This window comes from Chiloscyllium plagiosum, chromosome 9, assembly GCF_004010195.1.
Source record: "Chiloscyllium plagiosum isolate BGI_BamShark_2017 chromosome 9, ASM401019v2, whole genome shotgun sequence".
Classification (NCBI taxonomy): domain Eukaryota; kingdom Metazoa; phylum Chordata; class Chondrichthyes; order Orectolobiformes; family Hemiscylliidae; genus Chiloscyllium; species Chiloscyllium plagiosum.
This window is the reverse complement of record NC_057718.1, coordinates 77,034,990-77,107,078: the sequence shown is the minus strand read 5'-3', so window position 1 is coordinate 77,107,078 and position 72,089 is coordinate 77,034,990. Positions and strand designations below refer to the sequence as shown.

General features: G+C 40.4%; 1 protein-coding gene across 1 annotated transcript; it reads right to left on the bottom strand.

Annotated features, from left to right (window-relative positions):
- Positions 1 to 15,118: 15,118 nt before the first annotated feature.
- On the bottom strand, positions 15,119 to 62,216 carry ccr6a (chemokine (C-C motif) receptor 6a). The gene is made up of 4 exons (XM_043696272.1): positions 61,405 to 62,216; positions 46,500 to 46,552; positions 21,678 to 21,763; positions 15,119 to 17,241 (listed from the first exon to the last, which is right to left on the bottom strand). Exon 4 carries the CDS (start codon positions 17,221 to 17,223, stop codon positions 16,138 to 16,140), a length of 1,086 nt encoding a protein of 361 aa, XP_043552207.1. The 5' UTR covers positions 17,224 to 17,241; positions 21,678 to 21,763; positions 46,500 to 46,552; positions 61,405 to 62,216; the 3' UTR covers positions 15,119 to 16,137.
- Positions 62,217 to 72,089: the final 9,873 nt, after the last annotated feature.

Sequence of the window (72,089 nt, the reverse complement as noted above, 5' to 3'; positions counted from 1 at the left end):
ATGACTGACCTCCAGCAACCAAAACCATCTTCCTGGGTGCCAGGCATATTTCCAACCAGTGCAATTGTCTCTCCTGATGCCATTGATTTCAGTTTTGCTTGGTTATGGCACATGAATAAATCTGCAGAATACCTCCAACAGTAATCCCATGCTGTAATTCTTGCTTGAAATTTGACTCCGGCTTTAATATTTTAGCGACAATTCTTCCTTGATATTACCTTTTGCATCTCCTTCAAACATAAGTGTCCTTCAATGATGTGGGCATAGCTTCTTTCAAATAATACTCAGGATCTTTTGCTTAATAAATGATGTGGAGGTATCAGTGTTGGACTGGGGTAGACAAGTTAAAAATCACACAACACCATTATGGGCGGCACGGTGGCACAGTGGTTAGCACTGCTGCCTCGCAGCGCCAGAGACCCGGGTTCAATTCCCGCCTCAGGCAACTCTCTGTGTGGAGTTTGCACATTCTCCCCGTGTCTGTATGGGCACCCTCCGGGTGCTCCAGTTTCCACCCACAATCCAAAAATGTGCAGGTCAGGTGAATTGACCACGCTAAATTGCCCGTAGTGTTAGGTGAAGGGGTAAATGTAGGAGAATGGGTCTGGGTGGATTACACTTCGGCAGGTCGGTGTGGACTTGTTGAGCCGAAGGGCCTGTTTCCACACTGTAGGTAGTCTAATCTAAAAAAAAACAGGTTATAGTCCAATAGGTTTGTTTGGAAGTACTAGCTTTTGGAACGCTTCTCCTTCATCAGGTGGAGCAGGATCATAAGGCACAGAATTTATAGCAAAAAGTGTCAGTGTCATGCAACTGAAACGATATAGAGTCATAGGGTCATAGAGATGTACAGCATGGAAACAGACCCTTCGGTCCAACCTGTCCATGCCCACCAGATATTCCAACCCAATCTAGTTCCACCTGCCAGCACCTGGCCCATATCCCTCCAAACTTTTCCTATTCATATATCCATCCAAATGCCTCTTAAATGTTGCAATTGTACCAGCCTCTGCCACTTCCTCTGGCAGCTTATTCCATACATGTACCACCCTCTGTATGGAAAACGTTGTCCCTTAGGTCTCTTTTATATCTTTCCCTTCTCACCATAAACCTATGTCCTCTAGTTCTGGACTACCTGACCCCAGGGAAAAGACTTTGTCTATTTACCCTATCCATGCCCCTCATAATTTTGTAAACCTTTATAAGGTCACCTCTCAGCCTCCAATGCTCCAGGGAAAACAGCCCCAGCCTCTCCCTTAAAGCTCAAATCCTCCAACCTTGGCAACATTCTTGTAAATCTTTTCTGAACCCTTTCAAGTTTCACAACACCTTTCCAATAGGAAGAAGACCAGAATTGCACACAAGATTTCAACAGTAGCCTAACCAATGTCCTGTACGGCCGCAACATGACCTCCAAACTCCTGTACCATTGGCCCATCTGGTCAAGGTCCTGTTGTAATCTGAGGTAACCCTCTTCACTGTCCACTACACCTCCAATTTTGGTGTCATCTGCAAACTTACTATGTTACCTCTTATGTTCCTCTTATGTTCACATCCAAATCATTTATGTAAATGACAAAAAGTAGAGGACCCAGCACCAATCCTTGTGGCACTCCACTGGTCACAGGCCTCCAGTCTGAAAAACAACTCTCCGCCACCACTCTCTGTCTTCTACCTTTGAGCCAATTCTATATCCAAATGGTTAGTTATCTCTGCATTCCATGAGATCTAACCAGTTTCCCATGGGGAACCTTGTCAAACACCTTACTGAAGTCCAAATAGATCACGTCTACCGCTCTGCCCTCATTGATCCTCTTTGTCACTGCTTCAAAAAACCTCAATAAAGTTTGTGAGACATGATTTCCCACGCACAAAACCATGTTGACTATCCCGAATCAGTCCTTGCCTTTCCAAATACATGCAAATCCTCTCCCTCAGGATTCCCTCCAACTACTTGCCCACCACTGACATCAGACTCACAGGTCTATAGTTCCCTAGCTTGTCCTTACCACCGTTCTTAAATAGTGGCACCACGTTAGCCAATCCCCAGTCTTCTGGCACCTCACCTGTGACTATCAATTTACAAATATCTCAGCAAAAGGCCCAGCAATCACTTCCCTAGCTTCCCATAGAATTCTACAGTACATCTGATCAGGTCCTGGGGATTTATCCACTTTTATGCACCTCAAGACATCCGGCACTCCTTCCTCTGTAATATGGACATTTTTCAAGATGTCTCCATCTATTTCCCTAAATTCTATATCTTCCATGTCCTTTTCCACAGTAAACACTGATGCAAGATACTCATTTTGTATCTCCCCTATTTTCTGCAGCTCCACACAGGAGCTTGCTGATCTTTGAGGGTCCCTACTCTCGCCCTGGTTATCGTTTTGTACTTAATGCATTTGTAAGAACCCTTTGGACTCTCCTTAACTCTATTTGCCAAAACTATCTCATGTCCCCTTTTTGCCCTCCTGATTTCCCTCTTAAGTACACTCCTACTGCCCTTCTACTCTTCTAAGGATTCACTCGATCTCTCCTGTCTATGCCTGACATATGCTTCCTTCTTGGAGAAAATGAGGACTGCAGATGCTGGAGATCAGAGCTGAAAATGTGTTGGTGGAAAAGCGCAGCAGGTCAGGCAGCATCCAAGGAGCAGGAGAATTGACGTTTCGGGCATGAGCTTCCTTCGTTTTCTTAACCAAACCCTCAACTTCTGTAGTGATCCAGCATTCTCTACACATACCAGCCTTTCTCTTCACCCTAACTGGAATATACTGTCTCTGAACTCTCGTTATTTCATTTCTGAAGGCTTCCCATTTTCCAGCCCTTCCCTTTACTTGCGAACATCTGCTCCCAATCAACTTTTGAAAGTTCTTGCCTAATACTGTCAAATTCTCCTTTCTCCAATTTTAGATCTGGTCTATCTTTTTCTATCACTATTTTTAAAACTAGTAGATGTACAGTCACTGGCTCTAAAGTGCTGCCCCACTGACACCTCAGTCACCTGCCCTGCCTTATTTCCCAAGAGTAGGTCAAGTTTTGCACCTTCTCTAGTAGGTACATCCACATACTGAATCAGAAAATTTTCTTGTATACTTAACAAATTCCTCTCCATCTAAACCCTTAACGCTACAACAGTCACAGTCTATGTTTGGAAAGTTAAAACCCCCTACCATAACCAGTCTATTATTCTTATAGATAGCTGTAATCTCCTTATAAATTTGGTTCTCAATTTCCTTCTGACTATAAGGGAGTCTGTAATACAATCCCAATAAGGTGATAATCCCTTTCTTATTTCTCAGTTCCACTCAAATAACTTCCCTGGATGTATTTCCAGGAATATCCTCCCTCAGTTCAGCTGTAATGCTATCCCTTATCAAAACCGCCACTCCCCCTCCTCTCTTGCCTCCCTTTCTGTTCTTTCTGTAGCATTTGTATCCTGGAACATTAAACTGCCTGTCCTGTCCATCCCTGAGTCATGCTTCTGTAATTGCAATGATATCCCAGTCCCATGTTCCGAACCATACCCTGAGTTCATCTGCCTTCCCTGTTAGGCCCCTTGTGTTGAAAAAAATGCTGTTGAATTTATCAGTCCTACCTTGTTTTCTGCTTTGTCCCTGACTGTCCTTACCATTTTAAATCCTCCAGAGCAGCTTTTGCAAATCTCCTCGCCAGCACATTAGTCCCCTTCCAATTTAGGTGTAATCCGTCCTTCTTGTACAGGTCACTTCTACCCCAGAAGAGATTCCAAATGATCCAAAAATGTGAATTCTTCTCCCATACACCAGCTCCTCAGCCATGCATTCATCTCCTCCATCCTCCTATTCCTACCCTCACTAGCTCGTAGCACTGGGAGTAATCCAGATATTACTACCCTCAAGGACCTCCTTTTTAAATTCCTGGCTAACTCTCTGTAATCTCTCTTCAGAATCTCAACCTTTTCCCTTCCAATGTGTGCAATGACCTCCTGCTGGGCCCTCTCCCCTTGAGAATATTCTGCACCCTCTCTGAGACATCCTTGATCCTGTCACCAGGGAAGCATCACACCATTCTGATTTTTCATGCTGGTCACAGAAACGTCTAACTGTGCCTCGGACTAGGGAGTCCCCTATCATAATCGATTGCTTGGAACCCGACATTCCCCTTATTGCATTAGAGCCTGCCTTGATAGAAACTTGGCTGTTTCTGCTACATTCCCCTGAGAATCCATCAACCCCGACATTTTCCAAAACAGCATACTTGTTTGAAATGGGGGTAGCCACAGAAGACTCTTGCACTACCTGCCTACCTCTCTTACCCTTCCTAGAGGTAACCCATCTATATGACTGTATCTGCAACTTTTCTCTCTTCCTATAACTGCCATCCATCACATCCCCTTGCTCTTATAAATTCCTCATTGCCTCCAACTGTAGTTCCAACCGTTCCATTCGATCAGATAGGATTCACAACCAACGGTATTTATTGCAGTAACACATAAACTCTCCCGAAACTCCCATATTCAACAAGAAGAGCATATCACTCTACTAAGGGCCATTTTTGTTTCTTCCAATCTGCAAAACCAGAAAATAGCCCCATCTTATTCCTGTATAAAACACTGCTCCAGGCTAACTTGTGGCTTATATTTTTAAGTTTAATCGAGAGACATATCTCAATAAAATATATATGATCAAGAAAGAACTTAGTCTCTTCACTACTGCAGACTCCCCAAGGCCACACTTAAAGCTATTCACTTATCTGTCTCTGTGCTGTGACTTCTCCCAAACAGGTTCCTCCAAGATCAGTTGTGAATTTCACTGTCTGTTAATTTTCCCAGACGCACTGTAATGTCCAGCGATACTTGAATTCAAAGCAAAGGCAGTAACTGCACAGGTTCAGTTATAGGGGAAATTAGAAAATCTGAACTAAAGGAGGAAGTAAGAGCACAGAACTCAGGAGAGGTTATTAAAATCTCCAGCACAGACACAAATCAGAACAGGGGAACCATAAAGATTAAAAAAAAATACAAATAGTAGGGAAAGGGTTAACAATCAATGCTGGACAAACAAATGACAATGAGAAGAGGGATGACTAATACAGGACTGAAAGTGTTATAAGTGAATGCACGCAGCATAAGGAATAAAGTAAATGAGCTTGTGATGCAGATCGAAATTGTCAGGTAAGATGTGGGCATCATGGAGATGTGGCTGCAAGGGGATCAGGACTGGGAGCTGAATATTCAAGGATATACATCCTATCCAAAAGATAGGCAGGTAGGCAAAGGTGGTGGTGTTGCCTTATTAGTCAGAAATTAAATTAAATCAATAATAAGAAACGAAGTAGAATCAGATGGTGTAGAATCAGTGTGGGTAGAATTGAGGAACAGCAAAGGTGAGGAACAGCATAGTTGGAGTTATGTACAGGCCTTCAAACAGTAGTTAGGAGCTGGGGTGCAAGATACACGGGCGGCACGGTGGCACAGTGGTTAGCACTGCTGCCTCACAGCGCCTGAGACCCGGGTTCAATTCCCGCCTCAGGCGACTGTGTGAAGTTTGCACGTTCTCCCCGTGTCTGCGTGGGTTTCCTCCGGGTGCTCCGGTTTCCTCCCACAGTCCAAAAGATGTGCAGGGTCAGGTGAATTGGCCATGCTAAATTGCCCGTAGTGTTAGGTAAGGGGTAAATGTAGGGGTATGGGTGGGTTTCGCTTCGGCGGGTCGGTGTGGACTTGTTGGGCCAAAGGGCCTGTTTCTACACTGTAATGTAATGTAATCTAATCTAATACACCAGGAGTTAGAAAAGATGTGTAGGAAAAGCAAAGTCACAATGATCATGGGGGATTTTAATATGCAGGTGGACTGCAGATTGGTAGTGGATTGCAATAAAAGGAAGTTGTGCAATGTCTATGAGATAGCTTTTTGGAGCAGCTTATGGCAGACCCCACGAAGGAACAGGCAACACTGGATTTATTGTCGTGCAATGAGGCAGACTTGATAAGGGAGATTAAGGTGAATGAACTCTTCAGAGGCAATGATCATAATATGATTGAATTTACTTTGCAATTGGAGAAGGAGAAGATAGAATCAGACGTAACAGAATCACAGCTGAATAAAGGCAACTACAGAGACATGAGGAAGAAGCTGGGTAGAATTGACTATTGGAACAGGTCCCTTCTTCCCAAGTATTCATGAGTTCAAACCCATTTCTCCCACACCAATCTTTGAGCCACATATTTATCTACTTAATCTTATTGACCCTGTGCCAATTAGCTCATGGTTCAGATAGTAATCCAGAGATTATTACCTTTTTGCTTCTGCTTTTTAATTTAGCTCCTAGCTGTTCATACTCCCTTAAGAAAACCTCTGCCCTACTTTTATCTATGTCATTGGCACCTATGTGGACCATGACCACTAGATCGTTACCCTTCCACTCCAAGTTCCTCTACAGCTCAGCTGAGATATCCCGGACCCAAGCACCAGGCAAGCAACACAACATTTGGGATTCTCGATCCTGGTCACAGAGAACAGTGTCTATGCCTCTAACTATACTATCCCAAATTACAACAACATTTCTCTCACCCCCCCATTTGAATGGCTCTCTGCACCACAGTGGTGAAGTCAGTCAGCTCATCCTCTCTGCAGCCCCCATTCCCGTCCAAGTCTTGAACCTGTTGGACAAGGACAAGGGCTGAGACTCCTGTAACTCTTCCTCCTGGATTCCTCTATCTGTCTCATTCACAGCCACACCCTTCTGTCCCAGTCCATTGACCAAATTTGAGTTAGTTAGCTTAAGAGGTGTGACTGTCTCCTGAAATACAGCATCCAGGTAACTCTCTCCCTCCCTAATGAGTTGTAGTATTAGAAGTTCAGACTCCAGCTCATCGTCACTGAGCTGGAGTTCTTCCAGCAACCAATATTTACGACAGACATGGTCACTGGGAACCACAATGGGGTCCACCAGCTCCCATATCATGTAGAAACAACACATCACCTGACCCTCCATCCTTATTTTATTTGTTTTGAATTTGACTTGAAAATAGCTACCCTGAGCAACTTGTGTGGCAATGTCCTGGGACTGAGACGATTGACTTCTAAGAACCGCAACCATCTTTTTTTGTGCTAGGTATGACTCGAACAAGTGGAGAATTTTCCCTCACATTCTCATTGAATTCAGTTTTTTTAAGGCTTCTTGATGCTGTGTCCTTTATCAAGGGCAATCACTGTAACCTTACCTCAAAATGTTTTCATGTTTGAACCAAGGCTCTAATGAGGTCAGGAGTTGAACAGCCCTGGTGGAACCCAAACTTAGTGTCAGTGAGCAGGTAATTACAAAGAAAGTGCTGCTTAAGACACAGTTGATTATACCTTCATATGCTTTACTGATAATCAAGTGCAGACTAATAGTACAGCATTATATGGGTTAGATTTGTCCTGCTTTTTGTGTATAAGATTTACTTGGGCAGTTTTCCATATTGTCAGTTAGATGCCAATGTTGTAGTTGTACCGGCACAAATTGGCTACGAGTGTGCCTAGTTCTTGAGCACAAGTCTGCAGTACTATTGCCAGAATGTTATCAGAGCTGAATTAGCTTTTGCAAAGTCCAGTGCCTTCAGCTGTTTCTTGATATCACTTGGAATGAATCATCTTGTTTGAAGAGTTGCATCTCTGATGCTGGGGATCTCTGGAAGAGGCCAATATGAATCATCTACTCGGAACTTCCGGCTGAAGATGATTTGAAAGGTTTCAGCCTTGTCATTTGCACTAATGTGCTTCGCTTCACCATCATTGAGGATGGAGAATATTTATAGAGCCTCCTCTTCCTGTTACTTATTTAATTGTCTGCCACCATTCATGACTGAATACGACATTAGCTCTGAACCACAATCGCTTTGCATGTTGTTTCCAGAGTTATTGATTTGATGTTAACTCTGCTTTCTCTCCACAGACCCTACCAGACCTGTTGAGTTTCTTGAGCAATTTCTGTGTTTGTTTCAGATTTCCAGCAATTCTTTATTTTCTTTCTGCATCTGTGACAGGTAGATTGGTAAGGGCGATGTCAAATCTAATAAGTTTCTCCTTTTTGTTGGTTCTCTCACCGTCTGCCTCAAACCTAGTCTGGCAGCTATGTTCTTCAAGACTTGGCAGCCCAGTGAGTAGTGACGCTACTGAGTGACTGTTTGCAATGGACATTGAAGATCCCCCACCTGTATTCTGTATTGCTTGCCATTCTCCTAATGATGTTCAACATGGATGTGATTCATTAACTGAGGATGATAATCAGCACAGTCCCTGTTTGACCTGATACTATGAGACTACATAGAGTCAGACAGCAATGTTGAGGACTCCTAGAGCAAATTCATCTCAACGTACATGTCTATGATGTCATTGCAGGTCAGTCTATCCTTGCTGGTGGTGTATGATATATCCAGAAATGATGGTGGTTTCTGGGACTTTCTAAGCTATGATTCAAAGAGTATGATTATGTCAGGTTATTTTTAGACTTATCTGTGGGTCGGCTCTTCCAGTTTTGGCATGAAACCCTCAGATATTACAAAAGAAGATATTCTGGGGATTAAGATGGTTGAATTTGCCATTGTTGCTTCAATGTCTGTATCATGCTTGGGTTTCATTCCTTTAAGGTTTGATAAAATTGATTTAACAGGGTCATTAAGAGTCATTCACATTGCTATAGATATGGAGTCACAATTAAGATAATGACAATTAATCAAGGCAAAGTACTGCAGAGGCTGGAAATTTGTAACAAGCACAGAGAATGCTGGAGAAACTTAGCAGGTCTCGCAGGCTCTGTGGAGAAAGAAGGAGTTAATATTCAGAGTCCCATAGACTCTTCTCCAGGAGAAGGATGACATACTTCCTTCCCTGAAGGGCATTAGAGATCTAGATTTTTTTAGGGTAATCAACAATGATTTCATGGTTTCCTTTAAGCCAGCTTTTAATTTCAGATTTTATTGCATTGAAATTTCACAATCTGCCATGGGATATTCAAATTCTTGTCACTTGAAATTATTTAAGATTCTGGAGTTCTAACTCAGTGATAGTACAAACAACACCACCACCTCTTGCCATGACTTGGGTATGAAGGTGGTAATTGTTTTTCTTGCTCGTGTTTGATCTTGATTACAAGTGTTTTTCAAGCATGCTGCCAATACTTAAGTTTTACTTGTTCTCAGATTATTCCTGCAAAAGGTAACGTCAAAAATCACATCTCACCAAGTGAAAGTCCAACAGGTTTATTTAAAAACACTAGCTTTCGGAGTGTTGTTCTTTCATCAGGTGTAATGAAAGAGGATGCAAAAGACAGAATTTTTAAGTAAAAGATCAAAAGGTCATACAACTGACACGAATGTATTGAACAAACTTAAAATGGCTGACTCCCTTGCGTTAAATCTCTAATCAGTTAAAAAGGAGATGCAGATTTTGAATGATTAAAATGAAAATCCCAGAATTTCTTTCAAGTCACTGCCCCGAGATAACTACAAGTTTTATCAGTGTATACAAGTGGTGACATCTCAGGTTAGACAATGCATTTTAGGTGTGAGGTCCTGTTAACAGTCTGTGTTCTAACCTGGAGTCAAATTGGTTTTATTTCCAAAGCAAAATGTATTCTCGGTCAGGAATTTCAGTGTCCACCACCAAGAGTGGCTTAGTAGCAATTGCCAGGAAATGACCATCTCCAATAAAAGATAATCTAATCATTACCCCTTGACATTCAATGGTGCTACCATCACTGAATGCCCAACTATATTAGTTGTTTAAATTAAAATAATTACTCTTTGAAAAAAGCTTTCATTGATAGACACTTCTTCACTACATTTATAGTAATTTAATGCCTTGTGAAACACCTATTGAGATTCATAGTTCTATTTCAAAGAGTCTATAATCAAGTAGAACTGTCAATCCAACTGTAAATTGGGTGGAACCACACCATAATAATGGAGGGTTGTAAAATTAGTCATGAAGCATTCATCTAGTAATGAAAATCCTCAGGCTTATGTCAACAGATACAGTGAAATAGCCAGCGCTTTTTTTAAAAAAAACATTGCAGATTTTTGTTCCCAAATATTAAAACAGAAAGAGTAAACATGTCTTGAGAACTTGATGTCTCATTTTCATGGCTCTATTGATAATTCATTTTAACAACTCTATTGACAGTTCATTTTAGAATCTTCTTTTTACTACTTTGTTGAGAGTTCCAATGAGCTTGGTAATTCCAATGAGTTTAAGCACTTTGCATACAATGTCATGTCTACCTGTAACAATTCTAAAAGGGCAACTTACTTCCCCCAAAGGTGTCTCAGGACAACTTCCAAAAGGGTAATTTAACTCTCAAAAAGAGTACTAATCCAGCAATTCCACAAAGTATAGACTGTCCCTACCAGGTCTTATCTGCACATCTCATTTCCCACTACTAGCTATTGTAAACCAGATAAGACAGGAGGCCTCCTGCGAAAATGGCAAGAGCCATCACTACATTTCTGCAAGGTTTCTGCAGAATAAGAAAACACACTCCCACTTCCTTTTTTTCCACTCTCAGTACTCTGTTTTCAGACCACTGCTTAAGCTATAGAACAACTTGGCTATCACAGACCGCTAGTTAGATCATAATGTTAATGAAATCAAGTTGGAACAATACAATTGTTCATGGCACAATAGTAATAAATGATAAACAAGGAATACTTTTATGCATTTATTTCTATAAACAGTACACATTGACTTTCATTCATTTGAGAACATGACAGTAAAGCAAAATCATAAATCTTATCATAAACTCTTCCATGCAGCATGGATACATTTATTCACAACTTGTGTTATTTTAAATGATTGATTTGAATATACAGTAATAAACTTTTAAAACAACTAAAGCTTTTCAAGCCTTTTCCTGTACCTTCTACCAGTATTTATCTGAATTGAACACCAATAGGGGCCATTTAATTCCATCACATTCTTTTTTTCATCACATTCTTACCATCTTAGTTTGGAGCTTATCAGGCATCTGATTAGCACTCTCCACAGGACTGTAGCTGAGATTAAAGTCAGCAAAGTAAACACTCCTTATAAAAAAATGCTGTGTGTCCTCAACGAAAAACTGAATGCTAACGAAACACAGGAGGTCTGGCAGCATCTGTTGAGCGAGAAACGAAGTTAACATTTCACGTCCAGTGACCTTTTGTCAGAACACAAAAAGGTCTCTGGACTCCAAACATTAACTCTATTTTTCTGTTAACAATGCTGACTGACATCCTCAGCTTCTCAGAATTCTTTTTCTTTCAGATTTCTGCAGTTTTTTTGTGTTTATTTTACTGCACTTCCTCACTGCACAGAAGGAAAAGTCTTTATTGATTCTGTAATAGATCAGAACAAGGACAAGGAAGGGTTCACCTTCATTCTCACTTTCAAGTAGTTGTGGATGTGGGTACCCTCTTGGTGCCCCAGTTATGCTTGTTTCTTTTGGTTTATGTGGAACATGCCTTGTTCCAATCCTACTCAGGTCCCTCTCCTTAACTGTTTCTCTGGTACATCAATGACATAATCAGTGCTGCTTCCCTCTCTCATCTGGAATTGGAAAAATTGTCAAGTTTCCTTCCAACTTTCACCCCGCACTGACCTTCACTTGGATGACCCTTTTCCTCAACAATTCTGTTTTGAATATCAATATAAGCTGTATGAAAAATACCTTATCTTCCACTTTACAACTTTCAGGAATCAATATTGAGTTTAATAACTTCAGAATGCGAGAACCCTCCTACATCTTCATTATCTACCCCCACACCACTAGGTGCAATTTGTAGGGTTGCTCCCAATACAGCCAACTCATTTTCAACCATTTATTCTTCTTGACAACATTTTTATCTCAGCTTAACATCATCAATCTAGGCATTATATGTCTATCCCTTTTCTCTCTCTGGCTGGGCACAATCTCGGTGTACTCCTATTCACTCTACCCCCCACCCCCAGCCCTGTCATCAGTATAAATAACATCATTTCTCACTTATTTTCAGTTCTGACAAAGGGTTACTGGACTAAAAGCAATAACTTTGTTTTTTTCTACAGATACTGAGTTTCTCCAGCACATTCAGTTTTGTTTCAACTTATGTATCACTTTAAGGAGAGTTATCATTTGGGTATTTTATGCAGCTTTTTGCATAAGCAGTAGTACCTTGTCAAACTCTTCAGAACTCTTATCATGATAGCACATCATTCCTCACCAACACATAGAATTCTATCTCAATTTGAGTTTTTGAACACATAATTGATTAAAAATTAATTTTAAGTAAACACAGTGACCTGATGAAATATTTCTATTTATAAACAGAATACAAATTGAATACATCAAGAATACAATGCTTTTAATCATCAACCTTAAAACTGAGCATTATCCTAAAAAAAAGGTTTCCGTGACAGTGGTAATGTTAAGTACTGTATCAGAATTCAATGTAAAAAAATTAACCTGCATTTTCATATTAACAATTCTACAAAATATAAAATAAATTCAATGTGTATCTTTTTTCAATTGTAAAATTAATCATTTGGTAAAAAGAATGTAAAATCCACATTAACAAGCACTGATTTACTGAAAAGAATGAGCATGTATTAATCAGCTCAACAGGCCCTTCAGCCCAACATGTCCACACCAACCCTCCGAAGAATAACCTACCCAGACCCATTCTCCTACACTATATTTACCCCTGACTAATGCACCTAATACTAGGGGCAATTTAGCATGGCCAATTCACTGGACCTGCACATCTTTGGATTGTGGGGGGAAACCCACACAGACAATGTGCAAACTCCACACAAATAGTCGCCCGAGGTTGGTATCGAACCCAGGTCCCGGGTGCTGTGAGGCAGCAGTGCGAACCACTGAGCCAGAATTGTACCCCAGATTGTCATTTCTTCTATAGCACAAAAGTCGTGTTCCTGTGCGACCCTCCGCTATACAAGAATCACGTAATACAAAGTGTTGGTGATGCGATCACACTATAGCAAACATATATTTTAAAAGTTTGTGCTTTACAAACAGCGCCCCATCTGTCAATTACATTTCGGTGAGCTCGTGTTGATGAAACATGCATTATAGCAGAACGACTTGTACAACATAACAGCTTACAATCAATCTCAGAAATTTGAAAATGAAATTGTAGCACAAATACTGCAATTTTTGCAAAGAAGTCCCATAACCTACAAAGGTGCTTAATTCTGAGCTGTAATAATCTCAATGTATCACCCCCAGTACTCCACAACAGTAAGGTTATTATATATATTGACTTTCAATAGTCAACATGTAATTGATTTTGTGATAAATCTGATCACCAGAGCTGGTATATAAGATTTCTCTTCACAACTGGAGACAATTTATATATTCTTCATTATTCAGGTGAGGGGAGATTAAACAAGAACAGAAGTTTATATTGATATGGTTAGATTAAGTAATGGCAGAAAACAATTGAAACAAATATCCTGTTTCTGTGCTGCAAATTCCAACAAGTATAATAAAAAGTACATTTCATACTAAAGAAAAAATAGTTTTCTTAGAATGGATTGTGTAAAATTATCATAACAAAAGAAATTAGAAATATTGAAGCAAATAGACTCAGTTAATATAAATATTTGAATTTTTGAATTTTTTTGAAAAAGTACTACTACATTTCTGTATTACAGAAATCCAGTTAATATGTAAATCAAGTTTCGATTGTGCTTCTGGAAACAAGAGGGATTTGAGAGTCTTTGTACAGAACACAGTAAGTTAGCATGATGGTACTGAAGCAATTAAGAAGGCGAATTATATATTAAACTTTATTACAAAGAGAATGAAATATAACAAAAATCACTTGAATTTATGCTGTGAATTTAATATGATTAAATATCCTGGAGGGTTTCACAGAACATTAAAAAATAAAAGTATGACACCGAACCACATCAGGAGATATGAGGGTGGGTCAACAAAAGTTTAGACAATAATTAATTTTTAATGAATATCTTAAAATAGAGAAGTATGGACAAAAGGTTTTTGGAGGGAATTTCAAAGTTTATGATTTGCACAGTCAGTAACAGTGTAGCAATTAAAATCAGTCATGCCAAATTGTAGATATCTCAAAGGGTTCTGGGGCGAGGGAGAGGATTACAGAGGGATGGAAAAAGTGACGAAAACTGTGAAACAAAGGTGTTGCTTAACTAGAAGGCAGCATATATTAGCAAGTACAAGGTTAATAAGATTCAGTGCAGGTTAGAATATGAACAACAGATTTGTGTATGATCCCAAATTTACAGCAGCTAGAATATGAAGCTAGTCTGGAATGCGTTACTTTGGAGAAACCTGGAGGTGACAAGGGCACAGATAAAGATTTCAACAGGGGTGAAACTGGTCAATATTACAAAGGCTAAAATAAGTTGCATCAGTGACAGTGCAACACAATTATGTCATTGAAAACTCGCTTCCTGAAAATGATAGACTGTGGGCAGCACAGTGGCTCTTTGGTTAGCTTTGCTGCCACTCAGTGCCAGGGACCCACGTCCAATGCCAACTTTGGGTAACTGTCTGTGTGGAGTGTGTGTCCCCGTGTCTGAATGGGTGTCCTCCCACAGTCCTAAGACATGCAGGTTAGGTGGATTGGCCGAGGTAAAACACAGGGTTATCAGAATAGGGTGGAATTCTCTTTGGAGGGTCGGTGCAGACTCGATGGGCCAAATGGCCTCTTTTCGCATTGTAGGAATTCTGTGAATCTAAAGTCTAGTTCAGCCTCAGACACTTACCAGCAAAAGTACACAGGCCAGAAGTGAAGGTCACTGGGGGGAAATCAAAGACAATGGTTTCATTTGTTCAATATTTGATTAGGGAACTTTCTGTTCATCCAGTATCTAATGCCAGACAAGCAGTTTTGAGTTAATAGTACTGGTTGTTGCCATTTTATGTGTGAAAATGGACACAAAAACAGAAATTGGAGAAACTCAGCAGATCTGGCAGCATCTGAGGAGAGAAAACAGGGTTAATGTTTCAAGTCCAGTGACTCTTCTTCAGAATTGAAAGGTCACTGGACTTGAAATGTTAGCTCTGTTTTCTCTCCACAGATGCTGCCAGATCTGCTGAGTTTTTCAATACTTCTGTTTCTGTTTCAGATTTTCAGATCTACAGTTCTTTGTTTTATTTTAGTGTGAAAACTGACATTGAGTTTTCAGAAGATATCTCAGAGGATATGAGCAAGAATGGTTGCATCACAGGTTATCTATATTCACTCTTGGGATTCCTGCACTATCATTTTTTAAAAGAGTGAGTAGAATAGATCCATGAATTTGAAGAATGTGAGGTGATCTTATTGAATTAGATAACATTGTGAGGAACTAAGGAAATTAAGGGGTACAGGGATCTGGCAGGTAAGTGAAGTTGATGTGGAAAATTCATCCCCGATCTAACTGAATGGCAGACTGTCCCACATGATCCTATGTCTTACTACTTTCTCTTAGATTCTTATATCATCAGTTCAATAAACACTGAGCTTATAAATTACCCATGATTAATTTAGTTGCTGCAAGATCTGAACAGGAATTGTGATGTAAATTGACAAATAACATACATGATACACAAGTGCCATTCAATGACTAGTTGTAATAAAAGAGAACCTGACCACCTTCCCTTGACATTCATGGCATTTGCTGTTATTGAATCCCCTGCTATTGGCATTCGAGGGTACAAATCTAATTAGACCAGCCAAATAAATTGTGACTACAACAGCAAATCAAAGGCTAGCTATTAATTGGTGAATAACTCGCCTTTTGGCCCACCAAAGCCCTTTCACCATCAACGAGGCACAAGTCAGAAGAATGATGGAATGTTTTCCACTTGCCACTATAAATATAGATGGATAAGAATTTAATTTTGAAATTATCATCTTGTGCTTCTTTTGTCAGGAAGTTTATTTTCTTGGGAGTTATCATTTTCAACAAGAGATTCAGCAAAGTGACAGATGGGGAAAATCAAAGTATTCTGTGGTGTGAAAGAGCATACTAGACCTCGAATCCTATTCTTATATTCCTTATACATACACTATGCAGTAATATATTAGCAGAAAAGATTGTGAAACAGTATTTTAACATCCCACTTTGGCGTGAAGTTTGAATTTAAAGAGTTAATGTAAAAAGGTGAAGATCATACCGTAAAAGATGATGGGTTGTCAATATCAAAATCAGAAGTGCGCTTTGACACAAATGTTTCACTGGTACGCCTGGATGGACTGTGGCGAAATGTCATGTACCTTTTGCTTAAACACCAGATATCTCGAATAATTTTTGTAAAATAAAACCGGAACTTAACACCAATAAATGCATAGAGAACAGGGTTTAGACAGCAATGTAAAAAGGCCAAAGATTGTGTTACTGTACGCACAATGGTCATTTGTTTGTGAAGGTCACATTTGTCTGTTTTAACTAAAGTTTCATAAAGTACAATGACATTGTATGGCACTTGGCAGAAGACAAATGCTATCACTACTGCCAATACAACTCGAAATGCCTTATGCCTTTGGAAGTTTCTGGCTTGGATAAGTGTGTTAATTATTAATGAATAACAGAAAACCATGATTAAAAGAGGTATAAAAAACCCCAGTGTGAGTTGTATTGTTGGAGCAATCATTTTACCAATACTTGAATAGTTTTTAGGGTACCTGATATCACATATATATTCTCCAGTTGTTTGAAACTTGTACATTTCACTAAAAACAAATGTTGGCAGGGATACAACAATTCCAGATAGCCAGATAACTACACAAATAATTTTACTGTAAATCAGTGCCTTTCCTCTGTAATTGAAGGACTTAGTTGCGTGAACGATAGCAATATATCGATCAATACTAATAACAGCTAGCAACAACATCCCACTGTAGAAGTTGACGCTGTACAGCCCCTTGAGAACTTTACATCCAATGTCCTTGAAGATCCACCCATTTGCTTCATTTGCAGCCCAGAATGGTAAAGTAACTACAAACAGTATATCGGCTATAGCCAAATTCATTAGGTACATGTCAGTCATAGACTTCACCTTCTTGTAAAGGGAATAGGTTAACACAACCAAACCATTGCCAATAACGCCTGCTGCAGTGATGATTGAATACAAAACTGGAATAAACACCCATGTAAATTTCCTGGTATCATTCATTGTACACAAGAATTCCATGCCGTTATAATCAAAAGTACTGTTGTATTCAAAGTAACCATAGTTATCGTAAATGTAATCCATCGTTTTGGGTCAGTAGGTCTGGAAGACAAATAAATACAATAAATCATTATTAAAGACAATAAGGTTCTTCAGATGATGCTCTTAGATACCATAAGACTATTGAATTCAACAGTTGCTTAGTTGGGTCCTCTCCAGTCTTTTTACAATTTTCAAATTATTTTAGGCAACCCCTATAATCAATTTATAACTGTCCCAACATCCATTTTCAATATACCATGAAGAAGCAAACTTCAGAATCTGGAGCAAGGAAGGGCCAGTATAATTTGAAGCCAACAGCTTGTGGACGTATGGCTGCTCTACTAGAAGACAGGTCTTCAGCTCACTGCCTGTTAATGCTTCATCCTGACTTACACTGCCAAGAAAATGTTTCAGGAAGTCAGTGGTAGTTTGCCATTTCCTTCCACTCTCAGGGACAGATTGAGGATGCAGATCTTAGTCTACCCCAACTGGAATAGAAATTAAATCTGAGCTGTTGGTGTTATCTGAACCAAATGTTAGTTATCTAGCCAAGACCCTTATTGAAGTCCCCATTCATAAAATGAAGGAAAGAGCTAAAGCAACACTTATTTATTCTTAACTTAGTTGTCCAAATTATATTTTTGTTAAGTTTGTGCCCAGGTCCTGGCCTGGTGCAACTTGTTAGCTATGGCTCAGTTAGTAGCATTCTCTCTGAGTTCTGGGTTCAAATATGGCTTTAGTAATTTCCACACAAAATCTCGGCTTAAAGTACAAGTAATAATAAGGAAGCCTTTTTTGGCTTTTGGATGAGACTTTAAACAGAGGCCTAAGCCTCTTGAAAAGTTGAATGGAAAAGGTCCCAGGGCACTATTTCAAAGAAACATAGGGCCATTATGAATCAACATCACAATATTCTTTCTGTCCAAGGATATTAAAGGAAGTGAGAGTGGAAATTGCACAAGTGCTAGCAATAGTCTTTCCATCTTCTCTAAACTTAGGAATGGTGCCTGAAAATGCAGCACCCTTGTTCAAAAGAGTAAATAGATAGGCCCAGCAAAGAACATTCTCTGTATATTGACGCATGTAGCTTTCAGTACATGCAAGTACATTAAGCCCGACTGACCATCGTAAATTGGCTGACAGCATGATTCCTTGCACACCCAAGTCTATGCAGTAATTGTGGAACTACATTGGTGAATACTGTTATGAGTTTTGCAAGCTTACCAAGCTGAGTACAGTGAGTACCTTGCTAGTTGTGAATAGCTAAAGATATGCAGTTTGTTATGATCTGCCAATTTTTTGACATCAGCCTGCGTACTCGTGTCATGCCAGCATTGAAATTCCCCTGCTACATTACTGAGTTGAGTGACAAGTAACACATTTTTTTGGCCATTCTGATTAAGAGTCACTGGACTCGAAAAGTTAACTCTGCTTTCTCCCCTCAGATACGACCAGACTTCCTGAGTTTCTCGAGCAATTTATGTTTTTGTTTCAGAGTCCAGCATCTGCAGATCTGTGTTTTATCTTTCCAACTTGATTGGTTAAGGAGAACATTGTAATGCTGATTTGGAGAAGCCAGTGTACAAATTGATTGGTTAAGGACAACATTGTAATGCTGATTTGAAGATGCCGGTTGGACTGTGGTGTACAAAGTAAAAAAATCACAGAACACCAGGTTATAGACCAACAGGTTTAATTGGAAGCACCAGCTTTCGGAGCGCTGCTCCTTCATCAGGTGATCGTCTTGCTGCAGATGGAGGATATCTCAGAGGGTTCAAGAAAACAGTCAATTTAGCTTGAAATAAGATACAAAAAGGGTAAAATCACATTGCTTGGTATAGTTTACAGATCACCATCTAATGGGAAGGATGTGGAATATTAAATCTCCAAGGACATTACAGAGAGGTGAAAACAGCACAGAGTAGTTATAATGGAGACTTCAATTATCCAAATATTGATTAGGATGTTGGTAGTAGATACAACCTTGATAGACTCCTAGATTGTGTTCAGAAGTGTTTTCTATAGCAGTACTTGTTCAGTCAAACCAGAAAGGAGGCACTGATAGACCTATATCTTAGAAACCAAATGGCTCCATTCAAGCAAGTATCGATGGGAGGGCTTCTAGAGAACAGTGAAACTTGTGTCAGAAAGTTTATGACGACAATGGAAAAAGACAAAGCACAATCCTGAGTAAGAATAATAAAATGATGAAGAGCTGAATTCAATACAGCAAGAACAGAGCTGGACTAGATAAACTGGAACCAAAGACTTGCAGGAAAAGCTTTGCTGAACAATGATAGCCTCAAAGAAGAGGTGTTACAGGTACATAGAGTCTAGATTAGATTAGATTAATTAGTGTGGAAACAGGCCCTTCGGCCCAACAAGTCCACACCGACCCGCCGAAGCGAAACCCACCCATACCCCTACACCTACCCCTTACCTAACACTACGGGCAATTTAGAATGGCCAATTCACCTGGCCCTGCACATAGCGTCCTACAGCACGGAGAGAGGCCCTTCAGCTCAAATGGTTGATGCCAACCAAAAAGTTAAGTTGGGGCATTTTTCCACAAAAAGGAAAGTTAGGTCAAACGAGCCCAGAGCTGCCTGGATGAGAAAGGAGAAGGGGATTAAGATAATAAAATGTGTTAATGGCTGGTGGCAGATAGAAAATATAATTAAGAAGGTTCAGAGGGGAGGTTTAAAAGCAAATATGAGTGCAAAGAGAGACTATGAGAAAAGACTGTAAGCTAACAAAGAAGAATATGAGAAGTTTTCTATAGGGACATAAAGAGTAGGGCTAATTAGGGACCTCAAAGAGGATATACACACAGAGGCAATGGGCATGGCTAAGGTGTTAAATTAATACCTTGTATCTTTCTTTACTAAGAAAGTAGTGCTGCCCAGATCAAGGTGACCAAAACTCTGTCACTAGAAGGGTTTAAAACAGATAAGGTGGATGTACTGGATAGACTATTGATACTTAAAGTTGATGACACTGGAACCAGATGAGATGCATCCAACGATATTGAAGGAAGTGAGTGTGAAAATTGCAGAGACACTGGCCATAATCTTTCGATCTTTTCTAGGTTTGGGGTGGTGCCTGAGCACTGGAGAATAGCACATGTAACACCTTTGTTCAAAAAAGGTTGTAACAATACACTTAGATTGCCAACCTGATTGACATCTTCGAGGATATGAAATTAAAAGTCACATAACACCAGGTTATAGTCCAACAGGTTTATTTGGAAGCACTAGTGATCTTCTTGGAGATATAAAAGGTAGACAGAGAAGGACAGGGGTGAGATCAGAATTTACATCCACAAATATACATAGACACAAATGAGAGGTTTGAGTAGAAGCATATGTTTATAAGATTCAATAAATTCAGTTGTGGACGAAGCTTGTATTTAGCATAAATACCACCATGGACTGTGAGGCTAAGTGGTCTGTTTCTGTGCAAGTCTAAACTGTTTGCCCAGACACCATAAACAGCAAAATGCAAAACCTCACAATCTATTTTCTTAAAATTCAATTGAGTGCCTAATTCCAAACATTCCAGATTGCATCATAATTCACAGCTATCACATAGCTATGATAGCCTTATGTGAAGGGATGGTTCTCTGTTTCACCTCCTTCAAGGAAAATATATCCTTCCCGAGCATCATGAATTGAAAGTAGTACTCCACATAAAATCCAAATAAGGCTCTATATAACTACAGCACAACTTCCATCCTGAAATATTCTAGCCTTCAGATAAAAAAAATTCTGTTTGCCTTTTTGATTGCTTGTTGTTCTTGTTGACAAAATTTAAATGGTTAATGTACTTGAACTCTCAAATCTTCCTGCTCATTATTTTCTTTTGGTTGGAAACAATCTAATTCACAATTATTTGGTCAAAAATAGATTGCCTCTTACGTTGCCTACATTAAGCTTTATTTTCCATAGCTCTGCTTCCTCGATTAATCTGTTTTTTGCTATTTAGTTACTTCTTGACCATGTCACTACAATTTACATTCCCTTCAAATTTAGTGTCATTATCAGACTAAGATAGAAAACTCTATTTTCTTTTAACCAAATTATTAATAAACGTTGAACATATCCTTGGGAGCATTACTTGTCACCTATTGCCAATCTAAGTAAATACCTTTTGTTCCAATGACTTCCAACGTTCCAAGAGAAAGTGAAGACTGTAGATGCTCGAGATCAGAATAAAAAATTATGGCACTGGAAAAGCACAGCTAGTCAGGCAGCACCCCAGGAGCTGGAGAATCGACAGTTCAAGCATAAGCTCTTCATCAGGCCATTCCTGATAAAGAGCTTATGCTCGAAATGTTGACTCTCCTGCTCCTCCCGTCCTGCCTGACTGGCTGTGCTTTTCTAGCGCCCCAGTGTTTGATGTCCTACTCTCCAACCATTTCCCATCAAAGTCAAAAAGTCACTTGAAGCACCATTGAATTGCATGCTATTTATTTCTGTCATGAATGCAGTTCATACCTGTTATATGGAGTACAATGATCCTGTTTTTCTTCAATGCAATGCTGTGTCTTATCAGGAAGATGTGATTATTCCAACTTGGTAGTCTGCAATTTCAAAGTGTAATATTAAATAATCAATCATAAAGTAAAATCTTACCAAGAAATCTGATATGAATTACAGGAGCCCTACTTTATTGAAGTTAAAAATTACACAACACCAGGTTATCTGGAAGCACTAGCTTTCAGAGCGCTGCTCCTTCATCAGGTTGTATGAACGTCTATCAGGTACTTCAATGAACTATATTATACCTTCAATGATGTATACCTTTACTGACCACACACATTACTTTATAGTAACCACATGTCAACTCTCCTTATAAAAGGCAAAATAATGCAAATGCTGAAAATCTGAAAGAAACACAGAGAATGCTGGAGAAACTCATTAGGTTTGATAACATCTGTGCAAAGCGAAACAGAATTAACATTTCATGTCCAGTAAGATTCTTCTTCGGATCAGAAGCAGAGTCATACCACACTCGAAATGTTAATTCGGTTTTATCTCCACAGATGCTGCCAAATCTGCTGAGTTTCTCCGGCATTCTCTGTGTTTGTTTCAACCCTACCTTATATTAGAACTAAATGGCATTCCACCCTCTCAACATCCAACTGGAGTGTTACCATGGACATGGAATCATGGAACTCAGTGCTCAATATCCTGGTAACCTTCATTCTTCTGTAATCCATAATTTAATATTTAAGCCATAGCAATGAACTGGAAGATAGCTAATGAGTCATGAATGCTGTCTACTATCAATGTGGCTGATAATTCCAGGTGTGAAATCTAAATGTATAAGCACAACATGTTAAAACAATGTTGCAGTGAGCTGGACTGCTCAGCAATGAGCCCTGCAGTACTTGTAGAACTGATGTTGTGAGTTATGAAAATCTGCTGCATGCTTCACTATCATCTCTCATAAGAGGTCAACCCTTTCCATCAGCTATACTGAGTGTAGCTGAGCAGAGAGAAAAAAGGAACTTGGAGGGAAGAAAATCTTCTTCTTGCATCTCTGAATTGACCTTGAAGTATGTCTCGGAAGCACCACAGAAGTATTGGGGCATCTGTGCTGAGGAAAGCTCTGAATTCAACTTTTATCCTATTGTCAACAGTCTCAGATTCCTTTAAGAAGAAGTCCAAATTAACGCTTCATATGGATAAGAGTCAGCTGGCGTCATCCCAACTTCATTTCCTCTGTCATTTAAGCCATACAGAATAAGACAAATGTCAATTTCCTATTCCTAACCACTCTGTGGTTACATGGTTTTAAATATATATTCCAGTTATGCAAATAGTGCTACACTCCCAAGTACAAACCATTGCAAAGATTCACATAAATAGACATGCAGATCAAAGCAAGAGATGGAGGTGGACCTGCTAGGATGCAGCATGAATAATAGCAAGAAATGTAACAAACAGAATGAAAAAAAATCAGGATACTGACATCAAAAACTTCCAGCTTTTGCATCAAGCCTTAATGGTGACTTCAGAATTGTGCCATTGTGTGGTGACGTCCTTACTTCCACATCCTTGTATTTCATTAAAGCCTCAATCTGCTTTATTTATGATGGACTTTCAATTCTTGTCTCCTTCCACAAGTAAGCAGAAGGCCTCAAATTCCCTCATGTAAATAAGAGCAGAAAACTTCTGGCAATTGCAGTTCACTAAACCTAACCAATATGTAACTACTTCTTCAGCAAGTTTTGAGATTTGTCGCTCAGGTTGAGGTTCTGGATGTAGGATTGCTCGCAGAGCTGGAAGGTTCATTTCCAAACATTTCATCACCCTACTAGGTAACATCTTCAGTGGGCCTCCAGGTGTGCATGATTCCTGCTTTATATTTGTATGTTTGGGTTTCTTTGGGTTGGTGATGTCATTTCCTGTGGTGATACCATTTCCTGTGGTGATGTCATTTCTTATGGTGATGTCGTTTCCGGTTCTTTTTCTCAAGGGGTGGTAGATGGGGTCTAACTCGATGTGTTTGTTGAGACTTCTGATTGGAATGCCATGCTTCTAGGAATTCTCGTACGTGTCTCTGTTTTGCTTGTCTGAAGATGGATGTGTTATCCCAGCCGAAGTGGTGTCCTTCCTTATCTGTATATAAGAATACTAGTGAGAGAGGATCATGTCATTTTGTGGCTAGTTGGTGTTCATGTATTCTGGTGGCTAGTTTTCTGCCTGTTTGTCCAATGTAGTATTTGTTACAGTTCTTGCAAAGTATTTTGTAAATGTCATTAATTTTGCTTGTTGTCTGTATAGGGTCTTTCAAGTCATTAACTGCTGTTTTAGTGTGTTGGTGGGTTTGTGGGCTACCATGATGTCAAGGAGCCTGAGTAGTCTGGCAGTCATTTCCGAGATGTCTTTGATGTAGGGGAGAGTGGCTAGGGTTTCTGAACGTGTATTGTCTGCTTGTTTGGGTTTGTTGCTGAGAAATCGGCGGACTGTGTTCATTGGGTATCCATTCTTTTTGAATACATGGTATGGGTAATTTTCCTCTACTCTGCATAGTTCCTCTGTGCTGCAGTGTGTGTTGGCTGTTGAAATAATGATCTGATGCAGCTTCGTTTGTGGATGTTGGGATGATTGCTTCTGTAGTTCAATATTTAGTCCGTATGTGCTGTTTTTGTGTAGATGCTGGTTTGAAGTTGCCCATTGGCTGTGGCAGTGACATCTAAGAATGGCAGTTTGTTGTTGCTTTCCTCCTCTTTAGTGAATTTTATGCCAGTAAGGGTATTATTGATGGTGTTGAAGATTTCCTTTAATTTGTTTTGTTTATTGATGAGTTTATTGATTAGCAGAGGCAGTAATGCAGAGACTTGAACAAATAGCTCTGCCAACCATCCAACCCAAGCTTTGGGTCTGCTACGTGGATGACACCTTTGTCATCACCAACCAAAGAAACCTAAACATATAAATAGAAAGCAGGAATCATGTACAGTGCTTCGCCTGGAGGTCCAATGAAGATACTACCTAGTAGGGTGACAAAACATGCAGAAATGAACCTTCCAACTCAGCGAGCAATCCTACATCCATACTTCTTCACAACAGTGTTTCTTCATGCCCAAATTCACTGCAAATTTAGCTTTTCCATATCATCAGACTAACTCATGCACAACGTAGGTCCCCAACCACTTTACTGTGGAGTTCAGAAACATCTATGACTTGCAGGCTTTGAACAATCAACGGATGGACCTGACACTTTATGGCCCAATATGATGTTAATGTCATTCCTGGGGCATTTGCCAGCAGTTTAATTCAGCAAACATGCTGCCTGTGCTTCAGCCAAACAGCAATGTGTGACAGTCAAAGGGCAATAGTCCTGCATGGGCTGAGGGAGACTGCAGTCAGTCAGGGGATACCACCACAGTCAGTGAAGCGATTCACCCAATTCTAGTCCTGGAATTTGACAACGGCATGTCAAATATTTGGTGCTACCACAGTTTCAGTATCCATAGCTAAAAATATGTTGGTTGGAAAAGCACAGCAGGTCAGGCAGCATCCAAGGAGCAGGAGAATCGACGTTTCGGGCATGAGCCCTTCTTCAGAAACTTTCCTGAAGAAGGGCTCATGCCCGAAACGTCGATTCTCCTGCTCCTTGGATGCTGCCTGACCTGCTGCGCTTTTCCAGCAACACATTTTCAGCTCTAATCTCCAGCATCTGCAGTCCTCACTTTCTCCTTTCAGTATCCATATCCTTACAATCTGGGGATCAGCTCTGCAGGTCAAGTGCAACCAGTCTAAAGATTACAGGTAGGTCAGTCAGGGTACTATGGAGACACAACTACATCATTTGGATCATTTTGGGGGTGGGATGATCCTTTTTTTCTGCAATGAGACTAAGGGTGGGATTGATGGAAGTGAATGATACATAAACGTGACAGATTGTGAAATATATGCAGTGAGTGAGTAGAAAACAGATTGGGCCAGAAGGGTTGGGAGGATCAGGTGAATGAGATCCATTGAGTGGACATGATGCATGCAATCATAAGAGAGTTGTAGAGTATAAGCTTACAATAGACCATGGTAAGAGATACGTGCAGTTGCAGAGTGGAGTCATTGATGGTCCTGTCAGTGTGAGCAGAGAAATGATGGTGGTATTTATGCTTGCAGAGGGGAAAAAAAATCATTGATATTCATTCTGCATCACTTCACACAGGACACAGCTATTCCCCAGGCTGACTGCATAATTAATGAGATGAACAATGGAAAACTGCATGAGAAAAGTCACTCCAAGCCTTTATGGACTAGTGCCATGAATCTCAGAGCAGAACATTTCATTGAAAATCAAAAAATTGTTGTGGATGACATCTTCATGAAACATAAGATTAATTGTATTCATACAATTAAAAGATCAAGGTATTAGCAGACAATTCAAAACCAAATGCAGGGTTTATATTTAATAAATATCAAAATATAGAAGCCATTTTCAGTTCAAACTTTGACAAAAAAACATGTTCATTTCATTCAGGCTGACAGAAGCCTTGAAATGTACATAGTGGAGTTAAGACTGGAGTTTTAAGTAGACATTTCTGCACCTTCATGGTCATTGATTTATTAAGAGTGATTTCTCATAGACATAGTCGCTTCCCTGTTATTTTAACTGCTTTTAATTATTTAATTATCTCAGGTATCAGGCAGGAATCTAAACTAATCTATTTAAAAAGATGACTAAGGTAAATCCCTAAAATATTTGTTCAAAGTGACATAGCAGAAATATTTTTAAAAAATGTTTAATTGCATCTCGGTCCACAGCATATGACACTTGGTAATGACCTCCACTAGTACCCGTACCACTGCTTTCTGAATGTATCTAGAGATACAAGACATCTTGCCTCATTCATCTCCTTCACCAAGATTTGTTTGGTTCCATTCTTCAATGTTTCCGACAGAACAGTCACCTTCGACTAACTGCAAGGCAGCACACCATTCCTGTAAGAAGGTGAAGTGTTGAGTCATGCAGGCTAGTTTTAAATAGTCTAGCCACTCATCAGCAGTGATACAATCAAAGCATCATTAGTATTGGCTAGACACTAAAATCATTGAAAGGGACAGTTGGCAGGAAGATAGCATGCTGCCTGCAGTGCAAACAACCAGCGTGGATTAAACATACTTCAGTCTCGGCCGAATTTAGCCCCTCTTTCGTTTTCCTTCATAATCTGGCAAATTATATATCTAAGTATAAATTCCTCATCTCCCACATCTCAAATCTGAGTTTAAGGAAGGATGAATTTGCTCCTGAATACCCTCACAAAATTAATGACTGGAATGACAAGTGAGTGATTAGCAGAGCAGTAGGAGCCTGACCACTGGGGTGGCAGTGGTAAGACAGACCACAGGTGACTGACTCCAAGCGAGATGGAAGTGTCTTGGGGATTTGGGAAGGGACTGTGAAGAAAAGCACGGTTGTGAGGATAAGTGAAGAAATGAGAGATTGTGGAGTCAGCAACAGAGGTGAAGACTGGTGCTCTGTGAGGGAGAGAGGTCACTGGGAGGTTCAACAAGGAAGAGAAAATACCCTTGCAAAGACGAGATCATTTCAAACATGAGTGACGTGATTTTCCAAGCCTTTGCACTACTGTGTATTTCCATTGAAAGAGTGATCACCGATAGAGCACATCAGCCACAGCAGACAACTGAGTGCACACCTGCTTTCACCAATGGTTTGCAGTCAGTCTGCTATGTTAAATGGAATTGAAGAAAGCCTTGCAAGACCTCACTGAAATGTCTTAACCATCCTCCTGCAGCTCGTCTTCTGTGCTGCAGTATGTTGTACAAAGGAAAGCAGGTCAATCCCCTCTGGACATTCTTTCTGGTATATTCTGAAGGGCACCCCAAGACCTGGACAGATATCCTATGCAGGTAACCAAATAGTTTACTCGATGAGTGACCTTGTGTTTGTGTGGCTCCCGTTGCATCTTTCCTGATATCAGTGGTGGAGCCACCTTTGATGTCATCAGGCATGTCACTTGAGGATAGCCCTTGTTTCCAAGGACTCACCCACTTGCTCTATTTGGAGTTGCAAAGGCTGTGCAGAATGGTGCTGACTGGTATAGAATGGAGGCATTGTGACAGCCTCCAGGATAACTTGCTTGGACATAAACGACTACCTTCTAGTGGTCACATTGCAATGAACATTAATGGAGTGGAAGCCCTTCCAACTGACAAACACTGCTGGTTGATCAAAGAAAACTTTTATTGAAACGTATGTGCAGCCTGTGACTCTCTGTATGTTTGTAAATACAACTAATACAGCAGATACAAGAACCATCTGATTCTGACTGTTCTCATCAGTAGCAAAATAGATGTAAATGGCAGTATAGGCCAGCCTATATTGCCCAGCCCCAATAGGCCTTGAGAAGGTTATAGTGAGCTATGCTCTAACTCCTGTAGTTCTATTGGTGTAATTTCACCCACAATGCTGTTAGGTAGAAAGTTCCAGGATGTTAACCCAGTGACAGTGAAGGAATGTTGACATATTTCAAAGTTAGAATGGCTTAGAGGGGAACCTGCAGGTGGGGGTGTTCTGATATATTTACTGCTGTGGTCCTTCCAGATGATAGTGGCCATGGGCTTTGAGGGTGCAGCCTAACAAATCTTGGTGAATTTATGCGGTGCATCTTGTACATGGTACATACTGCTGCTACAGAGCAATGGTGCTGAGAGTGTGAATGTTTGTGGATATAGTGCCAATCAAGTGGGCTGCTTTGACTTGGATGATGGAAAGCGTTTCGATTATTGTTGGAGCTGTGTTTTATCACACTCCTGATTTATGCCTTATGGACAGACTTTGGACAATCAGAAAGTGAATGATCTGCTGCAGATTTCTGAGCTTCTGACCTGCTCTTGTAGCCACTGTATTTACCTGGCTAGCGCAGTTCAGTTTCTGACCAGTGGTAATCTCAGGATATTGATAGTGGGGGATTCAGTCATGGTATCACATTTGAATGTCAGGGGGCATGGCATGAATGAGACTTGCCATTTGTCAGCACTAATCCTGAGAAGAATCCACACACTCAACAAACGCTTTTTCTCCAGCTTATCGGACATCAAGGAACGTAATTACACCAAACTCTCATATACTTACCTCCAAACTCAGAATTCCTCGATTGTTCCAGAACCTTCTCCCGGCCTCCAAAACCGCTCGGACACCTTTAGCCACATGGTCACTGCAGCTACCACCACTGCAGCAATGATAATATCACTTCCGCCGCCGCCACCCCACAGACCACTGCCAAATATGCCTCTGTGATAGCTGCCAGGACAACTGCCTCCGCGATCACCACCAAGACCACCGCTGCTGAAACCACCATGAAGACTACCTGTCACCACCTCAACCTGTCCACTCCCTCACCCACTCCGACCTCTCATCCTCGCAATATGCAACCCTCCACTCCCTCCGCTCCAACCCCAACCTCACCATCAAACCAGCGGACAAAGAAGGTGCAGTTGTATACTGACCTGTATATCGCTAACTCATGGACACCTCTTCCTACTGACCCCTCGACCACCTCACCTCCCATCACCAAACTATCATCTCCCAGACCAAATACAGCCTCATCACCTCAGGGGATCTCCCATCCACTGCCTTCAACCTCATAGTCCCGGAGCCCCACACCACCTGGTTCTATCTTTTACCTAAAATTGTCAAACCTGACTGCCCCGTTTGACCCATTGCCTCCACCTGCTCCTGCCCCACTGAACTTGACACCACCCTGTCCACCTTGGTCCAGGAACTCCCCACATGCATTCAGGACATGACTTCCACCTCCTCCATGACTTTTTCCCCAGCCCCCAATGTCTCATCTTCACGGTGCAGGGCACCATCGTGGCTCAGTGGTTAGCACTGCTGCCTCACAGCGCCAAGCACCCGGGTTCCAGCCTCAGGCAACTGCCTGTGTGGAGTTTGCACATTCTCCCCATGTCTGCATGGATTCCTCCGGGTGCTCCGATTTTCTCCCACAATCCAAAGATGTGTAGTTTAGCTTGCTTGGCCATGCTAAATTGCTCATAGTGTTCAGGGATGTGCAGGTTAGGTGCATTAGTCAGGGGTAAATGTAGTGTAATAGGGTAGGGGAATGGGTCTGGGTGGGCTACTGTTTGAAGAGTCGTTGTGGATTTGTTGGGCCAAATGGCCTGTTTCCACACTGTAGGCATTCTGTAGGGATTCTATGACCATGGACATCCAGTCGCTATACACGTCCATCCACCTTGATGAAGGCCTCCAAACCCTCTATTTCTTCCTCTCCTGCCAACCCAACCAGTACCCCTCCACTGACACATTCATTTGATTAGCTGAAGTGGTCCTCACCCTCAACAATTTCTCCGAATCCTCCCACTTCCTTCAGACCAAAGGTGTAGCCATGGGCACCCGCATGGGCTCCAGCTATGCCTGCTTCTTCATTGGGTACATGCAACAGTCCATCTTCCGTAGTTACACTGGCACCATTCCCCTTTTCCTCCACTACATTGATGACTCTATTGGCACCACCTCATGCTCACACCAGGAGGCTGAACAGTTGATCAACTTCACAAACATCTTCAACCCTGACCTCAAGTTCACTTAGACCATCTTGAACACCTCCCTCCCCTTCCTGGATTTCTCCAACTCCATTTCTGGTGACTGACTCAACACGGACATCTATTTCAAACCCACTGACTCCCATAGCTACCTGGACTACATCTCCTCCCACCACCACCCCCCTACCCCAGCCCCCGTAAAAATGCTATCCCTTACTCTCAATTCCTCTGCCTCCGCTGCATCTGCTCCCAGGAGGACCAATTCCACTTTGAAACATCCCAGATGGCCTCCTACTTCAAGGACTGCAATTTCCCCTCTCATGTGCTCAACAATGCCCTCCAGTGCATCTCCTCCACTTCCCACACCTCTGCCTTTGAACCCCACCCCTCCAACCCTAACAAGGATAGAATCCCTGGTCCTCACTTTCCACCCCACCAATCTCCAGATACAGCGTGACATGCTCTGCCATTTCCACCACCTACTGTCACACCCCACCACCTGTGCCCACACCTCCCCACTCACCTCCATTTAAACCCCCAAAGATCCTTCCACATCCAGCAGAGATTTTCCTGCACATCTAAGCACCTCATCTACTGTGTGTATTGCTCTCGATGTAGTGTCCTCTACATTGGAGAGAGGGGATGCCAACTTGTGCAACATTTCAAAGAACATCTCCAGGAGACATGCACCCAACAACCCCACTGCCCTGTGGCTGACCACTTCAATTCTTCCTCCCACTCCGCCAAGGACATGCAAGTCCTGGGCCTCCTCCATTGCCAAATCCTAGCCACCCGCACCTGGAGGAAGAATACCTCATCCTCCACCTGGGACACTCCAACCACACGGTAACAATGTTAATGTCACAAGTTTTCTCATCTTCCCTCCCCATTTTATCCCAGATCCAACCCTCTAACTCAGCACCGCCCTCTTGAACTTCTTACACCTGTCCATCTTCCTTCCCACCTATCTATTCCACCTTCCGCTCCAACCTATCACCATCACCCCCCACCTGCATACACCTATCGCCTTCATAGCTACCTTCCCTCTCAGACCCACTCCCCTCCTATTTATCTCTCAACGTCCTTGGGCCTCCCCCCTCCCCCATATTCCTGACTAAATGTGTATGCCTAAAAAGCCAACTCTCCTGCTCCTTGGACGCTGCCTGACCTGCTATGCTTTTCCAGTGTCAAAGTTTTTGACTCTGATCTCCAGCATCTGCAGTTCTCACTTTTTCCTAATCTGGATATTGTCCAGGTTTTGTTACATTTGGACATGGAATGCTACAGTATCTTAGGAGTCAAAAATGGTGCTGAATATCATGCAATAATTGGCAAACCCCACTTCTGACATTATTTTGATGGGAAGATCACTGATGAAGTAGCTGAAGGTGGTTGAGCCTTGAACACTTCCCTGAGGACATCCTACAGAGATGGCCTAGAGCTGAGATGACTGACCTCCAACAACCACAACCATCACCATCTTCCTATGTGTAGGTATGACTCCAACCAATGGGGAGTTTTGTCTTTGATTCCTGTTGATTCCAGTTATCCTCGGTGTCCTTATTGCCACACTGGTTGGAATGTGGTCTTGATGTCAAGGACTGTCACTCTCATCTCTGGATATCAACTTTTTGTCCATATATACATTAAAGATTATAAATAGATCATGAGGTGTGGCCCTGGTAAATCCAAACCAGTCATTGCTAAAAAAACGCTGATTGATGTTAGAGTAGATTCAGAGCGATTACTGACCAAGTTAAATTGTCCTGCTTTTCATGGTCAGGACACACCTGGGCCATTTTTCACATTTTCAGATATATGCCAAAATTGTAGCTGCGCAGGGTTAGCTTACTTATTGGCTCAACTAGTTTTGGAGCATGTCTTCCTTAAATATTGCCAGGACTATTAGCCTTTGTAGTATCCAGTGTCTTTAACTGTGTCTTGATTGACATGGAATGAATCATATTAGCTGAATTGGCATTGATGCTGGGAACCTCTGAAAGAGGCCTAGTTAGTTGGAACTTCTGACTGAAGTTATTGCAAATGCTTCAAATCTATCTTTTGCACTAATCTGCTGGTCTCCTTTGTACAGCTTCTTCTCCAGTTAGTTTTTTACTTGTCCACTGCCATTCATGATTGGTTGTGGCAGGACTACTGAGCCGAGGTCTGATTTGTTGGTCATGGAATCAATTAGCCCTGTCTATAAGTTGCTACTTTTGCTGCTAGACATGCAAATAGGTGACACCTCATTTTTAGGTCTGCCTGGCCCTGATCCTCACATGTCCTCCTGAATTGTTTACTGAACAAGTATTGATACCTTGGCTTAATGGTAATGGTACAGCAGAGGATATGGCAGGCTGAGAGGTTAAAGATTGCGTTGTTGTATATTTTTGCTGCTGTTGATGGCTCACAATGCCTCATGGATGTCCAATTTTGCATAGTTAGATCTGTTAGAAACCTGTGCTATTTTACATGGTGGTAGTGCCACATAACACAGTGAGGGTATCCTTCATATGAAGATGGGAAGATGGGGAACAGATTGTTAATTCCTATCTCTCACTAGTAGGTCCCTGTAGTGGCTGCACACAAAGGAGTTTGGGGCTCTGAAAGCTCTGATAGTTATTGGCAATGCATGCCCAGCTGGTTTATTGGGGGGGAGCTAGTCTACCAGGAGGTGGCAGACTACGACAATGACCTGCTGAGAAAGCATGAGTTATGTCCAAAAATGAATCTCAGTCTATATGTCCCATGCCTTGTGTGAGCTGGAGCTCTGTGTTCAGTCATGCTGTCCTGCAAGGCAAGATTTGGATAAAGAGAAGGTAGTTGTTGACACTGTGGCATTGCTCCTGGTGCTGATTTTTCTTATGAAAGCTCATTGACTGAAAATATTAACTCTGCTTTGCTCTTAACAGATGCTGCTAGACATGTTGAGCATTTCTTGCTTTTTTGGTTTTATATCAGATTTCCCACATCAAGAGTGCTTTGATTTTGTTTTATGCTTGTGTTGTTCTTCATCAGAGGCCTAAAACACAAATGATCCGCAGGCTGTGATGAAGACTGACAGCAGGAAAGTGTAGATCAATGCGCATAAAGTACAAGATACTGACATTGTCTCCAAGTGAACACCACCTGTGAAGCAGGTGAAGTAGAACTCCTGAGAAAGTCCTACATTCATAAATTTTCATCTAGGTAAGGAAATGATGAAGGTCTCAAAGGCTTTCCAGCCTATTAATTTCACAGGGCAGTACGTCATTACTGTGCGTTCACCTTATTGGCAAGTTTCACACAGCTTAGAAAGCTTAGGCACTGACTGTTAAAGGCAGAATGCTAGATTAAAGTCAGAATTACTTGACCCTGTACTGTATCTAATTTGAGACATCGTCAAGGAAGTTTCCCATGTACCTTCAATTGCATTCATATAAAAGTGGGAATTGAACAAGTTTGTGTTGTGTTGCCATCATGCTGACATATTTTGGGGCTCTAGCCTCCAATCCCTCAGCTGACGATAACTCCCCAGTCCCTCCCCTCTGCCAGTTAAATTATTTTTGGAGTTTCAAGGAACCCACAAATCGTGCCAGAATTCCAAATATCTCTGACACTGATGCAGACTTTATCCATCAATGACAGAATATTAACACTATTGATGTGATGATTGCCAAGACTGTGACTAAATCATATCCCTTTCTTCGGTTTTTAAAAATCTGTACACCAAATATCATAGAGTCATAGAGATGGACAGCATGGAAACACCCTTCGGTCCAACTCATCCATATCAACCAGATATCCCAACCTAATCTAGTCCCATTTGCCAGCAGTTGGCCCATATCCCTATAAACCCTTACTATTCATTTACCAATCCAGATGCCTTTTAAATGTTGTACCAGCCTCCACCACTTCCTCTGGCAGCTCATTCCATATACACACAACCCTCTGCCCTTAGGTCCCTTTCAAATTTTTCTCCTCTCACCTTAAAGCTATGCCCTCTAGTTTTGGACTACCCCATCCCAGGGAAAAGACCATGGCTATTCACCCTATCCATGCCCCTCATGGTTTTATAAACCTCTATAAGGTCATCACTCAGCCTCCAATATTCCAGGGAAAATAGCCACAGTCTATTCAGCCTCTTCCTGTAGCTCAAACCCTCCAACCCTGGCGACACCCTTGTAAATCTTTTCTGAACCCTTTCACAAGTTTCCCATAGCAGAGGGACCAGAACTTCATGCAGTATTCCAAAAGTGGTCTAACCAATGTCTTGTACAGCCACAACATGACTGCCCAACTCCTATACTCAGTGCACTGCATCCTCAAATATATTGAGGTCAATTCCTCAGAAAACCTCATTCTGTCTAAAAGTGCACTGCTAGAGGACTCATAGCCATGCACTGACACAAATACTCACTTCTGTGGATCTAATTAATGAGTTGAGTTTTCACTTGATATGTTGCATCTTTCAAGTGAGCACAAGCAGGCACTAGTGATTGGGTCAGCTATGGAGAATTCACGTGAGAGTGTGCATTCTTCTGGAAGAGGGCACTGTTGGTATGATCAGCAAGTTTGCAGATGACATGAAGATTGGTGGAGTAGCAGAAAGCCTAAGGGACTGTCAGAGAATACAGGAGGATATGGATAGACTGGAGAGTTGGGCAGAATAGTGGCAGATGATTTACAATCCAGACATATGTGAGGTGATGCATTTAGACAGGACTAATTCTAGAGCGAATTACACAATGAACGGAAGAGCCTTGGGAAAAGTTGATGGGCAGAGAGATCTGGGAGTTGCAGGTCCATTTTACCCTGACGTTTGCTGCACAGGTGGATAGAGTGGTCAAGAAGGCATATAGTATGCCTGCCCTCATTGGTTGGGGTATTGAGTATAAGAGCTGGCAAGTCATGTTAAAATTATACAAGACATTGGTTCGGCCACATTTAGAATACTGTATCGCCACATTACCAAAAGGATGTGGACACCCTTCAGGCACTCTGCCTCCTTCCTAATGAAGGGCTTTTGCCCGAAATGTCGATTTTCCTGCTCCTCGGATGCTGCCTGAACTGCTGTGCTTTTCCAGCACCACTCTAATCCAGAATCTGGTTTACAGCATCTGCAGTCATTGTTTTTACCTAGTTGATTTTAACCCTACTGCGAATCCTCTTGCAAGGATGCCTGTCTTGAAGAAGTTTTCCTCCTCTCTCTACAAGAATCTCAGGGAGTCTTTCTCCCACTGCAACTCCCAGGTCATTTCTTCACCTATTGTACTCTATGCTACTTGCTTCCCACCCCCATCCTCCTCTCATTTATCTCTCCACCCTTCAGGCACTCTGCCTCTATTCCTGATGAAGGGCTTTTGCCCAAAACGATTTTCCTGCTCCTCGGATGCTGCCTGAACTGCTGTGTTCCAGCACCACTCTAATCCAGAATCTGGTTTCCAGCATCTGCAGTCATTGTTTATACCTACTTTGGAGAGGGTGTAGAGAAGGTTTACGAGGATGTTGCCTGGTACGGAAAGTACTAGCTATGAAGAGAGGTTGAGTAGGTAAGGTTTATTTTCATTAGAAAAAAGGAGATTGAGGGGGAACCTGTTTGAGTTTTATAAAATCATGAAGGGTATAGACAGGGTGGATAGAGACAAGTTTTTTCCCAGGGTAAGGTGAAGGATTCAATAAAGAGAGGTCACTCTTTCAAGGTGAGAGGTGGAAAGTTTAAGGGGGATACATGCAGCAAGTACTTCACACAGAGGGCGGTAGGCGTTTGGAATGTGTTGCCAGCAGAGGTGGTAGAGGCAGGCACGGTACATTCATTAAAGATGCGCCTGGACAGATGCATGAGGTGGGGAGCAGAGGGATACAGAAGCTTAGGAATTGGGCGACAGGTTTAGACAGTTGATTTGGATCGGCTCAGGCTTGGAGGGCCGAAGGGCCTGTTCCTGGGCTGTAAATGTTCTTTGTTCTTTGTTCATGAGGGGCATAGATAAAATGAATGACAAGGGTCTTTTTCCTGGGGTGGGGGAGTTCAAAACTAGGGGCATATTTTTAAGGTGAGAGGAGAAATACTTAAAAAAGGACACGAGGGGAAAGGTTTTCATAAAGAGAGTGGTTTGTATGTGGAATGAACTGCCAGCGGAAGTGATGGATACAGGTACAGTTCCAACATTTAAAGGACATTTTTAGAAGTTCATGAATAGGAAAGCTTCGGAGGCATACGGGTTAAGCACAGGCAGGTGGGAGTAGTTCAGTTTGGGGACATGGTCAGCATGGACTGGTTAGACCGAAGGGTCTGCGTCTATGCTGTATGACTCTATGACTCTATATGGCATTGGTTTAGAGTAGATATGATGATGAAAGTGGATATAGAAGTGGAAACCTCATCCAAAGTGCTCCTACTTCAGGCCTATTGCCTCTACCCCAGTGACCACCTGACATGCTGCAGGTCCAAGCCCAAGCCTTCCTCTGAATGGTGCTGGTGAAGTTGTCTTTGTTTGGGCCCTCAAGAGGTGAACATGTCTATAGTTGGGCAGGGCTTTGAATAACATCAATCCCCCCCAAGATCATGTGAACAAGTTTGATCAGAAATTGTATTTGGCAGATTTCTGGTCTGATTACATGTGCAAGAAAAGAGGCAGGTGGGTGTCCAAGTTCACTATGCCATCTGGTCTGCCAGTTTTGTGGTGTTATACTGGGCTTGAGCTTTTTCCTGGAAGTTGGATCAGGCATGAAACCTGGCTGGAAGCATGGGTACTTTGTAAAACTAATTAAGAAGTCAACAATCAGAGGCTGACTCAGTCACCGGCACAGCAGTTACCTTGAATTGGTCTCGTTTTTGGTGGCAGGGATTGGTACACACAGCACTCCCCATTCCCATTAAGAGTATTGCTCAACAGGGAAACATCTACAGACCCATTAATTCTCTTAGTGTAACACAACATATTCCAGAGCAGGATTTTGATCTGGTTCTTCTTACTGTACAGGCAGGCAATGATCCTTTGAAAAGTTTCAAATATGGGTTGTGTAATATGAAATGATGACCTCGGTTATTAAGTAAAATATTAACTAGAAAAAAGGAAATGTAATTTGCATGTGTGTGGATGTGTAAATATCTGACGCGATCTGAAGATCACTACACTACATTGGAACATTCATTGCATTTGTTTTAAAGATTGTTATCTGGTATGGCCCTATTAGTGACATCTTATAGACAAAACTTCCAGTTAGTTTCAATTTTCAAATAGCAAGTAAGTAGTAAAGCCTCACTCATCAATGCTGAATGGCCCATTTCATGATTGACGATGTGACCTCCAAATACACGGCCCAGTTATTTTCGCAGATAGCTTACAATTCAAAGGGAAATGCATGCCATCCTTTATGCCAAACAGTTTTAAACCTGAGTATGTTTTACTTGAAAGCAGCTATGGAAAATGGTCCTTGAAGTACAACAGTAAAACTCCAAAACTTTACACTTGAGTTACATATCTGTTTGGATTTAAGCAAGTTCATCTATTTTGTTATTTTACTGATGGACATACAAATAGACATTAGAAAAAAAAATTAAATTTGCCTACACAGCTGGGGATGCTCATAATAAACTTCCAAATTCAAAATTAATTAGCACTTTCAAAAAGAGACTGAAGCAATATCAGTGGAAAATGAGATTTTGATTTATGGGATATTTGACAATGCTGGGAAATTCCACAGAGCCAACATCACTTTACCAGAATGTATGTGCACAACAGGCCAGATTTTGCTGGAATAATAACTGTATGTTGATGATCCATGCTTTAGTAATGAAAAAGCTTGTCAACACATTCACTGAATTAAGAAATACATCAGTTACAAATCTTTAAAAAACTTTCTAGTCTACATTTTGCCTTCCAAAATGGGATCATGCCTAGTTTCAATAATATTATTAAGAACTTTTTGGATTTGTATGCATCAATCTTTTACATTAGATTAAATTAGAACTGGAATAACAATATAAGTACTTTTTAACAATGTGATTACTACTAAATCAGGGAGGGAACAAATAGATCAACCGCAATCTTATTAAATGGTAAAGCAGACTTGAAAGATTCTACCTCAAAATCGTGTTTGTATGTTTTCATTCTTATGGAGCAACTTGTTAGAGATTTTTAAAATAGCAACATTTTAATTTCTAATTCTTTCTTGTCATCTTTATTTCTATTTTTCTCTGTCTTAATCCAATCTTTCTTTCCTCTTTATTTCTTTTTTTCTATAATGATTGGACTGTAATCTGTCCTCCTTATCAGACACTCCTTTTTCTAAAAAAAAAGAGTCCTGTTTCTTTCTCAATTTTTGAATCTTGTTTAAATCTGCTGGAGCAGAGTTTTGGCATACTTTTGGCAAAGTAACAGCATCAGAGTGGAAATACTTCCAAACTAATTCCTGGTCAATTTGATTTTTATTTCCATGGGATGTAGTGGAAAGGAACCTGCCATTACATAAAATACTGTAGTCAATCAACCAATGGTGTGAAAGAGCTGTCCACTTTGATCATAATCTTAACTAGACTCGTCGGTGATTTCTCATTTTGAAATTAGCCAAGCTTACTTAGACAGCAAAAAACCCATATTCTGTTCTTGTGCTATATTTTCTCCCATAAAATGATTCAGACAGAAGGGAAATTTCATGTCTAGATAATAACTACAGTCAATGCTGCTAAAATGACTGGCAGTTCATGAACTGAATTTCAACCAATCCCCATGCGTTGCTTTCATGTTGATTAAGCAAACTGGATATCTGTTGATCAGATTACAAGAGCACTGGCTGAAGTGCACAGCAACCTGTTTTGGTTTGGTTTACAAACCATATTCTAGAAGAACTGGAATATAGGTGGATGACATTTTAACCACATCCTGCTTTCAAAGAAAAGCAAAACCTTTAAAACTCCTTAAACTCTGCAATAATGGTCAAGTATTTGCTACTGGTTCAAAAGTAATAATGTAACCCTTTCTGTGCTGGAGCATACAGAACTCCTTGACACGTAAAAGTGACTGAAAATAGTGCTTTTCCGAAAGATGATTTTGTTAGGTCACAGGCCAAATGGAAATAAAAATTCTTGAGAAAGATGTGTTCAAAACGATGTTCCTTAAAAATGACACTCCTTGGCTGCTTTTTTAAAAACATTTGACAGGACTGGATGGATTGATTCACAACAGCAACTTTATACCAGGCCAACATTAATCTACCTTTTTTTATTATAAGGTGGTAACAAAATGCCAGAACAAAATTTAGAAGCATGACGTTCATATGCATGTAATAGCACACATATGCACATGAGGGAGATCTTGTCATTCAGGCTGAAGATCAAGCAGAGGGTAAGATTCTAAGCGCTTATTAATGGTATATGCAATGAAGGTGTAGGTTTCACAGCTGATCGGTATGGTAGGAATTTGAAAAAACTGCAGTTTCTTTTAGAGACTTGGGGACAAAGAGAAAGTTTTCTTCCTGAAGTTTCTCTTACTGTTTGTTGATCAGCTTTTGAAGAATAAGAAATATATAGCATGATCAAAAAGATGATTAACCTCCAAACACTTCTAACAACAATTTAACCCAGGTGAAATTTCCATTACAATTGTCTCTAAGAAATTATAAAAGCCATTTTCAAGAAGAAAGAATTTGTAATGATATTACATTTGCTTCTTAGGATGTCTGAAACTGCTTCACAGCGCAACAATTCTCCCTAATTAATTTTTAAGTGCAGTCATGGTTACAAAGTTGGACAATAGATTTAAACATAGCAAAAGTCTCAATAAGCAGTAAATGAAGAACATGGTTAGCGAGGCATTGTAATATTTCAGGAAACTGGCCTGGAAAATAAGAGAATTCCACATTCTTCAAATGGAAAATGGGATCCGTTGCCACCATAGAAACATGGAGAGATGACTTAACAACAAATCTGAAACACAGCACCTCTGATAATGCAGCAACATCAGCCTAAATTCACTCCTGAAATAGAGATAAATGAAGCAATGGAGTAAGGAATACAGAAAATATTACTCCATTACAGCTACCACTTCCAGTATTTCAATACACCCACTTTCACTGTTCCAATAATAAAAATGAGTTGCACTTCATAGAAACTAGTAACCAAAACCATAATTAAAGATAGATTTTAAGGACTATCTTAAAGAAGGAAAGACAGAAGTTAAAACCTTTGGGAGTAGGATGCCAGAGTTTATAAGGAAATGCCCTAATAATGTTAAAAATTCATGATTCAAAAGAGACTCAAACTGATTGAATGCAGGGGTATGGGAGAATAAATAACAAAGCAAAACAAATGCCCTCACCAATGAAAATAACACAGAGCATAATCTGAACTGTAAACATACATTTTTAATATAATCTCTTCCCAATCAGTTGGCTCCTCTATCAAAATAGTGGAAAGAGAGTTATATCAAAACATGTTAAAAAGGGGATCTAAAATATTGAAAAATGACTGACACAAATCATTTGATGGAATGTAGGAATTTGAAGTTGCCCCTTTTGTTTGCAAAGGCCAGCAAATTATTATTTTGATCTTTGCTCCAATACCAATCTAAAATACATTTTGCATTTCAATCCTAAAAGCTTATGATCTGCCGAACCTAAAAGACAATGAAACAAAATATACTTGGAAATTACGGAGGTGGAGACGATAAACACGCATCATTATAAATGCAGCCCCAACACATGAATTAATGCTTAAACTGTGAGTGCTACTCACAACGCACTTATAACAATATGTGTTTGTTGTACTTTGGAAAGTATTTTGCATCCTTTTTTAAGGTTTTAAGGACAGTTTGGTGACAGTTGGGGTGGAGGTGGGAATGGGGAGTTTTTAATTTGAGTGACTGTGTAACATGGACAAAAATTGTATACCTGCCTGTTACACATCTATTATTGACTGTTTTACTATATAATAGGTAAACAAAATGATCTGCAGTGATTATTGTTAATCCACACAGAGAAATTACATTGTTTGACACTGTAAAGATACCCATTAACTGCACAAGCTGTTGCATTATCGTTGCCAGTAGTGTTTCTAGGCCAATATGCAAGGATGTTTGCTTTTATCTTGTTATAACAAACTTAGAATTTGAATTCTTCATCCACAGTGGTTTTAGGAATCATAGAATTGCAAGATTCAAGAATATAAACAGAAATAATGCAAAATTGTTTAATGCTAAGGAAAAATCTTTAATAAACTTAAAGAAAAATCTTCAAATAAACTTAGCAAATCAAAGTACATGGGTATAATTCTAAAAGTATAGAAAATGATAGCAGAAAAATGAAGGTATATTAACACAGAAATTCGCTTCAAATACACCTGCAGTTTTGAGTGCAGTTCTGATTGCCAAGATGTGAAAAAGGATACAATAATACTGGAGAAAATGCAGAAAAGACTAACAAGATTCACGGGAATTAAAAGAATCGAACTAACAGAAAAGATTGAGCAGGATTGACTAATTTCTTCGGAAATAAGAAGTCTAGACAGAGACCTGATTGAGATCTTCATAATTGTGACGGGATTTTATAGAGTGTATTGGGGGAAAGTGCTTCTACTTGTTGACAAGTCCAGAACAAGGACACACGAATATAAGTTAGCCACTAACACATTCAATGGAGATTTTCAGAGAATGGTTGCATCGTGGTCATCTCACTGGGTTAGTAATCTAACAAGCCTGGGACAAATATGTTGGACTCTGAACTTCATATTCCACCACAGTAACAGAGAGATTTAATTTCAGTTCATAAATGGCTCTGGAATAAAACCTTAGTATCAGTAAAGTTTAGTATGAAACTACTGGATTGTTATAAAAACCTAGATGGTTCACTTTTGTGATATCTTTTTCATTATCATTTCTTAATTTCTGCTGAACTTTGGGCAGTTGTTTTCTGGACTTGCACACACAGAGTGAGGCCAAGAGGACAAAAATTACTTGAAATAAGCAGAGATAGAGGAAAGACTTAACCACTCTGAGCTAGATTTATGCTCAAGGCTCTAGCCCACAAGACTACTTACAACAGTGATGAGTGGTCTTGTGGGCCAAAGAGCTAAGCTGCCATCTCAGATCTTACCTGATCAGTCCTTAGTGAGACAAGTATACGGTGTGATGAAATTTTCTTAAATTCACTGGAAAAAGTTGTAAGATTGATATTTCTTCCATGTCCTACTCAAAAGAATTTGTTTGAATTCTCCTTATAAATGCCCAAAGTTTTGCCAGAGAGGATGAAAATAACTGAAATGTCCAGAAACTATCTGTTCCATGCTGAATCACGGCACTTACCAATTTCACACAGGTGGGAATGGACTGCTCAGGATTCTCCATTTAAACCATTATCTTCCTGTAGTCCTGGATGATTTTGAAATGTCTGAAGTCTGACACGTAACAGAAGGTCTGAACGTTATGGATTTTCTTTTGGGGAGGTAAGATATAACTTTGGATTTGGACCCAGGAAATCTTTAAGGAGTAACACTGCCTTTTAGGGGAGGTAAGGACTCCTCTGAGAGAGTTAAAGAACCTTTTGGGAAAGTTAAGGAAAATTAACACATTTATTCATAAAAGGTGCATATACACTTTGAGACTGTCAAGCTGTCAAAGAACTGTTAAAGCTACCAAAACAAAAACTGTCAAAACTATCATGTAGCTGTGAAAGTTGTCAAGTAGACCTGTCAAGATTGTTAAATCATTTAAAACACCAAACGTTTTAACCTTTCAAGAAAAAACTAAAGAGTTTTCCTTCTATTTCAATTTATTTATTTGATTAGCATTGTGAATATTTTCTAATCAAGCAGCTCAGTAATGTTATACAACACGTATAGAGCAGGTGGGACTTGAACTCAGGCCTCCTTCTACCATAGCACCATAACAGCCCAAATTAGCTTTATATGATTGTTCGGACAGAATCCATTATCACAATGGAGTGATTTCCACTTCATAGTTTGGTTGACAGCTCGGAGTGGCTCTGGACTGTTTAATGTGGGGCTATGAACTCCAAAGTTTGTTGCTCTAATTTTGATTTGATTCCATTTGATTTATTACTATCACATGTACTGAGGTACAGTGAAAAGTGTTGTCTTATGTGCTTTACAGGCAGAATGTATGAAACAAGTGCAAGAGGGTAACAGAACAGAGTGCAGGATATCATGCAGGTTATAATAAGAAAATGATTATTTTTATAAAGTTTTATTGAGATGAAGGAGGTTAAAATGTAATATTCATGTTTTATAATGAGTGCTTTTCTTAATATAGTGAAGTCTTTAATTAATTTAGTTTATTCAGCAAAACTTTATTTTTCTCATCTACGAGCATGGAGGTTTATCCCTGGTTGATACTTGTTGTTTGGCATTGTAGATCAAAGTACAATGAGTAATGCGTTGGTGTACTGTTCGACTGAGCTGGCACTAAGTTGGTATAGAGATTACTAAGGGTCAGACAGTAATTACAAAGGCATAGGTTAGAAAAGAGGCTCCGAGGATCCATCAGGAGTGGGCACAGCCGAATAATTTGTCATGGCAGTTATAGAAAGTTTAATGGGATGCAGGTTCATGAGCACAGGTGGTATATGTTGGTGTGAGTGAGTGAGTGAGGTCCTACCCAGAATGCATTTAACCACAGAATGTGCAGTGAATTTATACAGCACCTGGAATGGTAGGTGATCCCAGGATATGGCAGGCTTCTAATTAATTTCATTTGGTTACAGAATCAAAGAACTGTTAACTACATTTTATGAGCAGATAAGTAAGCACCTCTCAAACTCTGTACAGAATAAGTGGCATTAACTGTTCCACTGCAGTGACTAATCAATGGAGTTTCTTTGTTACAAAATGATGTGTAGGATTTAAACGTAAAACCAATTTGTGCTATTCAACAAAAGGTCAGACAGCTTCAAAAGCTAAGCATTCAGTACGAAACACCTCAACTGTGACTGAATGACCTGATTGTCTTAACCTACTTTAGAATTGAAGTTGTGAGCAAACACAATTCTCACTTTTGATGTACTACGCTCAGAATGTATTCTGAGTTGAAAGTAATATTCAATTTCCAGATCTTTGACTTTATAGTTGTACAGTAAGTTCCTGATTTAGAAATTATGCTACTGAAATGTTTCTGGAATACAATGCATGATTAACACTTCCAGACATTGTACTGTTACTCTTGCAACAATATGAATCAGTAATGTTATTATTGTGATACCTAATTCAATAGCAGTCTCCTCACCTCCAAATCATAGCTACTGAAAAGAAAAGGATCTTTTGGATAAGATGTGAAAAGGTGAATGCAAAGTTTTAAAGACAAAACAGAAAGATCTCATGGCACTATTTTGAAAAAGAGCAGGATATTCTTCCCCATATTCTGTCCAATATTTATCTCTGAATAAAAAACAGTAAAACTAACTGTCTGGACACTGTGAACCCTTTGCAGAAAATAAATCCTGTTTTTCCTACATTACAACAATGCCCCTACCTGCAAAGTATTTAAAGCTGTAAATCACTGAATCTACCAGAGATCATAAAGGCTATCATATAAATGCAACTTGTTTTTTTCTAGATTGCTTGCAGAGTTATCAAATTTCCATTTTGACTTGATACAAATTCACTCTGGTGTGGTGTGCAGTGTCAATCAGATCTGATAAAGACTGAGTGATTTTGCTTTTTACTTTTTCAATGTGAAAGAATGTGATGAGAATATGTAATGCATCCCATCGTCTGACTGACCACAATATCTCTATCACACACTAACCACATTCATGAAATCTCCTGAGGAACTTACATAATCAAGTGGTGCTCAAGAATACCAAAATTACACTTGGTATTAAAACAAAAGTATTCACCCAAAACAAGCTAATACAATCAAAATCTCCACTATGCTGAATGTAAAAGAAAAACCAATGAGATTTCTATGAACCATGATCAGAAGCAAGATCTAATTATCCATTTACAAAGAGTTCCGCTGCTAGTAGTAACCCATTTATTAAATAATTGTAATACAGTTGGAAATATATTGTGATGCATACAATTTAAGGAACAAAAATGAGCAAAAGAATATACAGCACTTGTAGAATATTTAACATGTCAAAACCTATTTTATTTTTGATTTTCTGATTAGAAAAGATAAGCACTGAATTAGCAACAAAAATACACGACCTGCCCAAGATCAATCATGCAACAAATTATCAGCTCCCATTGATCCCATCTATCCATAGAATCTGCTTTACAATTGGTAAGTCATTTGCCATATGAGTCACAAATATACAGTATATATACTGCAAAATATTTAAGATCATGTTCAAAATGATATAATGGCAATAGATTAAGCTATTTAACCATACTGATAATCTTTGCTGGAAACAAGAAACAATTTTGTGTGAATGTCACGTGTTTTCAATTAGTAACTAGCTTTTAATAAAGTTGAGCCTACAGTCCACCTATATGTTCATTTGAGTCAAGTTTCAGGCAGACTTTAAAATGAATGGCCAACACCCCTGCCAAAAAACTGACTGGGGGTTCTTTTAATATTCAAATTAGAGACCACAATCTCAGTTAGGACCCCACTTTCAACATACAAAAAGAAATGAATGAAGCATATATGAAACATGTCAGTCCTACTGTGTAAAGATATCAAGAGGCTAAATAAATAGTCATTAAAATATTGTTGGCTACTTCTTCAAAGAGATAGGATAAATAACGCACCACATTTCTATTCTAACTTAGGGAAACAGGAGCCCCACTCAACATCAAACCTCCCACCTTCCTCAACACAACTGGAATGTTTTTTTGTTTTTGCTTAACAGTTCTGATTCAGGTAATCTAAACTATGAAATCATCTGGAAGATACTTGTTCATTTAGAATGATATATATCAACATAAAGTTAAATTTATCTTTAAGGGATGGTGTTCATGGATTTTTTGCACATTGTTCACAATTATCCACTTATTCTGTATTTTTATTGTCAATATAAAGAGGAAGAATAATTTGTCACATCATGGAATCATAAAAGTTTGTAACACAGGAACCATTCATGTCTCTCTAAAGAGTTATCCAACTAAGTCTTGTCCTCTGCTCTCTTTCCCAATATTGCTACAAGTTGCGCCTTGAGATATTTATCCAACTCTTTTGAAATTACTGATTCTGCTTTTGCCATCCTTTCAGACAGCGCATCCAATTCACGACACCATTTAAAAAAAACCCACCTCATCCCCCTGGAAAATAAAAGTAAATTTTATTAATTTTATAGTTGAAGCCAGAATAGTGCAAAACATTGCCATTCTCTTACCTGGTTTAATGAATTACATGGCTTGCATTTCATGACCCAGAGAATTCTTGTGTCTGTATGAATAAAGCACAAATAATAATTAAATCGCAATAATAATAAAGTATAAATAAAATACTGTTAAACTTTATTAAACAGACATAAATGAATAAAGACCCAGTGGAGACTAACAATTTAGCATAGAGTCATAGAGATGTACAGCATGGAAACAGACCCTTTAGTCCAACCCAACCATGCCCACCAGATATCCTAACCCAAACTAGTCCCACCTGCCAGCACCTGGCCCGCATCCCTCCAAACCCTTCCTATTCATATTCAAATGCCTCTTAATGTTGCAATTGTACCAGCTTCCACCACACCCGCTGGCAGCTCATTCCATACACATACCAAGCTCTGTGTGAAAACGTTGCCCCGTAGGTCTCTTTTATATCTTTCCCCTCTCACCCTAAACCTATGCCCTCTAGTTCTGGACTCCCCAACCCCAGGGAAAAGACTGCCTATTTACTCTATCCATGCCCTTCATTATTTTGTAAACCTCTATAAGGTCACCCCTCAGCCTCCGACGCTCCAGGGAAAATAGTTCAGCCTCTCCCTATAGCTCAAATCCTCCAACCCTGGCAATATCCTTGTAAATTTTTTCTGAACCCTTTCAAGTTTCACAACATCTTTCCAATAGGAAGGAGACCAGAATTGCACGCGTGGCCTAACCAATGTCCTGTACAGCCGCAACATGACCTCCCAACTCCTGTACTCAATACTCTGACCAATAAAGGAAAGCATACTAAACACCTTCTTCACTATCCTATCTACCTGCGACTCCACTTTCAAGGAGCTATCAACCAGCACTCCAAGGTCTCTTTGTTCAGCAAAACTCCCTCGGACCTTACCATTAAGTGTATAAGTCCTGCTAAGATTTGCTTTCCTAAAATGCAACACCTTGCATTTATTTGAATTAAACTCCATCTGCCAATACTCAGCCAATTGGCCCATCTGGTCAAGATCCTGTTGTAATCTGAAGTAATCCTCTTCGCTGTCCACTACACCTCCAATTTTGGGGTCATCTGCAAACTTACTAACTGTACCTCTTATGCTCGCCTCCAAATCATTTATGTAAATTACAAAAAGTAGAGGAACCAGCATAAATCCTTGTCGCACTCCAAGTGGTTTAGTCACATAACATCGAGGGGAAAGTTAAAAACTTATCTTTACATTTTCCCATAGCAAACTGCATTGTGGTTTCTGAATTATCAGTCATCTACTGTGGTTGTTTCCAAAATCTTTGAATAGCTGTGCTAATGATGTAACAGTTCGAATAATTTGCAGCACTAAGGGAATATTGAAACATTGAGCACAAGAATAGTGTAACAAGCACTACTCTAATCCAGCACTGTAAGAACTGAATAAGTATCAGGTCCAATATATTCCAAAGAAGACAAAAGTGTGGGACCAATAAATCCAGCAAAACTTAGATAGCAAGGGATTTACAAATTTGGATATAGAGAGAAAAGGAGGTTTCTAGCAGATACCGAGGGGTCAAAACAACAGACATATACTTAAAAGTAAATAAATCTCCAGGACCAGATGAAATGAATCCCAGGCTGTTGAGTGAGGCATGGGAGGAAATAACAGGGATGCTGATAATAATTTTCATTTCCTCTCTAGCCACAGGAGAGGTGCCAGACGACTGGATGGCAAACACTGTGGTACTAATATTCAATGAGGGAGCAAGGGATAAAGTGGGATACCATAAACCAGTTAGTCTAAGCTCAACGTAGGGAAACTATTGGAAGCAATTCTGAGGGATAGAATTAATCTGTATTTGGAGAAGCAAGGATTAATCAGGAAAAGTCAACATAGTTTGGTTAAGAGGAGGTCAGGCCAACTTGATATAATTTTTCAAAAAGGTGACCAGATGGGTGTGCATCTGAGAGCAATACATTATATGTAGCCTACTTGGACTTCAGCAAGGCCTTTGATAAAGTCCCACTTGGGACTCTGACGGTGAATGTTAGAGCCCATGGCATCCAAGGAAATTTGGCAGGAGGCAGACAGTGATGGCCAAGAGGTGTGTTTGTGACTAGAAAACTGGGTCCAATATGGTTCTATGGGGATCAGTGTTGGGCACTTGCTCTTTGAAGTTTATATAGACAATTTAGGAATGTAGGAGGATTGATCAGAGAATTTGCAAATATGAACATCTATATGGAGGTAAATAATGAAAGGATAGCCTTAAATCACAGGAGGACATAGGCTGGCAGTTCAGATGGACTAATCAGTGGCAAATGGAATTCAATCCAAATAAGTGTGAGGTGATGCACTTTGGCAGGACAAATAGGACAAGTGAATACATGAGGAGTGGTAGAACGGTGAGAAACACCAAGGATCAGAGGGATCTAATGCATATCAAGGTAGTGGGACAGTTGAATAAAGTGTTTAAAGTATATGGAATACTTGGCTTGACTAGCTGAGGCATAGAGTTTAAGAGCAGGGAGGTTATGCTGCGACCATATAAAGTATTGGTTAGATCACAGCTCGAGTTCTGGAACCAACATTATAGGAGAGATGCGATTGCAGAGGAGCGTGTGTAGAGGAGATTTATCAGGATGTTGCCTGGACTGGAGATTTTTACTTATGAAGAGAGAGATTGGACAGACAAGGTGTTTTCCTTGGAGCAGAAGAGACTGACGGTGTACATGACAGAGACGTATAAAATTATGAAGAGCACAGATAGGATAGATAGGAAGGAGCTTTTCCCGATGGTAAAATGTTCAATGACCAAGTGGCACAGATTTAAGGGGCAGGACATTTAGAGAGAATCTTTTTTCACTTGATGGGAATCTGGAAGTCACAGCCTGTAAGGATGGTAGAGCAGAAATCTTCTTAACATTTAAGATGTACACTTGCAATGACAAGGGATACAAGGCTATGGGCGAAGTGCTAGAAAATGGGATTAAAATCATTTGATAGTTATTTTTAACCAGTGTAGATTCAATGGGCCAAACAGCCTTTTCCTGTGCTGTAGAACTCTATGATTCTATCTGCAAGCATGATAATATGTCTTCAATGGTACAAAACCTATTGAGAATAAGGAAACTTCTGGTAAGAAACAAAAACAGAAGTTGCTGGGGAAACTCCAGTTTGGTTCTGAAGAATGGTCACTGGACTTGAAATGTTGACTCTGCTTTCCCCACAGATACTGCCAGATCTGCTGAGTGTCTCTAGCAATTTCCGCTTTTGTTTTAGATTTCCAGCAACTGCATTCTTTGTTTTATCTTAACCTCCAGTGTGATATGGCTGATATATTATCATAACTAAGTAAGGACTGCACGTGCTATTAGTAGTAGTTAAAGGTACATTTAAAGGTAGCCTAATAGACAACTAAGTTATTGAGAGTGTCAATTAGTTCAACTTAAACTACTTTAAAGGAAAAATTATCTAATACCTTACTTAAGGAATGTTCCACCTAATCTTACAAACAACACAGGAATTTCACTCTTTTCAGTAAAAATACCATATTGTTTCAAATGTTCAGAATGTGGAAAGCAACTTACCAGACAGTATCAATTGAACCAAACAGCTCTAGAGTAAGAAGCCTGAAGGGATACATTCTACGGAACAGACCTCCAAGAAATAATTCTTGGATTCAAAAGAAAATTATTTAATAAATCTGAAATTAAAAATCGTCTCATCACTAATTAAATATTTTGTCTTCAGTATATAAGTTTGAAAATTTTTAATGATTTAGATGATTAATCCTATCTTGTCCTGAACTTCAAGGTCACTATGTAATATTTTGTGGAATAATTTGCAAGCAAATAGCTGAAAGTGCACATCTGAAAATGCTGACATTTTCTCTAAAAGATAAGACTGTTTAATGCACGATCATTAACCAAGAAATCCAAATCTGCCACATCTATAATCTTTTGATCTCTTAACCAACTAAGAAACCCTACAAAATACAAATAGCACACAATCTCCTGAGGTAAATCAATTATAAGATGACCATGATAATCTCAGGAGGTAAACCAATCATATGATGATCATTACAATTTACTGAGGTCTCTTGCTATTCATTCCTTCCACAGCCATGGATCTATTTTCCCCACCTATGTTTACACATATGCCACATAGATCTTTTGTTCCCACTGTACATCATTACAGTACTAATGCTGGGATGGATCAGGGCTTTTGTTCAATAAATCTTGCAAGAGTTCCTGACTACAACATGTGGAGGTGGAAATCTGGTCCATTAGTGCTGGGAATAGCATGAGGAATAGGAAAGGACCTGTTCTTTACATTGGCCACTGGACTCTTGAGGAGAGGTCTGATCCTTCCTTCATACTGAAGTTTCAGCAAAACACTGATAGTTGCATGTGAGTTTACGCAATCGACCGGTCATTTACCAAGCGAATTTGTCTTTAGGCATTTAGTTTTGCACATGTTCTTGGCATTTTGGAGTTGATTATAATTCTTCTTTCTAGTCAAATACAATATTTTCTTCAGTGGGTTATAAACTTAAAATATGAAAGAAAAGATGATTGTACACACAATAAATCAGAATAAATATTACTGTTCCATGTGGGAACTCCTTTGTGCTTATTTTGTCTTTTGGAAACCACAGGAAGTAGTCCTAACTGCTTGAGTTTGAGCTCTGAAGTTCTGAGCTTGAAGGAAGGCTGAGGTTTTAAACAGGGAGAAAGTGAGGACTGCAGATGCTGGAGATCAGAGCTTAAAAATGGGTTCTGGAAAAGCGCAGCAGGTCTGGCAGCATCAAAGGAACAGGAGAATTGACGTTTCTGAAGAAGAGCTTATGCCCGAAACGTCGATTCTCCTGTTCCTTTGATGCTGCCTGACCTGCTACGCTTTTCCATCAACACATTTTTAAGCGCTGAGGTTTTAAACAGCAAATGTTGCAGAATGTGTGCTACAGCGAGTTGCAGCAAACCAAGGAAAGGCAGATTAGGATCTTCTGGGAGTGTTGAAGTCTCAAGCCAGCTTTCAGTCATGTTATGATCCCAGCTAATAATAATACTGGCAAGTCAGATCCAGAATGAAACTTGGATTGATAGATCCTAAATTTGTATCTTTTATAACCATGGAGGTCAGATGCTGAACACATTCACATGAGTTTGAGAGCATGCTTGTAAAACAAGGACAAGCATTTATTAAATGTGACCTATATGACAACATAAAACACAAAAGATTGGAAGAATTCGTCACAGTCTGAAGTGGATTAAACTTGCACTGTTCATTTTATCCCAACAATAGACTTACACTCAAATCTCATTGAAGAGTTACCATTGTCTCCACAATAAAATTCCATCTTCAGATTTAGGCTGGCACAGTTTTGCTTCAAATTTCTGTGCGGTCACTGAGTCATAGATGTTAGAACATAGAACATAGAAAAATACAGCGCAGTACAGGCCCTTTGGCCCTCGATATTGCGCCAATCCAAGCCCACCTAACCTACACTATCCCACTATCCTCCATATGCCTATCCAATGCCCGTTTAAAGAGGGAGAGTCCACCACTGCTACTGGCAGGGCATTCCATGAACTCACGGCTCGCTGAGTAAAGATATCTGATATCAGCTGATATCTCTCTCTCTGAGCTACCTAGAACAACCAATATACTAAACTCACAATGACTTTAAGTTCAAAACAAGTACAGGAGTTCCCTAAACTGTGTCCAGCTGCCTTACCTCATGCCACTCACAGTTACAGGCTGACTTACTTTGTGGATTGTTCTGTTTTTCGATGCCATTGGATCCCTGTCACTAAGCAACAGCACAATTTTGTTTTTTTTCACTGTAATGTGCTGAACCAATCAACCCAAGCTTCTCACTGCAGGGTTAAAAGAAAACACAGTCATAGAGATGTACAGCACGGAAACAGACCATTCGGTCCAACACATCCATGCTGACCAGATATCCTAACCTAATTTAGTCCCATTTTCCAGCATTTGGCCCATACCCCTCTAAACACTTCCTATTCATATGCCCACCCAGATGCCTTTTAAAATGTTATAACTGCACCAGCTACACCACTTCCTCTGGCAACTCATTCCATACATGTATCACCCTCTGCATGAAAAATTTGCATGTAAACTTAAAGTTATACCTTGTTTTTAACAGGACTGGTAGTTGACAATACTAGGATCTTCTGGGAGTGTAGCAGTCTCAAACAGCTTTCAGTACAGTTTAGAACATATTGATCACACTGTGGTCTATATACTGCACAAGGGACACAGTAGAGTATAGAAATTCAGAGATTACAGATGATTTGATATTCAAGAGATGGACAATGTTTCTGAAACTTCCAACGTGAGTCCTGCTTAGTAAACTACTGCCGTGGTGGAAGTGTACAGCACATCCCTGAAAGGATACAGAATATTTCATATGGAAAAGGGAACAAAAGATGTCATGTCCCATGTGTGAAACAATGACTTAGGAAGTAAAAGGGTTTCAAGTGTTAAAGATCTGGACCTAAAAAAATGGCAGTTTCTGGATTGCTCACACTGTAAATTGGTAATGACTTTTGGAACAGTGAAATTAGACAGGTTAACACATAGTTGGAGAGATGGTACAGGAGGGAAGACTCCAGATTACTGGACAATGCATTCAGTTTGGAGCAGAAGAAACCTGTGCAAAATAGGGGCTACGTTCAACAGAAGTGGGATCAATGTCTTTGAGGGAAAGTTAACTAGGTCCTGCACAGAAAGGGTTGATGAAACATTTTAAGGCGCCATCAGCTGCAAAGAGCATTGAAAGACAAACAGCATTAGAATAAAGAGGAAGGAATTCCTGAAATGTGTCCAAGAAAAATCTGTCGATCTGTACTTTTCCAAACCAATGAGGAATGAACTGGAGCAAGTGCAGAAATATTTCAAAGATAGTTATCACAATGTAATCAGGTTCAAAATAGTTATAGGACAAGAAACTGTTCTTCAAATTAGGCTTTTTTTGGTGCAAAGATACTAGTGGGCACATTTTTAAATATTAAAGAAAGAAATTGTGTACACTAATAAAACCAGTTAATACTTCCAAATTGTTTATTTTTTACGTTAGTTGCAGTGATTTTAAATCAGGCTACCCACAGCTAATGAATGAGATACTCGTACTGAAAATGATAATTGCCTTTAATATACCCATTTTTAGCTATATCAATAAAACCAGTTTACCACTCTTAAATAGTTTGAGAAATCCTTTATAAAGATAATTTTATATGATGTATTATCCGACCTGATTGTACTGGTTCATAAAAGAATCTTACATTTGTAGTTTTGCAAATGGTTGACAGCATAATTTCATTCCAGAAAACTAGCACAATGCTCAGCCTAATTTGGAATGCAGATTGGACCTAAAGTGAGAACTGTAAACTTTAGAGTTTGAGTTTGAACAGTGAAAGGAAATTTTTGATAAATATTAGGTTCTTAATACTGTCAGGAGTAAATTGAGAAAGAAAACAAAAGATCCGCATCCATGAGCACCAACTAGCCACGAAACGACACGACCAGCCACCCTTAGTAGCCACACACGCAGATGACAAGCAACAGGAGTTGGACTGGGACAACACTACTATTATAGGACAAGCCAAACAGAGAACAGCCAGGGAATTCCTAGAGGCATGGCACTCATCCACAGATTCAATCAATAAGCACATCAACCTGGACCCAATATACCGACCACTGCAACGGACAGCTGGAACTGACAACCTGAAGCAGCAGATTCAAACCACTATAAATGCCGGAGGAAACATCACAGAAGCGCTTCACAGGAGGATCCCAAGCACTGATGACAAAACGTCTGCAACACAAATTCCCAGCTCGGTGAACAGAACCACAACAACGAGCACCCGAGCTACAAACCTTCTCACAAACTTTGATAAAAAATGTTTTTTGAGTAAAAGCAGCTCAGAAAGGTGACATAATGGAAAGCTGTGGTTTGTGCCTTCAATAACTGAATGCTTTATTACCCTGTGTAAACAGGGACAAATGATCAAAAAACAAATTTCAGGTGAAATTTTATCTGAAAGCCATGAAAACAGACTGTTCGCTTTGCAGGAACCAAACGAAAAGTACTTTCATTGGACAGATTGTGACAGAACACTAGTGGGAGCAGTTCCTAGGCTCCATAGCAATAACTGGGTGGCTTTAATCTTTAGGTAGATTTGGAAAATCAAATTTGTGAAAGTAGCCAGCAGAAAGAATTTACAGAGTATATTCAGGACAGTTTCCTGGAAGAACATGTTGTAGAATCAATCAGGGATGAAACTAATTTGGATCAGGTGATATGTAATGAGGCAATTTAATAAATGCCGTCAGAGTTAAAGGTCGCCTTGGGATTAATGATCATAATATAGTAGAATTTAGAATTCAGTTTGTGAGCGTGAAACTTGGGTTGGAAACAACTGTGATAAATTTAAGTAAGGATAATTAAAAATGGCTGACAGTTGAGTAGGCTTGGAAAGGAGTTCAGCAGAAAAGATGGTTAACAAACAATGTCAGTTGTTTAGGAAAATAGTTTATAACTCACAGCAAAGATATAGCCCGGTAAGAAGGTTTCTATGAAGTGGATGCATCAGCTATGGCTAACCAAAGTAGTTAAGGGTGGTATCAAATTCAGAGAATAAACTTACAATATTTCAATGATTAGTAGTAAACCAAAGAGAAAGTTTTAAAAAGATGATCAAAAAGAGAGGGAGAATAAAAACTAGGCTAAACCAGCAAGTAATATAAAAATGGACAGTAAGAGCTTCTTCTAATATATAAAAAGGAAAAGACAGGCCACATTGAATATAGGCTCCTCAGGATGAATCACAAAATGGTAGCATCCAAGTGCAGTGGGTAATAGTGAAAGCAATTGAATGTTGGCCTTTACTTCAAAGGGAATGGAGTATAAAAATGGGAAGATCTTGCTAAAACTATAAAAGGCGCTCATTAGACCACAGTTGGAATACTGTGAATAGTTCTGGTTCCCTTAGCCAAGGAAAGGGATAATTGCATTAGAGGCAGTCCAGAGCAGGTGCACCGGGTTGACTCCAAATATGAGGGATTTCTTATGAAGAGGTTAGTGGGTTGGGCCTGTACTCAGGGGAGTTTAGAAGAATGAGAAGAGACCTTATTGAAACGTGTAAATATCTTAGGGGACTTAACAGGGTAGATGCAGAGAGGTTGGTACCCCTTGTGAGAGAATCAAGGGCAAACAGCACAATCAAAGTGTAAGGCACCTCATATTTAAGACAGAGATGATGAGAAATGTCTTGTGCATATTTTGTGCATAGTCAAAGTTGAGGTAGATAGACTTGTGATCAGTAAGGGATTCAGCGATTATGAGGCAAAGGTAGGAAAGTGTAGTTGAGTACTATTAGGTCAACCACAATCTCATTGAATAACAGAACACACTTGATGTGTAAAATGACCTATTTCTGCTCCTACATCATATGGTCTTAAAGGAAACAACCACGCAAAATCTGAACACATACCAGAATCTTAGATTGTGCACGTCCACTACTATAGAAGGGAATCACGGTAAGTGTTATTTAAAGGTCATACAGTGAAATTGCAGGTAAAGTGGCTTATGTGGAGATTTTACAGATGAGTCCTACTAATGAAAATCCAGAAGAGGTCTTTGGTCGCATACAGGAGAACACTAATTAGGATGCGGGTGCCTTGGTTCGGCTGCAAGACTGCTCATTCGCTGTCAAAGAACATGGAAATGTTTGGCTCTGACATGGCAGAAGCTATTACATGGAATTTTCCATCTCAACAGCCTCACTCCATCTTCCAGTTGTTTTGCTGACTCATAGGCATTACAACTACAACCCTTTCTATGGATCATCAAAACCTCTACCACTCTGTGAAGATGCAACAACACTCCTTTCTATCAGATCCAGCAGCTCACTACAGCACCTTAAGCAACATTGCACTGTGATTTAGACCAACTTCTGCTGTTGCATGATCTATGGTAGCACAGTGAAATGCTGAGAAACAGCATAAAGCAGGAACATTCATCATCATGAATATGTTGTGATGTCTGATGCTACTGCTCTACCACAACTGGCCTCATGATGTAGATAACATCTCTGTGGAGCTTAGGAGATGTAGACATTCTTGTCCTTCACTGGTTCTGCTCTGCTCATGTTATGAATCACCTTGACCTGCAAGGAGGAGGCAGAAAACTCAGTGATTATGTCACAGTTTGTTGTATGATGTGCCATTGCTGAGTAGCTGAAATGAGCTAGAAGTTGGAACTGGGTATAAATGCAAATGGAAGGTGTGTGAGACTCAAATGGAATCTCTGGATGTTTGGCCTGAGTCCTGAGTGCTAAATACTGCTAATGAGGGCACTGTGCAGTGTGTAACATGGGTGGTGCAGTGATTGGAGATGTTCTTTGAAGATGCCTTCAGTGACCTTGACAGTTTTGGTGATTTCAGTCAGCTTCTTGTTGAAATGATGGCATTAGGGGGGGGTCAGCTTTGTTGGCTGGATGGTTGTTTATGATGTTGATTAAGGCCAATGGTGCATAGGTCAATTCTAGTATCAGCTGATCTCACTGTGAAGGCTCTGACTTCTAAGACCCACCATTTGGTTGAGGTATGGTGACCCTGATATAACTTGCTACCAGTCATCTCTCTCTAAATGAGAGAGGAGTCGATGATGTCTTTTACTTTTCTGGATCAGATTCCCACCACCCATCCTGTCCCATCATCATTTCCATCCTTCCCCACCCAAAATTCTAGTCCCACCCACATTCCCCATAGCCTGCCCATCTAAACTCACCCCCCAACCAGATCCTGATGAATATATCCTTTCTTCACTATTATGCAACCCTTCCCAAACTTTTTCCCACTATGACCCAATTTGCGACCCCTTGGTGAGAGCTAAAAAAGCAGAGGCAGCTGGATGAAGACGAATGAGTGCAGAGGTTAGGAAGAAAAGACAGAAAGCCAGGGATGGCGGGGGGGGGAGGGAGTGGAGGGGTGGGGGCGCAGGGGTTGCAGTTGGTGTAGAGTTCCATGGTCACCATTGCTGCCTCAGAACTTGTAACCCCACAGAATTTTAGTTTGTGACCCCACTTGAGATCTCAGTTCTGCTCTTTACTCTCTGAACATGTCCCGTGGATATTTTGAATAAGATCCTAGCTGCTCGAATCTTTCTCTAATGAAGCGGCACAAGATTCCCATTGAACTGGACTGTCTGCAATCTTGGAGTCCTTTTTGACTCTGAACTGATATGCTAAATTCATATCCTCTGCTTCATCAAGACAGCCACTTGCATCTCTGTAACACCACCTAAACTCTCTTCTGCCTCAGCTCATGCACCACCTCCTGAAACTCTCATCAATGCCAGTGTTACTTCTAAACTCAACTATTCAACTTTTTTTCCTTGCTAATCTCATTCATTATAACTTGCTGCTTTTTAAAGATTTGCTATTGCTTTTACACGTAGACCAAGTTCTGTTCACTCATGACTCCTGTGCTATTTGATTCACACTGGCTCTTGGCACAGTCAACTTCAACGTAACAATTCTTAGCCATGTTAAAACAACTGCCCCGATCTCTGAAACCTTCTCCAGCCTTCTAAACTGCAAAATTCACTGTGCTCTGCCAATTCTAGCCTCTTTTCCACCCCCCTGTATTCTTCCTCTGCAATTGACAGCTGTGACTTCATTTTCCAGTACCCTAAGCTCTGGTGTCTCCTCTCCAAACCTGTGTGCTTCCCCTTCTCTCTCTCTCTACATTTAAGATACTCCTTACAACCTACTTCACTGACCATGCTTTGGTTAGCTAATATTTCTTCATGTGAATCTGTCTCAAATTCTTCATGATAACTGCTCCTGTGGGACATCTTAGAATATTTCACTATGTCAAAGGCACTATGCCAGTACACGTTCTGTTGACCTAAAAGGCCGTATGCCCTAAAATTAGTTTTACTTGAAGCAGAAACAGTAAATGATCAAACAATGAAATAAGAATACCCAGTGATCTTACAAATACAATATATGTTGAGGTATATTTATTGTCAATACAGATTGGCACGCCATAAATTTTAAGACACAGTGATTTTTAAAAAGCAGGCTGTGTAAACAAGAATTGCTACAGATGCATTAGGCAAAAAGGGAAAGCAGCTACAGTGATCCAAACGTAGATGGAATCTAGAGAATAGAATTAACTTGGTTTAAAGCTTATGTTAATCTCAAAGTAAGCAGTAATAGGCGGTAGGGTTAAAATGGGAGTAAGCTGAAAATGTGTTGCTAGAAAAGCGCAGGTCAGGCAGCATCCAAGGAACAGGAGAATCGACATGACTGAGACAAGGTGGGGGGAGGGGAAATGAGGAAACTGGAGAAATATGAGTTCATCCCTTGTGGTTGGAGGGTTACTAGGCGGAAGATGAGGCACTCTTCCTCCAACCGTCGTGTTGATATGGTCTGGGAGTAACTCAGCTTTCACAGTTACAAATTGCAACATTGTGGGAAATTATGTCTCACAAATTTGATTTGAGTTTTTTGAAGAAGTCGCAAAGAGGATTGATGAGGGCAGAGTGGTGGACGTGATCTATATGGACTTCAGTGAGGCGTTTGACAAAGTTCCTCGTGGGAGACTGGTTAGCAAGGTTAGATCTCATGGAATACAGGGAGAACTAGCCATATGGATACAGAGCTGGCTCAAAGATAGAAGACAGGAGGTGGTGGTGGAGGGTTGCTTTTCAGGCTGGAGGCTGTGACCTGTGGTGTACCACAAGGATCGGTGCTGGGTCTACTATGTTTCATCATTTATATAAATGATCTGGATGTGAACATAGGACGTATAGTTAGTACGTTTTCAGATAACACCATAATTGGAGGTGTAGTGGGCAGCAAAGAAGGTTACTTCAGATGACAAAGGGATCTAGATCAGATTGGCCAGTGACCAGATGGGGTTTAATTTAGATAAATGCGAGGTGCTGCATTTTGGAAAAGCAAATCAGCAGGACATGCACTGAATGGTAAGGTCCTAGGGAGTGTTGCTGAATAAAGAGACCTTGGAGGGTGGGTTAATAGTCCACTGAAAGTAGAGTCGCAGGTAGATAGGATATTGAAGCGTTTGGTGTGCTTTCCTTTATTGGTCAGAGCATTGAGTACAGGGGTGAGGAGGTGATGTTGCAGCTGTACAGGACATTAGTTAGACCACTTTTAGAATATTGCGTGCAATTCTGGTCTCTTTCCTATTGGAAGGGTGTTATAAAATCTGAAAGAGTTCAGAAAAGATTTACAAGAATGTTGCCAGGGTTGGAGGATTTGAGCTATAGGGAGAGGTTGAATAGGCTGGGGCTTTTTTCCCTGGAGCGTCAGAAGCTGAGGGGTGACCTTATAGAGGTTTATAAAATCATGAGGGGCATGTTTAGGATAAACAGCCAAGGTATTTTCCATGAGGTGGGGGAGTCTAGAACTAGAGGGCATAGGTTCGGGGTGAGAGGGGAACGATGTAAAAGGGACCTAAGGGGCAGCTTTTACATACAGAGGGTGGTGCATGTAATGAGCTGCCAGAGGAAGTGATGGAGGTTGGTACAATTACAACATTTAAAAGGCATCTGGATGGATATATGAACAGGAAGGGTTTAAAGGGATATGGGCCAAGTGCTGGCAAATGGGATGAGATTAGGTTAGGATATCTGGTCAGCATGGACGAGTTGGACTGAATGGACTGTTTCCGTGCTGTACATCTCTATGACTCTATGACTCTATATTAGAGGTAATCACATAACCAAATTCTAAGTCAATAGTATAAAAGGGCTTCCTTCAATTGAAATTGACAACATTGTATAAATTGAGAGCTAGAATGTGCCAACTACGAGCAGAAGCAAGGTTTAAAATGTGAAATTATTCTCATGACACCTGGATATGGAACCAGTTTCCATTTGTAGATCCTGGAACAGTGAGTACTGTTGCTTGATCTGAAAGCGGGCAGAGCTTCCAACCTCATTCTAACCATGAAGTTGACACCTTGGTTTTGTCTTCTAAGCTTTACAGCGGTCACAAAATGCTTTCATCTGCTTTCGAGACCACCCCCCACCCCAAAAAAAAGCAGAATTTTTCAAACAAAAATTATATATTTGGGACGGAAATTTCAACTTGTTTTTCCCTCCCCTCAGTAGGATTTCCCTCATTAACAATATTTTGAGCAACTTGATAAGATATTAAAACACAGGCACAGACACACAGACTCCTGGCAATTCTCAGAATTATTACTGAATCTGATCAGAATAGAGGTTTACAAAATTATGAGGGGCATGGATAGGGTAAATAGGCAAAGTCTTTTCCCTGGGGTCAGGGAGTCCAGAACTAGAGGGCCTAGGTTTAGGGTGAGAGGGGAAAGATATAAAAGAGACCTACGGGGCAACTTATTCATATGGAGGGTGATACGTGTATAGAATGAGCTGCCAGAGGATGTGGTGGAGGCTAGTACAATTGCAACATTTAAGAGGCATTTGGATGGGTATATGAATAGGAAGGGTTTGGAGGGATATGGGCCGGGTGCTGGCAGGTGGGACTAGATTGGGTTGAGATATCTGGTCGTCATGGACCGACCGAAGGGTCTGTTTCCACGCTGTGACTCTATAATAGTTCTAAATGTTGCAAGTCCTGCGTCTCAATTAGCCGTCCTGTTTGCTTACTATAGTTCTGATATATCAGAAAATATCGATATATAAATACGAGTCCAAGATCCAGGTGCATAACAATAACCATTTAAATTAATTTTTAAAACGAAACTTTGTTGTAGTTATTAATACAGCGGTTTTTTTTGTTTTCAATCAAGGAAATCTAAATCTTAATTACACATTTTAAAAGAATTTTGAGCCATTTTTCCACAATATTAACTCAATCGCATTCCCAATTTCCCAATAACCCCCCCAATTATTCCATCTCACCTGCGAGCGACGACAAAGCGATCCCTTTTGAAGTTTGTGGAGTGAGAGTAGAGATAAAAACAGTTAAATAGCGGGCAACCGAAAAGATTTCTTTCTCCCCTCGACGATCTTCGATCTGAACCCGCTGAAAACCAGGCAGGTTGCGCAACGTCGAAACTCCAGATGCAGCAACAGGAAACATTGCAGGTCGGAGTTTCAGTGATGTATGTGATCACCCACATCACGTGCTAAATACAATTCAACAGACCAGTCTGCACCTTCGGGCAAAACAAGCAAGTGGCACCAACTCCCCAAAGCTATCTCGAGTCTTCAGCTCTTTTAGACATTGTACAGGTAATAGCCAGGTGGCATCCTCGGGGTGTTACAAAATGGATTTTGATTTCTTCCTAAATTTTGATTCTTAATTGAAGAAGAAAAGATGGTTGCGCCAAAATCTACACCTGTCCTGGATTTGACAACTCTACAACTGACCGTTTATGTGCGGAACCTGAAGCAGAACAGCAAAATATTAAAGAGAAATTAACTCCATCCATTAAAAAAAGGGAAGATGTGGAAATGCACGCTTATGTTAATGTAGATACCTTAACGCTGCCTATGTGGAAAATAGGAAAGAAACAATTTCAGGACAATAAGAAAAAGTAATGAGATTTACCGCTTATCCCTAATTCTCGGCTCCATCAGGTCAGGGAACAGTTAAGAATCAATCGCGTGGCTGTGAGTTTGGCCAGACCTAATAAAGACAACAGGTCTCCTGTACTGAAGAACTTTATTAAACCTTATGGGTTTTTAGAATGACAATAGCTTCCATAGTCTCCCCATTATTGAAATTTACTTCCAATTACAGCTTTATGAATGGAGTTCAATTTCACTATCTGTAATGATGGGATTTGAACACATGTGCCCAGAGTATTAGCCTGCAGCCCATGGATTACTAGTTTAGTAACATTACTGGGACATCATCATCTCTAAAGTCTAGCTCATATCCATTTAAGTATCTCTGTCAGATCACCAAGGCAATATCCCTTGCTCTTCGTGAATAACATTATACATCCACCTGAGAGGGCAGGCAGGCTAAGTTTAATGCCTTATGTGAATGACAGCACTGCCCTGTAGCTCTCGCTTAATACTATACTGGAATGCAGTCTGGAATAGTTCACATTTCTGGAGTGAGATTTGAATTCATATGCTCCTGACTCATTGCAAGAAGATAGCCATTCATCTGTCACCTTCACACACCAATCCCATATCTTGCTTAAGTAAAAGTGGATGTTCATCCATGACAGTTAAATGGCTTGTGAAATATTAATGTGGAACTCTAGGTGCTATAATGTGAAAAATTATATACATTTACAGAGAATAATTAATAACTGAAGGAACGATGGTGCAATGGTAGCAATGGGGTGGGGAAATCTTTTACAGAAATGGAAGCATGAAAAATGGCAAAAACAAAACTGAGAGCCTAAGAGTTTCAGGAAAGTAAAAAGTAGTTCAGTACTTAGGTTGCTGACTAAACTGGGCAACAAAATGTTCCTTCAAATTCAATCCCACCATAAGCATTAATCTCTTCTCCATCCTTCCTGAAACATTCTATCTTACACCACCTTTAAATGAAACACTGAACTGAGGCTACAGACTCCCTCTCAGGTAGACAAAAACATCCTATGTCATTATTTGACACAAAGATATTTCTCCTGATGTCCTGGACTATACCTCAACATCACTTAAAGCTGACTGGCCATTTAAATTTTTCCTTCTGAAGATATTGTGGAAACCACATCAAAGTCCTGAAATGATTGAAGTTAATATTATGACCAGTGCACTCTAAAGTGTTCAATAGAAGATAATACATTGTAATTTCTCAGGCTTGTATTGAGCTTAATTGGACATAGTCAGAATAAATGACCCTAACAAACAATTATTTAAATTGTAAGTTAAGACCAAAAAGAATCTGATAAATAGTCCCTAACAGAGTCATTATAACAGCAAACCTTCTTGATAAAATTTCACCATCTTAAATTAGTGATGAATAATGATAGGAGAAAGTGAGAGCTGCAGATGCTGGAGATCAGAGCTGAAAATGTGTTGCTGGAAAAGCGCAGCAGGTCAGGCAGCATCCAAGGAACAGGAGAATCGACGTTTCGGGCATCAGCCCTTCTTCAGGATTCCTGAAGAAGGGCTTATGCCCGAAACGTCGATTCTCCTGTTCCTTGGATGAATAATGATAGATGTACAAGTTGGAATTCACCCTTGCTAGGAAGATTGACTTTGAACATGGAACAGTATAGTATAGTTTAGGGGAAGGCCAGGCCCTTTGGCCCTCAAAGTTGTCCGGCCTTTTATCCTACTCTAAAGATCTGCCTAACCTAAATATCCTTCATTATACTATCTTCCATGTGCCTATATTTATATGACATCTTTTAAGACCTCAGGAAGTTGCAAAGCACCTTATTAGGTTCTTTTAATAAAGGCACCGATTAAGTACTTTCGAAGTGTAATTGCTCATGCAATGTAGCAAATGCAGCTGTCAATTTGCATGCAGCAAATTTCCACAAACAATAACAAGGAAGCTCATGCAAATAATATTGACCACTTGCCTCTGTAGCACTGAGCATGAAATGAGTCCCTGGAATCTAAGCTCTACAATCTAAGGATGGGGGTGGTGGGGAGCAAATGGGGCAGCAAGTTCTCTGACTTCACAGGGTGTTTCTTTTTCAATAATTAAAAGAAATAAACTCTTGAATTTTCAGTCATTGATGACTCCTCAGCAAGACCCAATGTCTGAATAATGTATCATTGCCCAGTTGCTATGATGACACCTAAAACAGGTGATTAGGTCTTACATTTACAAATATAAGGGGTGAAATATTTGTTTTAGGCAGTTGTTTCTTGAATATTGGAAACCTTTTGCCAACTTCATTTATTTGGATTTAAATAATTAGTTTAAAACACTATAGTTTGTACAAAAAATGTGCTATATGCCCATTGTCACCAGTATATTATTTAACTAGTGAGCATATCACTAATCAATAACATTCACCTTCCCCTCAGTTCAATGCACTCCCTCATCCATCACCATTCCCAATATACCTTTATCGTGCACATTTGAAACCATAATTCTGTTTTGCTATCTCTCAAACAACTTTTAGCTTGGAAATTGTGAGGGGAGAAAGGAAAACTTATATGTTGCCTCATGTAGTAGTAACATTCAATTATCTGTTGAAATAACTCCACAGAAGCCGGTATCCCATCACCAAGCCATCCTTTATTTAACGTGCATAGTATTTGTCATTGGCCCAGCTTCCTTAAAGCCAGACATCAGAGTCAACAGAACCTCAGACACTCCTGTTTATATCTGTCAGCCAGGGATCCCTGAATACACCAGGTTAATAGCCCCAATCAGGGAATTCATATTCATGAGGTCCACCTGGCTGGTTTAGTTACAATCAATACATTTATATTCTGATGGAAATGTTTTATAAACTAAATAATTAAGAAACACAACCTCCAGATAAATTAAATTGGTTTTCTCATCTCTGCTTTTTTTGGCATTTCCATATAGTCATTATTAGCTTCCTGTATGTGCATGTTCAGATTGGTCTTTACTATTTATTTGTGTCACAACTTCACCCTGTCCCACCTTAAGAACATCACGTCAGCAACAGAAATGATTGTTTAGTGTCAATTGAGTCAAATGAGTAAACCCACACCTCAACGACTGCTGGGATTCAAGAAGGAAGCTCACTACCAACTTTTCAAAGGCATATAGGACAATAAATGCTGGCCAAGTCCAGTGGTACGCACATCCCATGAACAAATGAGTACAAACTGAGTTTGCAGCAGGTGGTGACATCCATGATAGTATTGGTAAAGTTATAACTGCATGAAGCTCATGGAGACAAAGTCTTGTCTTCACATTGAGAACATCTCACATTGTGTTGTATGGCACTATCACGGTGCCAATGGGATAGACTTCGAACAGACCTAGTAACTGAAGACTGGGTATTCATGAGGTGCTGTGTGCCTTCAGAACCTGTGGAATCCTACTCCAAAAAATGTGTAGCTAAATGGCCCAGCATATCCCTCACTCAAATATGACTATCAAGGCAGGTGGTCAACCCTGATTCATTGGAGGACAGCATAAAGGAGCAGCATCAGGCAAACATAAAAATGAGGTGTCAACCTGGTGAAGCTACCAAACAGCAGAAGCAGCAAGTGATAGAGGTAAGTGATTCCATAAATCAATGGATCAAATTTAAGCTCTAAGGTCCTGCCACATCCAGTCATGAATTATGATGGACAATTAACGAACTCACTGGAGAAAGGGGCTCAACAAATTTCCTCATTGTCAATATTGGAAAAACCCAGCACATCAGTGTAAAAGATAAGCCTGAAACATTCAGCAATAACCTGCTCAGTGACAACCAGTTTGGATTCAGCCAGGGCCATTCAGATCCTGATCTCATTACAGTCTTTGTTCAAGCATAGGCATAAAGAGCTGAATTCCAGTGGTAAGGTGAGAATGACAGCTCTTGACATCAAGGCTGCATTTGACTGACTAGGGTATTGGGAATCAAGGGGGAAACTCTCTGCTGGCTGGAGTCATATGTGTCATAAAAAAAGATGGTTGTGGTTGTTGGAAGTCAGTGGATAACAAGTGGATGATCTATCTCAGCCTCCTCCCGTGGTCCCAGCATCACAGATGCTAGTCTTCAGCTAATATCAACAAACAGTTGAAGGCAATGGATACTACAAAGTCTGTGGGCTCTGACAACATTTCGGCAATACTACTGAAAACTTGAGCCCCAGAATATGCTGCTCCCCTAGCCAAGTTGTTCCAGAACAGTTACAACATTGGCATCTACCCAACAACATGGAAAATTACCCAGGTATGGCTGTACACAAAAAACAGAACAAATCCAACCCAGCCAAATACAGCACAATCAGCACAATCTTGATTATCAGTAAATTGATGGAAGGTGTAATCAACAGTGCTATCAAGCAGCATATGCTCAGCAATAACCTGCTCAGTGACACCCAGTTTGGGTTCAGCCAGGGCCACTCAGCTCATGACCTCATTACAGTCTTTGTTTAAGCATGGGCATAAAGAGCTGAATTCCAGTGGTAAGGTGAGAATGACAGCTCTTGACATCAAGGCTGCATTTGACTAACTAGGGTATTGGGAATCAAGGGGCAAACTCTCTGCTGGCTGGAGTCATACGTGTCACAAAGAAAGATGGTTGTGGTTGTTGGAAGTCAATCATCTCAGCTCCAGGGCATTTCTGCAGGAGTTCCTCAAGGGAGTGTCGTCGGTCCAATGATCTTCAGCTGCTTTACCAATGACCTGCTCTCCATCATAAGATCAGAAGTCGAGATGTTCGTGCAATGTTCAGCATCATTTGTGACTCTTCTGACACTGAAGCAGTCTATGTTCAAATACAGGCTTGGGTTGGTAAGTGGTCAGTAGCATTCACGCCAGCCAGTGACCATATCCAGCAACTTACAATCTAACCATCATCCTTTGACATTCAATTCTCTTACCATCACTGAATCCCACATTTTCAACATTCTGGGGTTACTATTGACCAGAAGCTGCATTCAACTAGTCGTATAAATACAATGGTAAAAAATATTTAAGCAAGTAACTCATCCCCAACCCACCATCTACAAGGCACAAGTCAGGAGTGTAATGGAATACACCCCACTTGCCTGGCTGGCTGCAGCTCCAACAACATTCAAGAAGCTTGACACCATCCAGGATAATACAGCCCACTTGAATGGCACCACGTCTACAAGCATTCAATCTCCACCACTGATACTCAGTCACAGCAGTATGTACCATCCACTAGGTACACCACAGAAATTCATCAAAGATCCTCAGACAGCACCTTCCATACCCTCGACCACTTCCATCTAGAAGGACAAGGGGAACAGATACATGGGAACACCACCACCTGCAAGTTCCCCTCCAAACCACTTACCATCCTGACTTGGAAACATAGTGCTGTTCCTTCAGTGTTGCTGGTTCAAAATCTTGGAACTTCCTTTCTAATGCAATTGTAGGTTTACCTACAACAGATGAACTGCAGTGTTCAATTTGGTAACTCACTACAATCTTTTCAGGGCAACTAGGAATTTATAATAAATGCTCGCCCAACCAGTGATCCCCACATTCCACGAATGAACAAGACAAATTTTAAAAGGCTGCACTCTGCAAAAATACTCTGTACACCCATGCTTGCACATTGGTATGCAGCAAAACTAGCACTGTGTGCAAGAGGCAAATAGAGAGGTGCCAATTTGACTGTGCTGCAACGATACACCCAAGTGAAACATGCTACTCTGGCTTGAAACAGCTTGTAGCCTGAAACTAACACATACCTTTTCATGTAGCTTGAAACTGCACAGTATGGGAGGGTGCAATTCACCTACAGATGTTTTTCAGGCACGTTTTATACTAACTGTTTTTTTATCTGATGACAACAGTCTGTGGAAAAATAAGTGGGGCAATTCCTTTGCAGTTTAAGTAACACCATAAGATGTAGGAGCAGAAGAAGGCTGTTCAATTTGCTGAGACTGCCTTGCAGTCAACTGTTAATCTAGCAATCCTCAACTCCACTTTCTTGCCTTTTCGCAATAACTATTGATTCCCGTACTAATTAAAAATTTGTCTGATTCAGCTTTGAAAACACTTACTTACATCAAAATAGCAACCCTGCCCTCTTCTGACATTCACTATGGTCATACTTGATACATTCCCTGCTTGTATCCGAGAGCTACCAGCTCACAACCTCCACTCATCCATTACCGTCAACCCAGGAGATCAACCCTGGTTCAAATAATTTTTGGCCCATTAACAGAAGGCAGCTGGGACTTCAATGACTTTTTTATTGCCTGATGGACTTTCAGTAGCTTTGAGAGCTCACCTGCTGAATTAATGGCTATTAATGTGGCTATCACATTGTCCGACCTTGTATCTCATAGTACAAGCTTCTGGTCCTTATTTGTCTGGTCAAGTGAATGAAAAGAAACTGAGAGCACTGTTTAGGATTAGCAGGGAATTCTCTAGGTGTCTTGGACAGCATTTGCCCTTTAGCCAGCCAAATCAACGTTATCTAAACAATAAGCTCACTTGTTCTTTGTGGAGACCTGTACAAAAAAAATGCTGACACCACAATTACAAAAGCAAAAGTAAACCAGTGATTGTGAAGCACCTTAAGATCATGGAATCCCTACACTGTGGAAACAGGCCATTTGGTCCAGCAAGTCCGCACTCTGGACAATTTAGTATGGCCAACCCGCCTAACCTGCAAACCTTTGGATTGTGGGAGGAAACCTATACAGACACAGGGAAAATGTGCAAACTCCACATATTTTCAGTCACCTAAGACTGCAATCAAACCTGGGTCTTTGGCGCTGTGAGGCAACAGTACTAACCACTGAGCCACCATGCCTCCCCTTTCTAATAATTTTTAAAAATTCTTTTGTGGGATGTGTTGTCCATCATTAGTTGCCTTTGCACTGAGTGACTGCTGACTATTTCAGAAGGCAGTTAAGAGTTAATTGTAACATTAATATCAACTATGACATTACTGTGGTTCTAGATTCACAGAGGAGAAAGTGAGGACTGCAGATGCTGGAGATCAGAGCTGAAAATGTGTTGCTGGAGAAGCGCAGCAGGTCAGGCAGCATCCAACGAGCAGGAAAATCGACGTTTCGGGCATGAGAAAGAAGGGCTCATGCCCGAAACGTCGATTCTCCTGCTCCTTGGATGCTGCCTGACCTGCTGCGCTTTTCCAACAACACGTTTTCAGCTCTAGATTCACATGTCAGTCACACCAGATAATGATGGAATTTTTCCATCCCTAAAGGGCATTAATGAAGCTTCAAAATTCCATGATAATTTCATCTCTCCCAATGGAAAATGTACTCTGGGTGGGGGATTTCAATGTCCACCACCAAGAGTAGCTTGGCAATAGCACTATTCATTGAGCTGGTTTGGTTTGTAGTAAATGGTGAGGGAATTAATAAGAGGGGAAAACATACTTGACCTCATCCTTACCAATCTGCCGGCTGCAGATGTATTTGTCATGACAGTATTGGTAAGAGTGACCACTGCACAGTCCTTGTGCAGATGAATTTCCACTTTTGTATTAAAATTATCCTCCATTAGGTTGTGTGGCACTATCAGGAGAGAGAAAGAGAGGACTGCTGATGCTGGAGAGTCAAAAAGAGTCATGCTGGAAAAGCACAGCCAGTCAGGCAGCATCCGAGGAGCAGGAGAGTCGACATTTCAACCATCAGCTCTTCAAAATTGGAAGCGTCAATTCTCCTGCTCCTTGGATGCTTCCTGACCAGCTGTGCTTTCAAGCACCACACCTTTTGACTGTGTAGCACTATCAGAGCTGAAAATGTGTTGCTGGAAAAGGACAGCAGGTCAAGCAGCATCCAAGGAGCAGGAGAATCGATGTTTCAGGCATGAGCCCTTCTTCAGGAATGCCTGAAGAAGGGCTCATGCCCAAAACGTCGATTCTCCTGCTCCTTGGATGCCTGCTGACCTGCTGCGCTTTTCCAGCAACACATTTTCAGCTTTGATCTCCAGCATCTGCAGTCCTCACTTTCTCCTGTGTAGCACTATCACCATACTATATGGGACAGACTTCAAACAAATTGAGCAACTCAAGACTGGACATCCATGAGGCGCAATGGGCCATCAACAGCAGCAGAATTGCACTCCAGCACAATCTGCAACCTGACATATCTCTCACTCAACCATTATCATTAAACCAGCAGATCAACCCTGGCTCAATGGTGAGCACAGGAGAGCATGCCAGGTGCAGCACCAGGAATATTTAAAATGAGGTACTTGCATGCCAAACAGCAGACGCAGCAAGTAATAGACATAGCTAAGGATTCCTGAAGAAGGGCTAATGCCCGAAACGTCGATCCTCCTGTTCCCTAGATGCTGCCTGACCTGCTGCGCTTTTCCAGCAACACATTTCCATCTCTGATCTCCAGCATCTGCAGACCTCACTTTCTCCTCATAGCTAAGCGATCCCACAACCAACAGATAAGATCTAAGCTCTGCAGTCTTGTCCTATCCAGTCGCAAATGGTGGTAGACAATTAAACAACAAACTGGAGGAGGAGGCTCCACATATATCCCTATCTCAATGATAGGAGAGACAAGCACATCAGTGCAAGACATAAAGCTGAGGCTTTTGCAACAATTTTCAGCCAGAGATATTTGGTGGATGATCCAGCTCAGCCTCCTCCAGTAGTCTGAGCATTTCAGATACCAGTTTTAAGCCAATTGATTCACTCCACGTGATATCAAGAAATGGTTAGAGGCACTGGATACTGCAAATGCTATGTGCCCTGACAACACTCCATCAATAGTACCGAAGACTTCTGCTCCAGAACTTGCTGCGGCCCTAGCCAAGCTGTTACAGTACAGTTACCACACTGGCATCTACCCAACAATGTGGAAATTTGCCCAGATATATCATGTACATAAAAAGCAGAGAATCCAACCAGGTCAATTACCAAAAGAACTGCTGATGCTGTAAATCAGAGACAAAAGTAGAAATTGCTGGATATGTTCTGAGAAAGGGCCACTTGAACCGAAACATTAACTCTGATTTCTCTCCACAGATGCTGCCAGACTTGCTGAGCTTTTCCAGCAATTTCTATTTTTGCCTCTGGCCAATTACTGCTCCGTCAGTCTACTCTTGATCATCAGTAAAGTGATAGAAGGCGTTATCAAAAGTGCTATCAAGCAGCATCTACTCGGCAATAATCTGCTCAGTGATCCCAAAAGAGAAAATGCTGGAAAATCTCAGCAGGTCTGGTAGCATCTGTAAGGAGATAAAAGAGTAGACTCGAAACATCAGCTCTTTTCTCTCCTTACAGATGCTGCCAGACCTGCTGAGATTTTCCAGCATTTTCTCTTTTGGTTTCAGATTCCAGCATCTGCAGTAATTTGTTTTTATCTGCTCAGTGATGCCCAGTTTGAGTTCCACCAAGACCACTCACTCCTGACCTCATTACAGCCTTGGTTCAAACATGGACAAAAGAGCTGAATTCTGCAGGTGAGGAAGGAGTGACATCAAGAAGCCCTATCAAAACTGGAATAAATGGATATCAAGGGACAAACTTTCCATTGGTTTTAGTCATATATGGCACAAAAGAAGATGGCAGTACTTGTTGAAAGTGAGTCATCTCAGTTCCAGGACATCTCTGCAGGAGTTTGTCAGGGTAGTGCCACTATCTTCAGCTGCTTCAACAATGATCTTTTCTCCATCATTAAGTCAGAAGCAGGGATGTTTGCCAATGATTGACAATTTTCAGCACCATTTGCAACTCCTCCAATACTGAAGCAGTCTGTATTCAAATGCCATAAAATATGGACAATATCCAGGCTTGGACTGACAAGTAGAGAAAGTGAGGACTGCAGATGCTGGAGATCAGAGCTGAAAATGTGTTGCTGGAAAAGCGCAGCAGGTCAGGCAGCATCCAAGGAACAGGAGAATCGACGTTTCAGGCATACGCCCTTCCTGAAGAAGAGCTTATGCCCGAAACGTCGATTCTCCTGTTCCTTGGATGCTGCCTGACCTGCTGTGCTTGGACTGACAAGTGGCAAATAACTTGCATGCCACAGAAATACCAGACAATAACTACTATCAATAA

Bases quoted from the DNA above. Each gene is read 5' to 3' on its own strand.
- ccr6a (XM_043696272.1), bottom strand. From the start codon at position 17,223: ATGGATTACATTTACGATAACTATGGTTACTTTGAATACAACAGTACT.